This window comes from Mytilus californianus, unplaced genomic scaffold, assembly GCF_021869535.1.
Source record: "Mytilus californianus isolate M0D057914Y unplaced genomic scaffold, xbMytCali1.0.p SCAF_10, whole genome shotgun sequence".
NCBI classification, from domain to species: Eukaryota; Metazoa; Mollusca; class Bivalvia; order Mytilida; family Mytilidae; genus Mytilus; species Mytilus californianus.
The window spans coordinates 14,491,284-14,563,372 of NW_026262582.1; the positions used below are offsets into that span (position 1 = coordinate 14,491,284).

The window sequence follows — 72,089 nt, forward strand, 5'->3', positions numbered from 1 at the left end:
TCTTTTCATTCACAAATATGAGTTTTTTCATGAATAATCTATGCAAATTTGGGCAATTTTGCACGACTTGTACCTTGAAAAATAGCACAGTGACCCTTACTTTTTATTATATTTTTTGTAAAATGCATAGTAAAATCTTCATTTTAGCAAAGTATTAGAAAATTCTATCTAAGGAAAAATATACCGATGATCCACCTTAACGTTCAGAAACCGACCGAACGCTGCTGCGCATTTAAACATCAACTTCAGCAAGGTCTTTACAGAAAGAAGGGAGAAGTCCAGCCTGAATGAATGAATATCTTATTTCTCAAAGTTGCTTTGTAAATTCTTATGATTCACTTTTAAGTTCTGGTTATTTATTTGATTGTTTATATAAATTAATATTTAATATTTATATAAATACATAGCGTTTCATCTCAAAGTATTGAATGCGATACCGAAAAAAACACTGAAATATCTCATGTTGTGAACAAATTTACCGATTAACAGACTCATAACCGTGAACTCAACCCGGAAGAATATAAACAAAACGTAACCTATATTTTCACTTAAGATAAGTCGGCGTTAACTTCATAACTATAAGATATTGGTAAAAAGTTTATCCGTACTATTACATGAAGAAGAAATCAAGATGTTTCAATTTGATTTCATATATTTACTTGGATTTATAATATGTGTTTTTAAAACATTTTCACCGGTAAAAACTTTAGATTGTATCCCTTTACAGTTAAACAGCACAGTAAGTGATTTATTTGTAAACAATTTATTATTTCAAAGTTGTGTATAGCTTCACTACTGATAAACAAATATGATGACTGTGTATGGTTTTCCAAGAAGAAAAATATCAATTTTGTTTGTAAATGACATATCAAAACAGTGCTGGAGTACTTGTATATAGTAAATCAGAGAGTCATAAGTAAGAAAAGGCGACAGAAAATATAAGCTCAGATTGGCCGAATTGATTTAAGTTCATTACAATTTGATTATTCTATTGATCTTAAATTAAGTCACTTGAGAGGAAAAAACATAATGTATGAGGCGATTAATATGAGAAAAAAAATAGTCGTTGTGGGTAAACGTTACTGTGACAGAAACCCGACGATACACACATACACTAATTTCAACAGATTTTACTATTAAACATTTGACCCACATTTTACTCTTAGAATTGTGGTTTTAATCTGAAAAATATTTATCAATCAATCAGCCGAATTTATTTCTCTACCATGAATTCAAAAGTTATTTAAAAGAGAAGCGAAAGATAGCAAAAGAATAGTCAAACTTTTAAAGCAAAAACAAACTGACAATGCCATGGCAAAAAAAAACTGACAATGCCATGGCAAACACAAACTGACAATGCCATGGCAAAAACAAACTGACAATGCCATGCCAAAAACAAACTGACAATGCCATGCCAAAAAACAAAGTGCCAATGCCATGGCAAAAACAAACTGAGAATGCCATGGCAAAAACAAACTGATAATGCCATGGCAAACACAAACTGACAATACCATGGCAAAAACAAACTGACAATGCCATGGCAAAAACAAACTGACAATGCCATGGCAAAAACAAACTGAGAATGCCATGCCAAGAACAAACTGACAATGCCATGGCAAAAACAAACTGAGAATGCCATGGCAAAAGCAAACTGACAATGCCATGGCAAAAACAAACTGAGAATGCCATGGCAAAAACAAACTGAGAATGCCATGGCAAAAACAAACTGACAATGCCATAGCAAAAACAATCGAAAAAAGGCGAAAACACAAACAACAGTACTGGCAAACAAAACAACACGTGATCAACACGAACCAAAAACCGGGGGTGATTTCAGGTGCTACGGAAGGGTTATTTAAGGCGATTGATGTGTAAAATCTTGAATCAGCGTTTTTTCTCGACATAAGCATGATAGGACCTCTTTTTGTGACGACACTGATTGTTTAAATCTAGAGAACCATTAACCCATAGAGAATTAATTTGGGTACCTGTTCAAATTTCAATTATAAATGCGCGTATTTTTGTTTGTCGATTAAATGATTACTAATTCGTTAACCGCATGTTTAAACTTCCTTCATTTTTCACTCCTAAAATCATTGAAACGGAAAAAAAATATATATACATACTTGTATACTGGGAAATCAATATTTAATAAGAATGTATCAAATGTCATCCAAAAATTTCACACAAAAACAATAAGTACTTTATTTGTTCCTTCTACTACGCACGGTATACCTATATATAAAGTATCATATGTTTTGAATCTCATTTTTGGGTGAAAACTATGCGAAAAGCTAATAAGATGATTGAAATCTGCGTTGAACACACCACGTACGTTACTGTGTTGTGTTAATATTGCATGAGGGTGTGGGCGGGGTTTATAGAATAGAGAATAATGGGCAAACAAATATAGAATAGAGAAAAATGGGCAAAAAAAGTAAAGAATAGAGAATAATGGGGTGGTAAAATATAAAGAATGACTGCAAAAATTAAAGAATTGGGTAAACATGTACTGATTACAGAAAAGAACAATGTCCAGGATACAGTTATCAAGTAATTACAGGATAGCCATTATTTTTAAAGATGAAGAATAATGAGCGAAAAAAATTAAAGAATTCAGAAATAATGAACCTCATCCATACCCTCTTGCATTATCCATCTTGTTGTTTCTCTTTGATTACGTTAGACTATAGTAAATTCTTTTCCGAGAAAAGAACTTTTTTTCCGAATAAGACCTCCTTGGTAAGCCATACTAAACAGCAATCTAATTGAAATATAGAACTCGGATTTCGTTATACTACATACGTATATAGTATAACGAAATCCGAGTTATATATTTTAATTAGATTGACTAAACATATTTAACTGAACAAATAATAATTTTTGTAACGGTATATTAATTTAGGATAAAGGAATGAGGAAGTAACCCGGATAATAGACAACGTTACACTGACGATATCAATGTGCACCTTAAATCTTAAGAAATTTCTATCAACTAGATTTTTAAACTTTTGTGAAATTTCTATACAACTTTTATTCAGTGACAAATGTGGAAATTGTTTTTTTCCCAACTGCGTAAAAAAGTTAATAAAAACGGGGCAAATAAATTGAAATAAAATTTGTTTTAATTTATAATTTTTTGTTCGTACGTCATTATGATTCTGAGGAGGCAAACATCAACAGGAAGCGAAACGTTGAACAATTCAACTTTTTAAAGAAAGAAAAATGAAAGTCATCATATCTCAAATTGTATAGTTGTTATCATTTCAGGCTTTTTATAGGATTTTTACACAAACCTATTTAACTATATTTAAAGGTCGAATCGATACACAAAAATTTCTTCAAAATATAACACAGATTTCTATAATACATGTATCGACAAATATTTAAAATTTTTAGTCATTTTTCATGCAAAAAAGATGAAACGTGCAATTTGTTGGGGGGTATGATGTTATATTGGTTCTTACTCCTTTTATTCAAAAATTAGTCTTTGTTTACAGTTGAGAAACTGTGCATCCTTTAGTATTGGTCGTTCTTGGGTTTTTTGAGAGTTTGCTGTTTTCTTTTTTATTTCTTAATTTAAAAAAAAAAGATTTCTTTATTATTACCTTTTTTTTCTTTGCATTACAAAAAAATATAATATTAAAACAATCTACATGTGTTGTGTATTTCTATGACTGAACTTTAATTCACAACTCGGAAAGGAAGATTACTTTACTGTTTGAATTAAGAACGAACATTTGACCACATTGACAATATCAAATTATTTCATTTTCATTACTATTTCAAAGTTGCCTGGAAGTTTTCTTAATTTATGAACCGTTACTAATCGTATAACGCAAAAAATGTGTTCCAAATGCTAAGGGAAAATAATGATAAACGAGCATTATTATATGCATTCCATATATGATAAATCTAACAGTTGATAACATATATTAAACTTTTATACAACCTCTTATCAACTGTATTGAATTGAGTCATTTTTTTAAATGTCATATTGAATATAAATGTAAAGATAAGAAGATGTCATATGATTGTCAATGTGACAACTATAAACCAATATCCACATGACGTATATGTAAGCAACTATAGACTAGCGTACGGCATTTAACAATGAGTAAAACCCAAACCGTATAGTCAACCATAAAAAACACCGGCATGACAAAATGTGAAACAATTCAAACGGGAAAACCAACGTCCTGATTTATGACAAATCAATAAAAGAAAAAAATATGACAGACACCTACCAACGACAACCACTGAATGTCAGGCTCCTGAATTATTTTAAATGCATAATTATCATTTTTACTAAATTATTCCACTGGGAAACACTCCAATAAGTAACTATCAATACTCTTTTATCCGATAACTTTTGATAAGAAAGAAGAGGTGACATGGGGATACTCATTTCCCAAATCCCGCTTTTTTGGTAATTTTTTCCCATTTCCCACTTTTTTACCCCCTATATCCCACATCCCCACTTTATTTACCCCCTATATCACACATCTTCACTATTTTTTACCCTTTACATCCCACATCCCAAAAGCGTGTATCCCCCCCTCAACAAAAGTTGTTCAAATGACACGCCAAACAAAGGCGCATATTTAATGTTTTTATAACTTTTCATTTATCTTTTTTGACCTTCATAAAATCAACGTTGAATTCAGAAATTTAAACATAGTTGAATAATAATTGATAAATCACTTTTAGTTCAAGTTGAAATAAGGGTTAAAGTCATTACAACACAGGAAAAAAACAATAGGAAAAAGAAAAAAAAATCTTGTCGAGTGGTTGTTCTTCCTTGTGAACTGCCCCCTTTTCATCCCCATAGTAGATGGTTATAGCAAAACAATGCAACCTATCATAATTATTCTATTTAACAATTAAAGTTAATGTATTTGTCAAAATCATTCTTCGTTAGAAATGCCTACATGTAGTTGGATATTAATATTTTTTTAAAAGATGAACCTTGCCTTATCTCAATATGTATCTTTTGTGTATGCGTAAAATTCCAATCAACAAAGTCTATTTTAAAACAGCGGAGCAAGATTGCACACAGAGTGTGATTAAATGTAATCAGTGTAATACGTTACAGACTGGAAAAAAAATATGTTTACGAAATAATTATCTTTATAATAAGAGTTACGTTTTCTTTTCCTTTTTTTACTATCTGTGAAGATTTAACTTATTTTAGAGATCAGTGAAGTTGTAAAGGCACCAACCATTCATCTTTTGTGTGTATGGATAAGAGGGACATGAGTTTTGTTTTAGGTTCAAACTTTTTATTAGACTTTAAACAAAAACAAACTATCTTTTTCAATAACACACAGAACAATGTAAGACATGTTTTTAAACTCAATGCTGTAATGGCCTTATTATCAAAGGTAACAACTATTTTAATAACTTCCCTTCTGAAATAAAATTCTTTCAAGAAATTTTGAATCAAACAAATATCTTAATAAAAAGAATCCCCCTTTTCCAAAGACTACACTACCAACAGTATTTGGTTTCTATATGAATTATTTCTAAACCCAACTGAATTCTAAGTATATTAAACCCGGTATCGTATGACTATACTATATGGATCAATTATAGGTAAAAGTTATTTGTTTGCACTGATAAACCCAGTTTTAAATTTCACCATATTAAGATGGGTATTCGGTACAGTACATAGATAACAAAATAAGTATAAATCATAAATCAGATAAGTAGACGATCTTAACTCAAAGTATAAATATTCCGTCTGACTATTAGACCCTTGCCAGGGGATCGACTATTTTGTGGTATGAATAAAAAATAAACCAAACCCAAGACACGAGTAAGGGGTGAAAATTTATATTCCCCTAATCATTGAATATTTATGTAATATTCGTGCTATCGTGAATTATGGACCTTTTAATCAATGAACATCTTTTTCTTTCAATATGAAATATCTAAAATACAGCCAAACAAATTGCACAAGTTTCACATTTTTGTACAAATTGCACAAATTTCACATGTGTAGTCAAACACATTTCCGTTTAATTCCTCAGCATGCAGACAATAAGTGTCGAGTTCTCTATATTCTGATATTGCTGTTTGAAAGAAGTCTTCTTGCGAACTTGAAAAATAAACTTTAAATAGATAATTTCTTGTCCTGTCATTATTAGTTTTCATATCTTTGATAAATGCCTCCAATTTTCTCCTTTTGCTTCGCTTCCTTTTTCAAAAAATTTACAGTAGATTCATTGATTTAAATGAGCAAAATAAATTCATAATTATATATTAAAAAAAGAGGAGAGAGATACCAAGGGGGGCATTCAAAACTCTTAAATCCAAGAGAAATTAAAACTGATTCCTAAAAAAAATGATTTGAGATTTGTATGTTAGAAAAAAAGGATATGGGGTATCCATCCATGACACGAATTCAGTATATGCACAGCAAAAAACACAAAAAGCAAAGGAACAGCGCTTTTATTGCTGTTCTTCATCTCAAAGTCACATGTGTTGTATGTAGAAATCACAAATGAAATGACAAACGCTGAAATCCTACCACTACTTTATATACGCCATGCTCTAAATATAAACGAGTTAAAAAAAAGATATAATTAAGCAATGAAATTAATACTAAAATACATGGTATCGATAATTATAAATGACTTATTAAAAATAAGTAGATAGAAAGTACTGTAAATATTTTGCGTCGATTTATTATTGAGATTAGTGTTAAACAATCATGGACACAAACGCGAGATCAATTATTGCGATTTTAGGAAATGCAGCATACATAATATTATCAAAATTAAAAATGCGAGTTTTTATTTTTGCAAAACCCATTTATACGCAAAAGATTTACGAATTTACAGTTATAAGCTAAATGAACTTTCTTACAAAAATTTCCATGAAACATGTTTTTTTAAATGTCTCAAAAGGAGATGGAAAATGTAAAAAAATAAAAATTTCTAAACAATTTGACACACTCTCAAAAACGACTTTTTTGTAATTATCATTTAGAAAAACGGCTCTACACACACAAGATTAAAAAAACACGCAAAATGGTTCATAGTAGACTAGTGCCATTTAAGACATAATTTAAAAGATGTTAAAATAAGGAAATATAGTATGATTCCCAATGATACAACTATTCGCCAAAGACAAAGGATAGAGGATTAAATAACTAATGGACTAGAGGCTCCCTAGCTTTCGACAAGCTTTATTAAACGAATCGGGTTGTGTTATACCTATATAAGACACCAATACTATTTTAAAGTACGGGCATTCGTATGTTAAATTCAAAACATTATAGAATTGAGAATGGAAATAGGGAATGTTTCAAAGAAACAACAACCCGACCAAAGAGCAGATAACAGCCCAAGGCCACAAATGAACCTTATAAATAAAAGGCAAACTAAAAAGGAAAATTATAATCAAAAACGGTGTATTGCGAAAAGACATCAAATACAAAAATAGACTGTATGCTTAGTTTAATTTTTTCTTATTTCAGACACCCGTTAGTTGTACGGCAACTTTATACAAGGGAGAAAGTAAGCACAATTCTATTATTTTTTTATATATATGTAGGAAGAGTTACATTTTTAATCCGCAAGGGGAATATATTTTACAAGGTTTTATTCCATGATTACAATCATTTTGTTGGTGGATCTTCTAGGGTTAACATTTGATGATACAAGGGCTTTAACAAGAGTAACACGACGGGTGCCATTAGTATGGCAAGAATCGATGACATTTGTTGAAACCCTGATTCCTCAAGGGTAGGGTTCTTGTTTCTGAATCTTTAGTTTATGTATAATATATTTTGAACGCTGTTTGTATGTTCGTCTTAATGTTTCTTTAGATATTAGTGTTGTCTGTGTTTCTTTTGTTTTATCTTGACAGTGGATTTCGTGCTGGGTTCTCTTAAAGGCAAATGCATAGGTTTAGATACATAGCTACGATCCTCTACTATATCATTAATCGAATATTTTCAAGGATTTGTGATTCGTTAAAACTTGATCACATGTTCATTTGTATTTACTCAGTTTGCACGCCAATACTGTTGTGATTAGCTTTTCGTAGGCCAAAAACGGCATATTGCACAGGGCATACATCATGTTACTAAAAATACACTCTAGAAATCCCCAATTTTACATTGTTCATGCAATAGTTCTTGATTAATAATATAACAATTGTAGCCTTTGGTTGAGGTCAATACGATGTTATATCGACCTAGAGAAGCATATCAACATCGGACTTCGTCCTCAGTCAATATGCTTCTCTTAGGTCAATATAGTTTAATATTACATATGGTGTAGCATTCTACTGTTTTCATTGGATATTACGATCACGTTATTCAAAGGTTATTTTACGTATCCGAAGCCTTGTTTCTATTTTTATGTATATTGACGCTATGTTTCTATTTATATGTATATTGACGGTCAATATTATACAGTTATTTAATATGTAACTATGCAATAGATCAAAATATATTTCCCGAGGTATGAAGATCAGCTCATTGTTCTATTGCCCGAAGCCAACGGAAAACATGGCATCATACATTTTATGCAGCTTGGTAGGAGTAGCCAAGCTACGTTTCGCACCTTCTAAAACATTAATTACTAAAGACGAGAATGTATCCACTTTAAAGACTAAAACGCCTGAACAACTGGACTAACAGTATTGCTCGACTGTGTCAAGGCAACTAAATATATAGCAACGTAAAAGGCTTTAGCTGGTAAAATGACACCGTTCAATGTAGCCCAATTTGTCCATCGTAAAAAACTATGATAATATCCTTTTGTTGTAGAAACTGCTCGAGATTCCGAAAGTAATTCTGGAAGTAAATTTACTTTACTAACTAATGAGACAGGTAGATTCTGCAATTCTCCAGCAAATGCCTGCAAAAATATATTTGCAATTGAAAGGAAACATTAATAATGAAAATTATTTAAAATTATAACAATCAGCTAAATACTACGAATCTAATTGTCACTGTAATATTCGCCACTGTCAACACAAAATCACAATACAATATAATCCTTGTAAAACTAACATTCTATATGAAGAGATCAAGAGAGATTTATAATACATGCTCACATCAAAATGATCTAACTGGATGAAAAATCCATCCTTAATGCTAACATGCGAAACGTTAAATCAACATTGCCAAATATGGCCTTCTTACTCTTACCAGCTATATAAGCATTTTTGTAAGTAGGAAGATCTATAAAATTTGTCACCTCAGAAATGAAACCATCACCAAAAGGACAAAGCACTGGCCAATAACTGGCAGAGGGCCAGTAAGGTAAAATTAAAGTACCAACAGCTTTACACTGCCGCATATACATTAATACGCGTGGAATCAAAGAAACAGGTGGAACGAACAACCCGTTGATCCCTCAAAGCATCAACACCTGACGAATTCACATTCCAAAATCTAGAATAAAAACATTCAATTTAAAATTGTCGTCATAGGCAAACAATCAACCTCATGAGGTCCCCAAAGGGTTTCAATTATCTGAAATACAAATTCAGAAATTGCCCAATCATCTGAATCAATAATCCTACTAAGATAATCTCATTCTCAGTACGTGGGATCCAAACCATATCTATATTAACATTGTGTTTAATACATGTGCTAAAAATGTCTAAAGCTAACTTTTGCAGTACTGATTTAGTGCTCCCTTTACTAACAATACTAACAACATTTTGGTTGTCAGTAAACCATTTTACATTCTTGCCGCTTAAAAAGTTTATCAGCGACAAAAATACATTTTTTCACAGCATTTTAACCCGTATTGCTTGCATCACTATATACAATAGTCTGCCAAGACACATCAGTCTTAAAGGGTTTAACATTGGCTTCATGGAAATTAAACCTCCAAAAATTAATTTGATGAATACTGTCTACAGATAAATGTATATAACTGTTCCATGAATGAACACTATTAATGTCAATAGACAAATGTTTTGTCATTAAATATACTATATTGCCTATAACGGGAGACGTAGATATAATCTGTCCTACCAAGGAAGCTACCTTCCTTACTAATACTAATATGTAACAAGCAGTACTGAGACCAAACGGTAATACTAGAAATTTAAAATATTTTTAACACCGTTAAACTCCTATGCAAATCCTAGATATTTAGTGTGAGGCGGGAAAATATCGACATGGTGATATGCAGAATGTACGTCATACTTAAACATATATGAATTGGCATTTATATACTAGTAATGTTTTGCAATACGCATATCTTCAAATTTTACACTCTGCTTCCATAAATGTCTTTTTATTTCTCTCAAATCTAATATTAACCGTTTTTTGTTGGTTGACTGAACAGAAACAGTTAAAGGATTCACAACAAATGGAATATCTAACGTCTCCACAATTAAACCTCTAGCTAATAAATCAGTAATAGCCGATCTTGCAAAATCTGCATTATTCAAAGCTGATAAATTATTAGACAAATAAATTGATATTGGATTTGAATAGAAAGGAAAAATATAACCATTTCTTATAGTATCTATAATAAATTATCTATCCAAAATTGAATGTTTTTGCTAAGTCTACCCTTAACAATACTATTAGATTGACCTATTTCATATTCAAAATAATTATTGGTCAAATTGCAATCAATATGATTATCTACTAAAATGTCTTGTGAAAGTTAAAGATAATTAAAATACTCATCTTTCAAAAATTCACTGCGGCCTGGTTTGGGTGGCTGGTTTACTACTGTTGACATACGGACAGCTGGACCTGTAGTGTGCGTAGGACCCACAAGAGTAGCATTGTCCCCTCTGCATCTTTCCAGCGTTGAAACCTTGCTGAAGGGGAATTCCATTGAACCAAGGTCGCTGAGGCCCACGAAAGGGCTGCGGAACGAAGTTTGGAACCCGTCCTAATAGAGACTGATTTTTAGCCTTAGTTTTGGAACCATTTCCTCTAACCTGCTTAGCCTTCCCTTTTTCTTGCGGACAGCTCTATTGTCAGCTCGGATAATTTTTGCTTCATCCTCAGAATCACTTGCAATAGGATTAGCGTCGTATTGCCTAGCGGTATCCCAACCTCCCTCGGAAGTGTCAGCTATTTTGATGAGTTTGTTACGATGCTTAATTTTATCTACGGTAGATGATAACAAATCTCGTGCGTAATCTACCTTCCCATTGTCTATAGCCCACAAAGTCTGAACAAGATCCTCGAGATTTTCAGTATTAAAGTCAAATTGGATCTTATTACCTTCGTATTTCCATTTATAGGAAGCGTCTGTTTTAAGTTTCTTAACCTGGGATTTCATCAACTGGCTGGCACCCTGCAACTCTTCTCTTAATCCACCAATTTTCTCCGTCACTTTAGCATCAATAATTGCCTCGATATCTTTACTCTGTTGATTTACAGCAGTTAAAGCAGTTCTCAGCGAGATATCTGGTTCACCTTCATAATCCATGACTAAATTCGAATGTACTTAAATCGATAAACACAACTAGAACAATAAACGTGACCGATCGAGAAGACCCTATCGTGCCGAATGATTTAACCGCCAAATCACATAAAACACATAACCTAAAAACGCGACCTATGGGCAGACAATTCAGAAGAAAATAATTTCATTCTAATTCTTAAAATCAACCGATTGAAATTATATGAATACACAGAAAGAACATTAAACGCCATTTTCCTAATACATTATTTACATATGTAATATAAAAATTAAGGACTTTCACTCAGTCAATACGTTATATATGTACCTGTTATATTATATTGACACGCGGACTTCGTCCTCGGTCAATATAATCTGAACAGGTCCATATATAACGTATTGACCTCGTCAAAAGTCCATAATTGATAAATATGAACTGATGTTTGATTGTTGTTCACAATACTGATTAATATGAACTAGTATGTTGTAGTTCACGATAAAGTTTTATATGAACTGTTGTTTTGTTGTTGTTCTCGACCAAAATACCGCAAATGGACAGAACTGGTCCCCGGAGACCCTATATGTTGTTTTTGCAATCTTTCACAGATTGTACGGAAGCTGTGTTGGAATCGAAGTACAACCATTTGTATGGCAAAGATCTCTATCCGGGATGTCCCGATGATCTACAGTTAAAACCCATCATGGAAATTCATCCGGGTTGGCCAGATGCTGGGTATCGTCCAGGATTTGTAGTAACAATAAAACCTCCACGCACAGGTAAATATAACATGTAGTTACAATAAAACCTACACACACTGGTAAATATAACATGTAGTAACAATAAAACTTACACGCACTGGTAAATATAACATGTAGTAACAATTAAACCTCCACGCACTGGTAAATATAACATGTAGTAACAATAAAACCTGCACGTACTGGTAAATATAACATGTACCAACAGTAAAACCTCCACGCACTGGTAAATATAACATGTAGTAACAATAAAACCTCCACGCACTGGTAAATATAACATGTAGTAACAATAAAACCTCAACGCACTGGTAAATATAACATGTAGTAACAGTCAAATCTCCACGCACAGGTAAATATAACATGTAGTTACAATAAAACCTCAACGCACTGGTAAATATAACATGTAGTAACAGTAAAACCTCCACGCACAGGTAAATATAACAGGTAGTTACAATAAAACCTCCACGCACTGGTAAATATAACATGTAGTTACAATAAAACCTCAACGCACTGGTAAATATAACATGTAGTTACAATAAAACCTCGACGCACTGGTAAATATAACATGTAGTAACAATAAAACCTCCACGCACTGGTAAATATAACATGTAGTAACAGTGAAACCTCCACGCACAGGTAAATATAACATGTAGTAACAGTCAAACCTCCACGCACAGGTAAATATAACATGTAGTAACAATAAAACTTACAGGCACTGGTAAATATAACATGTAGTAACAATAAAACCTCCACGCACTGGTAAATATAACATGTAGTAACAGTACAACCTCCACGCACTGGTAAAAATAACATGTAGTTACGATAAAACCTCCACGCACTTGTAAATATAACACGTAGTTACAATAAAACCTCCACGCACTGGTAAATATATCATGTAGTAACAGTAAAAACTCCACGCACAGGTAAATATAACATGTAGTAACAATAAAACTTACACGCACTGGTAAATATAACATGTAGTAACAAAAAAACCTCAACGCACTGAGAGATATAAAATGTAGATACAGTAAAACCTCCACGCAATGGTTAATATAACATGTAGCCACAGTAAAACCCCCACGCACAGGTTAATATAACATGTAGCAATAATAAAACCAGAGTGTGTTATATAAACGTAACAATTTCACTCCCAAAAGATTAATAAAAAACGAACGATTATAAATGTGTTAACTGAACCATTACGTAAACGAACGCAAGTCTGTAAAACAGACTTTTTTCTATTTGTGAGTGAATCGACCAGTTTACACACCAATAAATAAATTCATCATAGATACCCTGGAAAATGCACTATGTAGTTTTTTTTTGTTTCTCGTTTGTTTTAAAATATAATAACTTTGCAAAGACTCAACTACGCACACAAGAATTGGTTTGTACAGCGCAGGATTTGAAATAAAGAAACAAAGCCCTTCAAAGGGAAAGTCCATAAAAGCACTGATAAAATGGTTTAAAAAATATCTATAAAATTTGAGAATGGTCGTCAAAGTAGTGAAAAAAATAACCATATAAAAATGTAAATATCAAGCAACCAATAATATAGGAGAAACAACGAGAAGCCATTACATTCCTTATGATAACAAAAAACCTGTTGTAAGTACGTTTACTTACTATTATTTAACGAGGGTTCAGTGAACGGAAATATGAACCAAAAATTGTTGTTTTATCGAAACTAACACTTCTTACCTTAAATTATTCCACGACTGACGACAGGAAGTCAACACTTTTCACAAGTACATGTATAATGTAATGGTGTTGCACTTAAAAAATTAGATACACATATTGAGAAAATTTCCGAGACAAATTAAGGTTGGAAAGTGGCATGTGTACGAAGTCACGAATTTATACAAATTTGGCAATACTAAATTCAGGAGATCAAGCCAACAAAACAATATTTACTCTGATTGGCTCCATTCTTGAAGAATCACAAATATTAAAGTGTTGTCTTGCTCGGCTCGCCCGTATTTAGCACCATTCATGTATTTTCGAGATTTTCAATATTTTGCATGTATACAGTTTATAAAGTTTTTTTTTTATGAGTATATAAAGTTCAAAGATTTTTACATGATATAAAGTGAAGAATATGTGGTATGATTTCCAATGAGACAATTCTCCACCAGAGACCAAATACCATAGAAACTAACAACTATAGGTCACCATACGGCCTACAACAATGAGCAAAACCCATACCACAAAGCAAGCTATTAAAGGCCCCATTAGTTTGGTTGAAATGTTTTTGTCTTTGTGAATTTGGAGTGTATTATTTACAGTTATTCGCTACTGTTCAAACACCATAAAAATACAAAATATCTACGTAATTTTTCATTGGAATACTTTTCCTGTCTCAATTCTAATGCCATACTTTAATTTTCAAACTGAGTATAATTATTAATTTTATATATACAAAAATCAAACCTTTAAGATGATTGTCAGCAGGTATAGGAACATAATAATAAAAATTCTCTTTTCTGAAATATTAAAGTTTCAAATAATTAATTTTCTCATTTTAAGGGCTTTCATAAAATAAGATCAAATGGTTTTACCTAGTACACAAATATACTTTGAAAATCGAAGATCTGAAAGATTGCATTCACCAGCTAAAAAAAAGGGACAATAACATTATCAGGGTTGGTTTGCATTTATAAACTCGTACTGAACATGTGCAGTATATTTGCCATTGGACGTTTAGCAAACAAATCAGGGTTGCCTTTGGTTTTAATTTATAAACTCGTACTGAACATGCATGAAATATTTGCCATTTGACGTTTAGCAAACAAATCAGGGTTGGTTTTAATGTCTAAACTCGTACTGAACGTGCATGAAATATTTGCCATTGGACGTTTAGCAATCAAATCAGGGTTGTTTTCATTTATTAACTTGTACTGAACGTGCATAAAATATTTGCCATTGGACGTTTAGCAAACAAATCAGGGTTGTTTTTTTCTTTAAATATTTTACTTTTCAATATAAATGAAATGCATGTAAAAGATACTCATTCAAGATACAAGGCTTATAGTTTTGTAAGCTATACGCACTTTTCGTCTACAACAGACTCGTCAGTGAAGCTCGAATCAAACAATTTAGAATGTCAAACAACTGACAAGTTTTAAAGAATAAAACAGATGTATGGTAATACAAATAAGAAGATGTGGTATGAGTGCCAATGAGACAACTCTCCATCCAAGTCACAATGTATAAAAAGTTAACAATTATAGGTCAAAGTACATGTACGGCCTTCAACACGAAGCCTTGTCTCACACCGAACAGCAAGATATAAAGGGCCCCAAATGACTAATGTAAAACAATTCAAACAGGAAAACCAACGGTCTAGTATATATAAAAAACGAGAAACACCTATGAATCACACCAACAAACGACAACTACTGCACAACAGGCTCCTGACTTAGGACAGGTGCATAAAAATGCAGCGGGTTTAAACGTTTTAACAGGCACCAATCATCACCTAACCTGAGACAGTAGTGTAACATTACAACATAAAAAGAAACACTATAAAATATCAATTGAAATGGCTTAATTCGATCAAGTATGATTTGCATGGGAAGTATAAAAACAGCCTTGTGTAGCCGAGGAAATAACTTGTCTTGATCTTTTTAAGGAAGTTCAACTTCCTTATATTTTGTCACACCATTGTAACCACATAATCCTTACCACTAGGGAGAGCATAGAGTGTTTTAAATAATCAAATCATTTCCGAATTTTTGTGGAAGTCAGTTACGTATTACTAGACTAAGATGTTAGACTGTACATAACAATATGTCATATTGTTGTATCCCCCCTCCCTTGAACTATACTTGTCGACAGAGCGGATATTACAATCGGGAAATGATAACTACACTTATGTTTGATTTAAAGAAAATGAAAATTAGGAACAAATATGATATTTACTGAAAAAGACTGACAGGAGATACCCTTTGGGGACAACCTAAAATGATAAGTTGATTCAGAAGAAAATAGCTAGACAGTGCAATGCCCCCCTCCCCACGACATGAAAACAAAGAAACAACAATCTACGAAACACTACACAGAAAACTAAACTGAGCTACGGAAACTCCACAAAAAACCGGAGTAAGCAGATCCTGCTTTACTAGTGTCATCCGTCGTGATCTTTTTGGCAAGTAAAATTTCGATCACAAGTCGTGTTAAGATTCGAAGTCAGAAACTGAGTGATATACTTGTTGTACTTTATATTTTCAGCTGATTTCTTGGTTGTAAAAGGATTTCAGTTGGATTACCAAGATAACACTGGAAGTAAGAGATGCATAGTGTTAGAACTTGTCAACACAACACTTACAGCAATACATAAGAAGGTATCGTAAACGGGAAGCTTAATACCAAACTTTATGATAAAAGAGATGATTTTTCATTTCCTATTGTTAATTATCCATTTTTAGATGGTGACGTTCCCTTGTCACCATCTTATGGTGTTTATATATCTCAACTTGTTCGATTCGCTCGTGTGTGTAACAACGTATTTGATTTTAACGAAAGAAATCTCTCTATTACTGAAAAATTATTACACCAGGGTTTTCGATATCATAAACTAGTCAAAACATTTACTAATTTTATCATCGGTACAAGGACATCATTCGTAAATATAAATCAGCATGCAGACATCTTATACGTTCATGTATTTCACATCCAATCTTTTATCATGGTAATATTCTATACAAAGCACAACAATGTCGTCATTCACTCCAAAAGCTAACCAAATCTTTAAACAGACTTATTCAGAAGGGATATAGCTACGATACTGTTGTCAGGTCATTAAAGATGGCATATTATGGAATTAATATTGATTCACTTATAGGGTCTTTGCATCATTTATTCTAAAACCAGTTGTTGACATGATACGGGTTATGTTCTTCTCATATATGTTATGATGGTATGATACTAAACTCCTAACGGGAGGGATTATGCTTGATTTTCATATGATGAAGACATAATCTTTCAATCAGTTTAATGAGGTCTGGCGCTGGCATGTTAGTAACTGCTAGTAGTCCTTTGTTAATTTATTTATCATTGTCATTTGCTTAGTTTCTTTTATTACCTATTCTGACATCGGACTCGGACTTCTTTTAAACTGAGTTTTACTGTGCGTATTGCTGTGTGTTTGTTTATTCTACATTGGCTAGAGGTAAAGGGGAGGGTTGAGATCTCACAAAACATGTTTAACCCCGCCGCATTTTTGCGCCTGTTCCCAGTTAAGAATCTATGGCCTTTGTTAGTCTTGTATGTTTTTTAATTTAAGTTCATTTATATGTTTTGGAATTTAGTATGACGTCCATTTTCACTGAACTAGTACACATTTTTGTTTAGGGGGCCAGCTGAAGCCCGCCTCCGGGTGCGGGATTTTTTCGCTGTGTTGAAGACCCATTGGTGGCCTTCGGCTGTTTTCTGCTCTTCGGTCGGTTTGTTGTCTCTTTGACACATTCCCCATTTCCATTCTCAATTTTATGTAAATTGTGTAGCAATACGTACAGGCGGAACAACATGTAGTAAACAAATTAGGATTGTTTATTTACTGTAAAATATATAAAAAAAAATCATGTTAAGCAGTAATTTGAATAATGAAATTGAAAACTTGGTACTAGAATATATTTTTGTAAACCCATCTGTCCTTATACAATGAATTGAGGGTGAAAGAAAATTTCCTCATCCCGAACCTATCCCCCCCCCCCCCAAAAAAAATCAAAAAAAGAATCCCAGATAGATTCCATTGGCAATGTAGTCCATTTGATGTCTTTAAGTCTTTCATAAGAAAAATTATGCATTATACAATTCTAATAAAATTTTGTGTGGATAAAAGAATATTAATATAAATAAGAAGATGTGGTATGAGTGCCAATGAGACAACTCTCCATCCAAGTCACAATGTATAAAAAGTAAACAATTATAGGTCAAAGTACGTCCTTCAACACAGAGCCTTGGCTCACAGCGAACAGCAAGCTATAAAGGGCCCCAAAATGACTAGTGTAAAACAATTCAAACAGGAAAACCAAAGGTCTAATCTATATAAAATACGAACAACGAGATACTTTTAGACTTTATTGCAAACTTTTAACAATAAAAGATAAAATCTGGTTTAATTCATCATTTCCGAATTACCTATAGCCTTGTATGAATGGATTACTGACTGTACATCCACAAGGATACCTATCACCTTGTATGAATGGATTACTGACTGTACATCCACAAGGATATCTATCACCTTGTATGAATGGATTACTGACTGTACATCCACAAGGATATCTATCACCTTGTATGAATGGATTACAGACTGTACATCCACAAGGATATCTATCACCTTCCAAGTAGTTATAATCACTACTATTATTTATAGCATAAATTGTATTCATATTTTACATTATATTTGTAAGTTTAAAATTGATTAACAAAAAGATTTTAGCCCCCCTGTAGATAGTTGAAAGAATTTATTTTTGGTTAATCTGCTGTTCATAAAAGCTTTTTTTATGGCATTTTAGTTGAGTAACAGATTTTTTAAAATAAAATTGAGCAAAGTAAAACGTGCACCGTTTGGTTTTTCGTTTTTTTTATTTCCTTCAAATTTCAAATTCTTTATTATCCTTATCGTAGGGCCCTTTTTGGAAATACAAAGTTTGACATGCTCATTCATCCTCTCATACACTACTTTTTTTTAACTCCGCTCAATTTGATTAAGTTACTTATGTACAACAACAACATTGGTGTGGGAGAGAAATCCAGCTTGGTGGATAAAGAGAGATAACTCTATATTTATAATTGACACTTTTACAAAGTAGAGGATAGTTCAGAATTCGGATTTGATGTTTTAGTAAAATCTTGTTTCCTTCGTTGTTCTTTTTTTTATTGCTTTTCTTTTTCACTATGTATTAGATACAGCTATACAATTTTTACCCCAAAGATATGTTTAACGTTTTTGTATAAGAAAGATGAGTTTTATATAAAACTACAGAGAAACAAACTTCCTGCGTTCACACTAAACGTCTGACAAAAAAATGCAACAACAGTGAATGTATGCTTTTTTCAAATTCAGAATGGTTTGAATTTTCAAGTGAAAATATATCCACTGGCACAAAAAAACAGAGAGTACATCTTCACTGCATACAGTCTACCGACACCAAAAAACAAAGAGGAGAAAGAAGTTCAAACCAGATATGGACAAACTAATAAATGGGGTAAGATTTCTCCGTTTTAGGGTGTTTTTTTTTTTTTTTGGAGGGGGGCGGGGGGGGGGGGGGGGGAGACAAGAGACATTTGTAAAGCATTGTCACGTGATATGCTTCATCTATGGGTTCAAACAGAAGAAGCACTGGTTAATGACCTTTCAGGAGCACATGAGTTCATCAGCAAGTTTTTTGGGGCTTCATGTTGCTCAATCTTCATTTGTTTTTTTGTAAATTTGGGGTCTGTTATTTGTCTGTTTGACTGTTTGACTGTTTGTATATTTTTTTTGGCCATGTAGGTGTCTGTATTATTAGTTTGAATGTCAGCTTGGTATCCTATCCCCACTGATTAACATAAAATTTTAAGATTACTAGTATGTCTTAAATCAAAATCACAATAATTGCATTACAATGATATCAATAGCATGGTAAAAGGTATTAGAAAAAAATCCTATCAATGGAACATATTTACTCTGCATCAAACATCCAAATGATACTTTTAACACAATTAGTGCAACTACTTGAATCGATTCCTTTCCGAAACTACCGAGTACACTTCCCTTTTTGTGGGATTCGTTCTTTGGTTAACTTGATAACGTTTTGTGCACTAGTACATTTTTCATTGTCATAGGATTGCTGTCTGATTAACGCGTCTACCTACTTCGCCTATTATTCGTGATATTTGTATTTTCGTCTTTTTTCTTTTTTCTTTTTGACATTGATTGGTGTTGTCTTGTCTTGTTCCTTGACTTATGATATTGGACCCCAACCCTTCGACTCACCGGTCTTGGTATCTTCTTGATTGTTATAAGTTCATCACAGTTGTTGTAAAAGACTGCGGAGTAGGTAATCTACGGTCTTTATCGAACATGAATATCATCACGTGTATAATCGAGGTATCATCACCTTTATAATGGCTGTATCATCATCTTTATAATCGGGGTATCATCAAGTGTTTAATCGGGGTATAATCGCGTGTACAATCGATGTATCATCACGTATGTAATCGATGTATCATCAAGTATGTAATCGATGTATCCTCACGTATATAATCAGTGTATTATCACGTGTTAAATCGGTGTATCATCACGTGTATAATCGGTATTTCATCACGTGTATAATTGGTGTATCGACACGTGTATAATCGAGTTTTCATCTAGTGTATTATCGGCGTATTTTACGTGTATAGTCGGTGTTTCATTACGTTTATAATCGATGTTAGATCACGTGTATAATCGATAAATCATTACTTGAATAATCGGTGTATTATTACATGTGTAAAAGGTGTACCATCACGTGAATAATAGGTTATCATCACGTGTGTAATCGATGTATCTTCACGTGTTAAATCGGTGTATCATCACGTGTATAATTGGTATTTCATCACGTATATAATTGGTGTATCGACACGTGTATAATCGATGTATCATCGCGTGTATTATCGATGTATCATCAAGTATATACTAGGTGTATCATTACGTGTATAATCGATGTATCATTACTTGTATAATCGGTGTATTATTGCGTATGTAATACGCTACCATCACGTGTATAATAGGTGTATCATCACGTGTGAAATCGATTTATCATCACGTGTGTTATTGATGTATCGTCACGTGTATAATCGGTGTATCGTCACGTGTATAATCGAACAGTTGTGCTATTGAATGGATAAACTCTGAATTGTAAAATGTGTCTAAAATTTAGAAAAAAAGTGAAAACGTACTTAGAATAAGTCTTTTTTATTTGCGCTAGGAATGCATTCAACCAAGCTCAAATTTCGACATTCAAATGTATTCTAATTCTAATTCATATTACTTTATTTAATAAGTGTTTCATTTTCATAGAATTGCAGTCATCAGATCAATGGAGAACGACAATTGCCTTCTATGTCAACCCGAAAGACAGGTTTATTGACTTCCGGTTTGTACCAGCTCCAGCAGATTTAAAATTCTACTGGTATAACATAACATTGTCCAGAATTGTATCAAATGAAGGCAACGCTCTAGAGGGCAGACATACAGTATCATCTACGGGGACAAACCTAGTAAGAGTCTTCACAAATTAAATTGATGAATCTATATTTTAAAAACACAAATAAAGAAATATTATGTTAAATCCATGTACGTCAATCAATTAAAAAGAAAGGACGTGCAAATTACCAGAAAAACCTTTTTGTTTTTAACTCTGACGGTAAATTTGTATTATACAATAGCAAAAAAATAAACTCATCATAGAATACAGACTAAGAATATTGCATTTGTTTTTATATATGTTACATGAAATATCTACCATTATGATACTATGATATCCACAACCAAGGGTAACACACCACTTTTGTAACTGGTCTGTACATTTGATTTCAAGTTTTGATTCTTAATTGTTTTTTTTTTTAGTTTTTCGAGTGAGTAATCGGTGTTTAACGCTACTTTCAGTTTTTTTCGAGGATTGCATCATTATTAACAATATATAGACAATACTTTATTATTAAACCTCAGGCACATAGGTGTACAAGAGGACATCATATATACACGTATACACATTTTTATACTCAATACATTTACATTACACATAATAATGCACGCATGCATGGTAAAATACAGCAAAATGTCAATTAACAAGTTACCATGACATTCAACTCAAAAAAGACAAATATTAAACATAAGTATCGTGTAAGTATTTTTAAAAATATTGCTAAGTTTTTGTAAAGTTCTACATGACAAAATGTTAGAAGCTGTTTTAATTTGTACTCCGTTGGATTTGCAGTATAAAATTCTGGTATATATTTATTTCTAAGCAGTTTTATTTCCTGTTTTTGACATTTGAATAGATAATGAAATTCATCTCCTATCCCGTTTCCACAGAGATGACAAATTCGCTCATCTTTTGGTATTCTAGACCATCTTCCCGTTTCTACAGGAAATTTTAAATTTGAGCATCTGAATTTTGCTATATAAATCCTGTCACACAGCTTCAACTTGATTAAATAGGTTTCCAAACGAAATTCCTGTTTGTAATGTGAATAAAAAGCACCTCTTGAAGAGGTATTCATTTGGGAAAACCAATGTTGGATAAATTTGTCATTCAGTTTTTGTGAAATAATGTTCTTTAAACACAGTTTATCCAATGGAAGTTGATTTTGCCAAATAAAACTAATTCCATTTTCGTCAAATATGGATTAAACGTACGTAATCCATTTAAATTTTGTGGGGGTATTGAAAATGTAATTTGAGCATTAATTTAAACATAATGGAAGATAACCGAACAGATGTTCTTGGTTATAAGTGTTGTTCACCTTTGTTTTTTTAACTCCCAAAGATCTATGATATTAAGATTCTAATTCCCAATTAATTATTTTCAGACAGAAATGTCTTTCTATGACATCGATCCTGGTCATTACAGAGTTGGTGTAAGTATCAATTATCAAGTGCAGCATCATGCACTCAAATACATGAGTGTCTGTATGGGGTTTACAATATAGAGAATAACGGCCCAATACTACAGCAAAATAGGCCAAATAAATAGAGAAGAATAGGGCCAGAACATGAAGAAAAGAGAATAATGGGGTGCCTACATATATAGAATAGAGATCAATAGGCAAAAACTGTAAAGAAAAAAGAAAAGAGAAAATTACATAAAAAATGAAAGAATACAGAAAGGAAGGACCCTCAACACTCAGTGTCTGTTGCGAATGAAAAAATTATGAAACGACAACGAAGTATGATTTATTAATTTTGTATGTTAAGGTCAAGGAACAGTAAATGGGCTATGTCACAGATTTGGGTAAAGTATTTTGCATATAACTTTGGCTCGTTGGACTTTGACTGAAAATCAAAAAAATAATGCATTAATCTCTTTTATTTTCTGAATATTACTGATTGAATTCATTCAAAATAGATGAACATTTGTAAAGAAAGCTCATAAAATCGGCGAAAAACGTTCTTAAATTTGTCTTATAATCATCAATCTCAAATTTCAAATGCATAGATTTTTTCTTGAAGACTATATGTTGTTGATACATAAACTTACGTTTGTGATACGAATCTCGGCAGTTAAATTTTAAGTATTTAAAACGCTCGGCTAGCCTCTCGTTTTATATTTGAAAATGTAAATGTCGAGAGTTGAGAAATATTGTATCACACACGATGCATTAGTAGAATCTATATATACATGTGTGTATTCCTATTGAATATTCTTTAATCTAGGTACAACCATTTGACGACAAAGCACGAAGTAATTTTGAGTGTAAATGTAAAAATCTGTTATCTGTCTGTGTGTCCTGTTTGAAAACACTGACACGTGTTATAGAGATCCCAGTGGGTAAGTTGTGAAATTAATAGCACTAAATACATCTGCATAATTAACGTACAACATTAAATTACAACATTACAAAATTTACAATATAATTATATAATTCTTATATGATTTGCATATTAGGGAATACGTTGATATGATTGGTCGAGAAGACTTCCGGTAGTTGTTCTTGACGTTGTTTATTTTTCGATAGACGACGTTGACCGAACTTCTTTTTGTAACCAATGTAATCAAGATAGCGGCGATAATAACACAATCGGGCTCGACGTTTAAAAGAATTATTTTCACTTCGCGTTAATCGTTTTACTAATTGATAAACACAAAACATTCATTTGAATGATAATAAGAGTTTTTGTAGTTTATTTTTTTATCAGATAGCAAATTTCATGGAGTACATATTTTTGCTTTAAACAACAAATATATTCATGCGTCAGGCCAATTCAATGACTCAAATATACAATTTACATGTGATAGAGGTTACGAGTGTGGAAAAATAAATTCCTTATCTCCAATTTTAAAGAATTATAAGGATTAAACGCATTTTTAAAGGAATTTATTGGTGTATAAACTGGACCAAGTCACTCACAAACATGTCATAAAAGTTCTTCGGACTTTCATTTTTTTGTGAGTGAATTGGTCGAGTTTATACACCAATAAATACATTTAAAAAGGCGTTTAATCCTATAATACACTGTAGGAAAAAAAAAACAATTTATGTGTACGAAGTTTAGAAACAGAAAGAAAGTGAGGCTCGTTAACCTTTTCTCCTGTTTCGAAGCGAGTGTCCTTTAATTTTTTTAAAATTCCAAACTGGTTTCTTTGACTTCTATAGGAATCGCCATATACATGGCTCTAACGGAGATCATGATGAGGACCCAAAATTAACAGCAAGTTTAATATTACCGTTCGCTTAACATAGAGGCAGGATAACAGAGAATACAGAGACTTATTTCTATATATATTGGTATGAGTGCCAATGAGACAACTCTCCATCCAAGTCAAAATTTATAAAAGTAAACCATTATAGGTCAAAGTACGGTCTTAAACACGGAGCCGTGGATCACACCGAACAGCTAGCTATAAAGGGCCCCAAAATTACTAGTGTAAAACCATTCAAACGGGAAAACCAACGGTCTAATTAATATAAAAAACGAGAAACGAGAAATACTTATGAACCGCATCAACAAACGACAACTACTGAACATCAAATTCCTGATTTAGGACAGGTGCAAACAAATGCAGCGGGTTTAAACGTTTTAATGGTACCAAACCTTCACCCTTATCTGAAACAATAGTGTAACATCACAACATAGAAAGACACACTATAAAATATCAATTGAAATGGCTTAACTCAATCAAAAGACATATTAACACCAGTGAACATATACTGAACAAATAAATTTAATCTATGATACAATGTAAATACAAAATGAATAAACTAAGGGAAGAATAATTAAAGGAACATGTTATACCGCTGTGAAATGTTAAAGAATATAAGAAAAACAATATGCTAGAACAAAAATATCAGCCATTTGCAATTATTTAAACACAGGTAAATGCAAATAATTTTGTTGTTAGGTATACATGTACAGTTCAAATAGAGAAAGGAAATATGTTTACAAAATAAATAATTTTGATGTTCCAACATTCCAACTGACTCCATTTTCAGAAAACGACATCTGTAACAAACATAAACTTTTAGCTACCGCTTTACAAGCAGAACCAAATACAATGAAAGTCCCAACTATGTATTGGCTTCCGAAGCTACACAAAACACCTTACAAATATAGATTCATTTCGTCTTCAAGCCATTGTTCCACTACTAAATTGTCTATTCTTCTTACCAGTACACTTGGTACAATCAAAAACCTGATAATAAATTGTTCAAATAAGGCCTTCGAAAATAGTGGAATTAATTACTTTTGGAGTGTCAAGAACTCGTTGGAAGTACTTGATAAATTGCATGCATATATTGGTGATTTTGAATCTGTTCAAAGTTTTGATTTTTCTACCCTATATACCACATTGCCTCACATTCTCATTAAGAAAAAATTCACACACCTAATTAAATGGGCATTTAAAAAGTCAGAGTGTGAATATATATGTTCAAACTCTTTTAGGTCATTTTTTAGTAGCAATAAACAAAAAAAACTATGTCAATTGGACATGCTTTGATACTATATATGCCCTTGAATTTTTACTAGATAACATTTTTGTTCGCTTTGGAGATTCCGTATATCGTCAGGTTATCGGAATTCCAATGGGGACTAACTGTGCACCACTTATTGCGGACCTTTTTTTTGTATTGCTATGAGTTACAATTTATGACAAAAATCAGTAAAGACCCATCGAAACAACATCTGATACACAAATTTAATAATACTTTTAGATATTTGGATGATATTTTGGCTCTCAATAATGACGACTTCAGTATGTATACTAAAGAAATTTATCCTGTTGAACTTACTTTAAATAAAGCTAATACTAACAATGACCACTGCCCTTTCCTCGATCTTGATATCTATATCATTAACGGAAAGCTTAATACTAAAATATATGATAAAAGAGATGATTTTTCATTTCCTATCGTTAATTATCCATTTTTAGATGGTGACGTTCCCTTGTCACCATCTTACGGTGTTTATATATCTCAACTTGTACGATTCGCTCGTGTATGTAACAATGTTTTAGATTTTAACGAGAGAAATTTATGTATTACTGAAAAATTATTACACCAGGGTTTTCGATATCACAAACTAGTCAAAACATTTACTAAATTTTATCATCGGTATAAGGACATCATTCGTAAATATAGCTCAACATGCAGACTTCTTATACGTTCAGGTATTTCACATCCAACTTTTTATGGAAATATTCTTTATAAAGCACAAAAATGTCAGTATTCACCTCTGAAACTAGCAAAACCTTTAAATAGACTTATTAAGAAGGGATATAGTTACGATACTGTTGTCAGGTCATTAAAGATTGCATATTTTGGCGTTAATATTGATTCACTTATAGGGTCTTTGCATCGGCACTAAACACATTTATTTAAAAACCAGTTGTTGGCATGACACGGGTTATGTTCTTCTCATATATGTTATGATGGTATGATACTAAACCCCTAACGGGAAGGATTGTGCCTGATATTCATATGATGAAGACATAATCTTTCAATCAGTTTAATTGAAGTCTGGAGCTGGCATGTCAGTTAACTGCTAGTAGTCTGTTGTTATTTATGTATTATTGTCATTTTGTTTATTTTCTTTGGTTACATCTCCTGACATCAGACTCGGACTTCTCTTGAACTGAATTTTAATGTGCGTATTGTTATGCGTTTACTTTTCTACATTGGCTAGAGGTATAGGGGGAGGGTTGAGATCTCATAAACATGTTTAACCCCGCCGCATTTTTGCGCCTGTCCCAAGTCAGGAGCCTCTAGCCTTTGTTAGTCTTGTATTATTTTTAATTTTAGTTTCTTGTGTACAATTTGGAGTTTAGTATGGCGTTCATTATCACTGAACTAGTATATATATTTGTTTAGGGGCCAGCTGAGGGACGCATCCGGGTGCGGGAATTTCTCGCTGCATTGAAGACCTGTTGGTGGCCTTCTGCTGTTGTCTGTTCTGTGGTCGGGTTGTTGTCTCTTTGACACATTCCCCATTTCCATTCTCAATTTTATAGTACGAAAAAGTGAAAATTTATATTAATACCAAACACTTATCAAAGCTGGTATATAGACCAGATATAACCCTGAATAACATTAGAAAACAGAAAAGCATTACAATTAGTATCAACAGGTCAAATAAACAAGAAAGTACGATTTGAGAGTACTCGCAGTTACTTACAGCTAGTTAAAAGCCAAAAACAATTAATAATAAAAAATTATGCATCAGAGACTAAAATCAACTAAAACACATCCCAGGGATTTAGTATTTTAACGTCATGGACAGTCAAAGAAGACATGACTTGTGCAATGCCAAAAATAAATGTATCGACAGGCAGTAGGATAGTTAGAAGTTAACCTCTTTATAGATCAAAATGAACGTGGGTGTGTCTTTATACATCCCGTTTGAAAGAATACAAATTTAGTTATGTTTTAATTTGCTGATGACAAAATCGATATTAGTGCCAATGTATTATGTATAAACTATATTCAAAGATCTAATTACAACATTGGTAGGATAACCTTTACTAATACGTTTGTTTAAAGGTTCGATGAGTTTACACGGATCACATAGTGATTTCTGCGCTTTAAGTACAATATTACCGTAAAATTTAGGATGTAAAATACCGTTTTTAATCAGTTTTCTACAGGTACAGCCAAATTTACTAATCAAATCTTTGTATACCTAATATTTGTACAATAGGTGGCTGATTGCAGGATAAATATTCTAATTTCTTTCGGTTGAAGTAAATTACGCAGCTGAATCAAAAACATGTATTTCTGTAAATCAAAACATGGTTATGATGGCATATATATGAACAAATGATGTATGTGGAATTTGCAATACAATTAATTGTTCGAAATACTATATATTTTCGACCCCATAAATAGATTCCCTTAAGTTAGCTGTATTTAGCAAAACCTTTCAGAATTTCGGGTTGATAATGCTCTACAACTTCGTACTTTATTTTGTCGTTACTTTTTTTGTAATCGAGCGCTACTGATGAGTCTTTTGTAGACGAAACGAGCGTCTGTCGTACAAAATCATATGCCTGGTATTTTTAATTAGTTTTTTTACGAACCTTTTTAATATTTTGTATTCTTATAAACAAAAGGAATACTTAGTCTATTAACTTCTAATAATCATTTGTTTTTAATATATTGTTGTTTGAAGGATTATAATTGTATCAATAATAATATTTTCTTTTTTGTTACATGTAGATAACACCCCAAGTGCTCCGATTCCGACGCCACTGTCACTGACTGCAAAACTCAAAACTTCAGTCATTACTACAGAGTTGTTTAAAGGAGAGCACACCGTTTCTGACAAGGATGGGATGGCGGAATCAGTTGCCGTGACCTCACAAGAAGATAACCAGCCTAATTATATTGCATTGATAATTAGTATAGTCGGAATTGTAGTCCTTGTTGTAGCAACAGGAATTTGTTATACAATTTATGGACGGCGTAAGTTAAATAACACAATAGATAGATATAAGAAGATGTGGTATGAGTGCCAATGAGACAACTCTCCATCCAAGTCACAATTTGTAAAAGTAAACCATTATAGGTCAAAGTACGGCATTTAACACGGAGCCTTGGGCACAGATCTTTCATCTTTTGTGGGGCATAGTTAAAAAACAATAATTGTTTGATTTTAATTTTTTTGCAAAACCAAATTGATTTAAAAGAAAAGTAAAAACAAAAGTTTGCTTCTATTGAAAATTATAAAGCATATATATTTAAAAAAAAATTGTGCATGTATTTTGTTGATTTTTTTTTAATCAAAGTTGAAAAAGTTACTTGTTCCGAGAAAAAAAAACCCTACCAACACCTCCTTTTTTTTTTTTCAAAAGATGAGTGGCTGGTGCATATCTTACCTTATCCCACCCAATATTGACGATTTAATACCCGTAACTCTTTATTTTCCAATACAGTTGTTGTAATTGCCGATATTTTGTAAGCAACTTACCAAGTTGGCTGAGTACTGAGTCTTGTCAGATTCGTCTAGATTCTGTCAGGTTAGTGTAGATAGATGACTGTCGTCGTCTAATGGCTAACCGGAAAGAGAGAGAGTGTATCCTGGGATTGCTGATTTCCGGTTGGGGTCTGGCTTAAAACCAACAACCAATACCTCACAGTTTTCTCTTTTGATTTTTGTGATCGAAAAGGATTTTACGACTTGAGAACATCTGTAAATTACATGTACTGTCGACAGTCTGTCGTCTGCTATCTTCATATCTACGGTACAATCATCAATGTCGATCCAGTTTAGGGCCAAAAAAGAAATCTCATATTTCTTATGAACTATGATATTTTGGCATAAAATCGCCAAAATATTTTCGCCTCGATCCGCTCGACAGTATCTATTACGTTTTGTGGATATACACACGCTTTCAAAAATCCTGAATCTGCCCCTGAGTTCTTCGATCAATATATATTCGATGTATATTAATAAATGACATATACAAATTATACTCATAAATTCACTCTGACATTACTCAGTTCTGCGTTGCTTTATTTAAGAAACTAAGGTTTCTGCTCCCTCAGGTAATGTTGACCTTTGGTGATTTTGGCGATTCATTTTAAGCCCATGTTGATCATAATGCTCCTCGCGTCTTCAAATTGTTAGGTTTGAGCGTTCCTGATGAAGGTAAATCCAGAAATGCTACTAACGTAACACTTATATAGTGATATTTACTCATGTAGGAGTTTTTAATTTTCCAGGACTGAAGGAAAATAAACTGATGGATGTGTGCAGAAATTTTTATAAACGCCCTCCTCCCCATGACGGAAACAGATATGAGTATCCGACAGTTGCTGAAAAAGTACCTTACACATCAGTAAAACAAAAGGGTAGGTAATAAATATACTGAAGCGACCGAAACATTCGAAACACTCCCATGAATAGAATATCCAAAGCGTACAACAGATAAAAATAAATATAGTCACAATAACAAAGGGTAAAGGCATTTTATAAAATCAGGAGCTAAAAAATCTTGTATAGTGGTCAAAAGAATGGACAAAGGCAGAGTAAGCAATGGATTAAAAGATTCTGTATTATTTATTTACGAAATGATGGTGAGGTTATGCAACATTAGTTATTATTGAATTTATGAATTTGATTTAGTCCATTAAAAGTGGAAAATAAAGGTCAAGTACTGAAACAGTACTCCGAAGACAACATATATAAAAACCTATGAATGATCTAGCATGATTTTGAAGGAGTGCATGTTTTCTGATCGTCGCATGTATGTGGTACTATACACCATGATGTATGTGTCAAGATCCTGTCATTTTTTAAACACATAGCGTCAACATGTAAAAACTTCAGCTTAACTCTATTTCAATTTTTTTACTGAATAGTTTCGTCAAGTTTTAGAAAATTAACACATCAGATTTTAGAATATGAACATTGACTCATGATAACAGATAACTAGAAACAACAAGTGGTATATAGTGTTACTAGTATTAGTTTTACTTCTCAAATATCTTGAAATATTTGCAACTGGACGTTAAGCAACCAACAATCAATCAATCAATCAATCAAATATCTTGTAATACAATTCAAGCATGATGGATTTTCACCTCAAATAACTATGCGTCTGCCTGTAGTAAATATGACGTTTTCACATCTAACTATAACTTTAAGTATGGTAATAAGCTCATTATATTTGGACAATATTTGCATAATGTCATCACTGTTTACAACATCTTTTTAATTATATTACTTTAAAGGTGAAGGTTTGAACAATGAAAGATTGATTAGTAGGAAAAAAGTCGCAGTCATTGCAGCAGATGATAACGAATTCCACACGAAGGTTGTGCAATCTCTTGCAACATATTTACAGAATCAAGGCCAATGCCACGTCAATTATTTCCCATGGAATCAGACGGACGACCAATTCCAGTGGATTACTAGAACAGCAGACGATGTTGATTTTCACGTGCTAGTCTTATCTGCGTCTGCCTGTAGTCAATATGACGCTTTCACATCTAACAGACCAATAGATGCTACAGATATTTTTATACCATATTTATCAAAAATTCTCAATCAGGTTCAAAGTCATCAAAAAATCTTATTTGTAAGTTTCGATTACTTATCTGATGTAAGTATGCCAAACGGACTTGGTAGTTCGTATCAGTTATTGGATAATTTTACAGGCTTCCTGTCCCACATACATAAACCTAACCCAAACGACGGTCACATGGAAACACGAACTTTTAGTAAACACCTATCAGAAACAAGAGAGGGTCGCGATCTAATGAATGCAGTTGATAATGTTATCAAAATAAGCAGGTTTAAACAATCTAAGATGTATGGGTCAAGGATGGATTCTGGATATAAAAGTCATTGTGGAATGAATTCTGTGGATGAAAAAGAATGGAGAGATTTTACACAGAAAAATGTCATCAACGCGATAGTACAAGAACAGACGTATGGGGACAGATATGGTCAATTCGTCATTGATCCTGATATATGTAGTTTCAAACCTGTAGACGATGACGACGGGCTTTCAATATTCACTACTATTACTATAGCCGAGGGTGAAGCAGGAGATCGGATAGAAACATCTGAGGAGGCAGAAATGCACTTTAACCGCGATCGTTCATTCATGCATGCTGCTGATGATTTGCAACGGCGGAAAGCTGCGTTAGGGAATATCTCTAAACAACCGAGACAAAACATATATGCTACTGACAAGAATGGAAAACAGATTAAACCAAATTTAAATCCAGCAAGCCAAGAAAATGACCTGTGTCGAAAACAAAGCGCATCTATAAACGGAAGTAAAGCTATAGAAAATGAAGCAGGTGCGTTCATTATATCGGGAGACAACTCAGTATATCCTGGTACCGATTTCTTTCTACCTCCAGATCCAAGCGTACTCAGCGAAGATATTACAACAGAGTACCAGTTTAAGATGATGGATGATATAAATCGAGGACAATTTAACCCAGATTTAGACAATATTAGTGGGAAAAGTGTCTAGAAATCAAAATACTTCAACTGTATATACTAAAATAAACTGATTTCTACTCGTGCTAGCAAATGCTGTCTCATTCAAAAAGTATTAATGTGTACATATATAGATTCTTGTTTCACGGCCACACTTTTGAATTTGACTTACTGCAAGTTTCAAAGACTTGTTATTCCAAAAAAACGAAGGACGTAATTTTATATTTTTTTCCGTTGTTTATTTATTAACCAGTTTTTATATTAATGTATTTACATGACAATGTCTCAAATTTGAGTCGATTTCGACTGGTATTTCTTTGATACAAAGTATATTTGTAGTATTGTAATTTGCTTTAAACTGTGTTTTATTTAATATGGCTGCAATACAGATTGTAGTAGATTGTCTATTTATAATTTAGAATGTCCTATTTTGTGGACTATTGTCTTTTTTTGTTTGTTGCTAAAATTTTGTCTGTCAGTCTATTATTAAATTAAAAATTCATTATTTTTATTAGCCTATTAATATCTTTTTTCTTATTTATTGTATATATTTATGTTCTTTTACGCAACAATCTGTCGTAGTAAAATAACTATCATTTCTTGGAGAAGAATATGCTTACTTTTCCATGACATCTGTTTACACTTCCGGTCATAATGGGAGCACATTAGGAGTGCACATGTCTTATTGTGGTTGTATGTTGTTCATATATGTGTTAATTGTGTGCTAGGCTATCCTTTGTTCATAGAACTTAGAATCTTTCTTTTACATGTTTTCACAATTTTTCAACCTCTTGGGTTTATTCCTAGGCGGTGCATTAATTCAATTTTATCCAGCACACACTATATTTAACAACAAAAACGTTTCCAGATGCAATACACTTCTACTTGAATATTTTGAAATTGTTGTTATTATGAATACATTTTTTATACAGTATAAAATTCGTTTTGTCTATAAATTTTATATGATAAGTCATGAGACTTAGTTGTTTTAAGAATAGTTTAGTTTTAGATTTAATAACAAAAATAACCAAAGCATTAACTGCCAGGATATATAGAATCCAATGTATATATATTTTATTTTTAAAGCATTGTTTACCAGAGTTCTTTGTAGTGCTTACGGCAGAGAAAATCTTGAACACATCAAACTAGGGATACTTATCCACCGTTCGTTTAAATACAAAGCCTTACACTTTCAATTTGTGTATTAGAAATGTTGCTTGAGTGTACGCGTATGTGTTACATTATGCCGGGGCCTTGGCAAGATGTTAACCCCCTAGTTTATTCGGCCTAAAGATTGGCTACACCAATTAAGGTCTTAACAATCCGGCATTTAACCTTCCATAAGGGGCTTTATCAATTTCTAAATATCAATTATTTGACGTCCCCTAGAATGGGCCCGACCAACCTGTAAAAACCCCTAGTCTTGTATGTCAATGAGAAAACTCAGCAAACTCTAAATAACTCCTAGTCAAATTCACTCGGGAGGGCCAAAGTATGTTTCTAATTACCCTAAATCTTGTGAAAGGACTCATTAGCTTTTTAAGCCTGTTCTTAAACCGTCATTACATTGTAGCATTGCGAAAAATGGGTCAATATCGGTCAAAATTTATTTATTTGATATTTACTTTTTTGTATGCTTGTTGTGTCATGACTAGTCTTAGTTGTACACATTCATGATTTTATTTGCCTTGACCAATATGAATGTAATTGCATTAAAAATAAATAAAATATATATTTGATCTTTTATCTTTTGGCTTTATAGGTATTAAGGTGGTACCTAACACTACAGGGAGATAACTCTGTAAAAATCAGCTAAACGTTTTGATTACGTTGTATTGTTAAGGAAATATTAAGCTTCTCAATGATCAAAATTAGTGTTTGTCAAACTGCTATATAACCAATGAAATTTTTCTGATAAAGTGGTTGGTTCAAATTTTTTGAAATTTTTATATTTTTGTCAAAGGGTCAGAGTAAACATTTTGTCAAAATTTTATGAAAATTAAACGAGCCAAATTAATATTAGTCAAGGTGTTGGGTACCACCTTAAGTTACCGGTGCGACAAAGAATGGAACCCGACTATAGGCATTAAATACATGTTGAAACCAGACTGAGTGACAATAGTTGTATTTATGAAAAAAGGTATACTTGGTAGAGCGTCAATGAGGCATCAACCCAACAACGCAAAAAGATTCCAATTGATTGACTGATATATACTTTTTATCTGGTCATTTATCAAGGAGTCTTCATCGGGTCATTTACCACGGAGACTTCATCAGGCCATTTATTAAGGAGACCTTATCGGGTCATTTACCAAGGAGACTTCATCAGGCCATTTATTAAGGAGTCCTCATCGGGTCATTTACCACGGAGACTTCATCAGGCCATTTATTAAGGAGTCCTCATCGGGTATTTTACCAAGGAGACTTCATCAGGCCATTTATTAAGGAGTCCTCATCGGGTCATTTACCAAGGAGACTTCATCAGGCCATTTATTAAGGAGTCCTCATCGGGTCATTTACCACGGAGACTTCATCAGGCCATTTATTAAGGAGTCCTCATCGGGTCATTTACCAAGGAGACTTCATCAGGCCATTTATTAAGGCGTCCTCATTCGCGGGTCATTTACCACGGAGACTTCATCAGGCCATTTATTAAGGAGTCCTCATCGGGTCATTTACCACGGAGACTTCATCAGTCCATTTATTAAGGAGTCCTCATCGGGTCATTTACCACGGAGACTTCATCAGTCCATTTATTAAGGAGTCCTCATCGGGTCATTTACCACGGAGACTTCATCAGGCCATTTATTAAGGAGTCCTCATCGGGTCATTTACCACGGAGACTTCATCAGGCCATTTATTAAGGAGTCCTCATCGGGTCATTTACCACGGAGACTTCATCAGGCCATTTATTAAGGCGTCCTCATTCGCGGGTCATTTACCACGGAGACTTCATCAGGCCATTTATTAAGGAGTCCTCATCGGGTCATTTACCACGGAGACTTCATCAGTCCATTTATTAAGGAGTCCTCATCGGGTCATTTACCACGGAGACTTCATCAGGCCATTTATTAAGGAGTCCTCATCGGGTCATTTACCACGGAGACTTCATCGGGTCATTTACCACGGAGACTTCATCAGGCCATTTATTAAGGAGTCCTCATCGGGTCATTTACCACAGAGACTTCATCGGGTCATTTACCACGGAGACTTCATCAGGCCATTTATTAAGGAGTCCTCATCGGGTCATTTACCACGGAGACTTCATCAGGCCATTTATTAAGGCGTCCTCATTCGCGGGTCATTTACCACGGAGACTTCATCAGGCCATTTATTAAGGAGTCCTCATCGGGTCATTTACCACGGAGACTTCATCAGTCCATTTATTAAGGAGTCCTCATCGGGTCATTTACCACGGAGACTTCATCAGGCCATTTATTAAGGAGTCCTCATCGGGTCATTTACCACGGAGACTTCATCGGGTCATTTACCACGGAGACTTCATCAGGCCATTTATTAAGGAGTCCTCATCGGGTCATTTACCACAGAGACTTCATCGGGTCATTTACCACGGAGACTTCATCAGGCCATTTATTAAGGAGTCCTCATCGGGTCATTTACCACGGAGACTTCATCAGGCCATTTATTAAGGAGTCCTCATCCGCGGGTCATTTACCAAGTTATCTTCTTCGGATCATTAATAAAGGAGTCTTCAGCTGGTTATTTATCGAAGTCTTCATCGGGTCATTTATCAAAAAGTCTTCATCGCGTCAAGTTCTTTTTTCGTCTTCTTATTTTATGTTACTGATTTAGTGTGCACGATTCATGTGTCTGAATTAAGTTTTAGACCAAATACTGCGAAATTAACCAAATAATGGGAAAGCAGAAACACAGAACATTCAATTTGGGAGCAGCAAAGGACCAAAAAGTAACCTTTACCAGATTAGTTTGCAACCAAAATGTTAACTTAATTACTAGTATCTAGTTTATTAATTGAGGTTGTATGACCGAAGTGTTTCATCAATACAGAGTTTGCAACTTGATGTATTGTGCCAATGGGGACGTAATATCCGCCAGCAACGGTACCGACCCACCTTCTTCATGACTTATAATAAAAGGTACATGGCTTAAGTAGTAACGAAAACTACGTTTACATTGTATATAAAATGTAGTGTATTATAAACATATTTTACACGTATATATACATATATGTGTGTGAACCAAGTTATTTTTCAAACATCCGGTAAAAAATTGTCGGCACTAGTATGTATCTTTAAATTTTATCTTCACTGACACACACGACGGAAGATTTGAACATGTACAGTTATCCTGTGTTTATGACACATATAAAATAAACAAGGCTCCTTTGGAAGAAAAATATTGGTTCGTACTACGGTGTGGTCCACATGGCTAGGAACCGCAAAACATATTTATAACTTTGTTTTAAGACTATTCCCTCGCCATACTTAACAGTCGATCTCCTCTAACTTCTATAGCCTCTTGAACGAGTGCACAGAATGGACAAAACAAGACGGTTAAAAAGTCCCCACACGTGCCTCCCACAATGCCTTTCTCTTGTCGTACCCGACCTCGTATTGAAACAGCAGCCACCAAGTGTACGATAGGAAACATGTAAGTCAATCCTGAAAAGAAACAAAATATGAATAAATACAATATATATTTGGTGAAAAATGTGGGTAAAAAACTAATATAAACAAAAAATATCAAACAAAAACTAACAAAATTTAGGGTTTGTTGCTCGTGCTGTGATGATGCTGTAGAATGTGACCCCGTTCCTGTAGTGTATGCCCTTATATTTTACAGTTATGGGTTTTTTGCCTCTGAGAGCTCTGAGAGAGCTGTCTACTTATATATATACATATAGTTTTTATTATTACATTTTTCTATTTCTTTAAATTTAAATTTATAGTACATCAACTTCATTTGAACTTTGGTGGATAGTTGTCTTTTTGGCAATCATACCACTTCTCCTTATCTTTATTTTAAAAAGATAATCAAAAAGAAAACGAAAGACAAAACAAATAAAAAAATAGTTATACGATATTGCAAATATAAAGCGAAGTAAGGTTTTTTTTGTCAAAAAATGTGACGGTTTTGTAAATAACGTAAAGAAGTATAAAGGAATTACATGAGCACATGCGAAACACAACAACACTTTTAAAAGAGAGACAGTATTAAACCTGAATATACATTAAATTTTGCACTTAATATGAAGCTGTTTAAGTGCTAATACATATGTGTAAGTATATTGATGACAAACAGGAAAAAATGGTGAAAGTTTAAATGTGGAATTTTCACCACTCCTTGTTGTCATTGTTCCGCTCAAGAAATGTGGAATTTTCTCAATTTCCTGAATACCACTTAACGTAATATTGTCTTAAGCAGGTCTGTGATCTTGTACGTTGATTTCTATATTTGAATGATATATTGGGTGCTAATGTACCTACTCCGGCTTTCCTGCTCCTTATACACACGAAAAAATAAACAGAAATGTTGAATATCATTCATCTCTTTTTTATTTGCATAAAATTCACCGCGACATTTGTAATTGATCTTCATTTTGGTCAATTTGTATGTTGATATACCGACCAGCCATCTTTTGTGTGCCTGGGACAAATTATTTGTTTTCAAAAAAATCTAAATCAAACAATTTATTTAGAAATAAACAAAACCACACCACAAAAGATTAATGGTCGGTGCCTTAGAAGTATGCAGTGCCCTTTATATGTGAAAATGCATTTGTTTACCAACAAACTATTAAATCTGAGATTGCTTTAAGTAAGTTCGAGTTAAGAGACGATATTACAGCTGTGTATGTGTATTCTGCTATTATAATATTAATATTGAACAACAGGAATTTCTCGTTTTCAAATTGACTTTCGGTGTGCTTTCTCTCAATTATCGGCATTATTGCCGGAATATATCTACTTATAAATTTTGATTACAGAAAGATATGCTGCTATATATCATATTTAATTTTTGTTTATTGTTTTATACATAAATCAGGCCGTTAGTTTACTTAGGTTATGTTAAGTTGTTTTACATTTGTCATTTCGGGGCCTCTTATAGCTTTCTATGCGGTACGGGTTTTGCTCATTGTTAAAGGCCGTACGGTGATCTATAGTTGTTAACTTCTGCGTCATTTGGTCTCTGGTGGATAGTTTCCTAATCGGCAATATCACACATCTTCTAATTTTTATATTTGACATGTATGAGATATACGTCAACAGAGAGTTGCCATCAACACCAAACTCTCCATATGATAAATAATGTTGAGATATGACGAAAGACAATAACTAAGTAGTTTAATCTTGGCATATGTTTATGTGATCTCGTTTTTAGAATTCGCGGTCTTTGGTGAACTTTGTAAAGATATTTCTCAACTTGTCAAGATTTCTAGCTTGTAATATGTCGTGATGGGAATTTGGGAATAGTGTTATATATTATCGTCAGATGTATTTTCGTACTTCGTTACTGCATGCATTTGACAACAGTTTCGGATTTCCATAACAAAGTTAAACCAGACTCAAGCTAGCAGCCACTCGCTAGCAGCCACTATGCTAGCAGCCAGTATTTGGATATGTCTATGAACCCAAAAGTTGCATGAGATTCAAACGTACTCAAAATGTTTTTTTGATATACAACCACTATAGTATCAGTTTTTAATATCTAATTAAGCAGTCGAATACACATTAATAACTATAAAAATTTTAAAATGCTGTCAACATTGCTTCATGGAATTAAATTTGACATCAGAAATTATTTTGTGATATTGTGTCAAACTGCTTTCCATATTCTCGGCATCCTGTCAAATAGTTCCCGAAAAATAAAAATTGTTCTGCATTACAAAAATAGACAGTTGCACTCGTGCTGTAATATCTTTTTAAATCAAACAAAGCTATTTAACGAAACATTCTATTTCTAACCGAATGGATTTCGCTTACTTTTGATTAGACGAAAGGTTTATTTTTTGTGCACAAGTTATGGTGGGCAAGGAAATTGTTTTTACCTATTTAAAAAAAATCCGTATTGTTCTCCGATTTGGAATTTTGGTCAAGCAGTCCGTAGATCACAAGCTTTCGTTTCAACCATAGTTTCGAAAAAAGTATTGCCGTATGGAATTTTTTATTAACTGATCCGTATGGGTGGGGTAGGGTGTCCGACCCCAACTTTGGACCTGATTTAAAAAAAAAGTAAGCCTAACCACACCCTGGATTTTTTCTCAAGTAAACCCCAGCTACGTAGCTTCACTTTGCACCTAGTGGCGAAAAAAGTATTGCCGTATGGAATTTTTTATTAACTGATCCGTATGGATGGGGTAGGGTGTCCGACCCCAACTTTGGACCTGATTTAAAAAAAAAAGTAAGCCTAACCACACCCTGGATTTTTTCTCAAGTAAACCCCAGCTACTTAGCTTCACTTTGCACCTAGTGGCGAAAAAAGTATTGCCGTATGGAATTTTTTATTAACTGATCCGTATGGGTGGGGTAGGGTGTCCGACCCCAACTTTGGACCTGATTTAAGAAAAAAGTAAGCCTAACCACACTCAAAGTTTGGGTCGGACACCCTACCCCACCCATACGGATCAGTTAATTAAAAATTCCATACGGCAATACTTTTTTCGCCACTAGGTGCAAAGTGAAGCTAAGTAGCTGGGGTTTACTTGAGAAAAAATCCAGGGTGTGGTTTGGCTTACTTTTTGTTAAAATCAGGTCCAAAGTTGGGGGCGGACACCCTACCCCACCCATACGGATCAGTTAATTAAAAATTCCATACGGCAATACTTTTTTCGCCACTAGGTGCAAAGTGAAGCTAAGTAGCTGGGGTTTACTTGAGAAAAAATCCAGGGTGTGGTTAGGATTACTTTTTTTTTAAATCAGGTCCAAAGTTGGGGTCGGACACCCTACCCCACCCATACGGATCAGTTAATAAAAAATTCCATACGGCAATACTTTTTTCGCCACTAGGTGCAAAGTGAAGCTAAGTAGCTGGGGTTTACGTGAGAAAAAATCCAGGGTTTGGTTAGGCTTACTTTTGTTTTAAATCAGGTCCAAAGTTGGGGTCGAACACCCTACCCCACCCATACGGAAAAGTTTATAAAAGCTTCCCTACGGCAATACATTTTTCGGCACTGTGTGAACGGACGCTTGAGACTTAGGGTAAAGCATGGATTCATTTGTAAAATTGATAATCAATAAATTCCTTCCTCACCATACTTTTGTACAAAAAATAAAACTTTCGTGTATTCAAAAGTAAGCGAAAATCAATGGTTTAGAAATAGAATGTTTCGTTAAAACAGATTTGTCGGATTAAAAAAAAAAGAGCACGAGTTCGACTTTCTATTCTTGTAATGCAAAACAATTGTTACTTTTCAGGAACTATTTGACAGGATGCCGAGAATATGGAAAGCTATTTGTCACAATATCACAAAAATAGTTTATGATGTAAAAGTCGATTACAAGTGACAAGCACTTTTCCAGCATTTCAATAACTCTATAGACTTAATGCACTCATAACTGTTGACTATTAAAATTTAAAGAGTGCAGTACGCTGTTTGATATATTTAAAACGATTAATATTATCTTCAAGTTAATGAAAAGGAAACGATTTTTTAATTTCATTGAATAGTGTCTTCGACTGCTTGATTATATATTAAAAACTGATACTATAGTGGTTATATATTAATTAAAACATTTTAGTACGTTTTAATCTCATGCAACTTTTGGGTTCATAGACGTATCCGAAAACTGGCTGCTACCGTAGTGGCTGCTAGCGAGTGGCTGCTAGCTTGAGCTTGGTCAAAGTTAACCGTAGTTGGCTATAACTAGTTGGTTGATGATAACTGTACTCCGCATCAGTGCTAAAAGGCTATATCGCGGCGAAGGTTGGCTATAAAGTCGTGTATGTTGTATAAACATTTGAAACATGGAACATGTTTACATGGCTGTCAAAAGTCAGAAACTTTCCCAGTGATCGTCGTTTGTTGTACATGTATCTTAATGTATTGTATCTTTAGATAATTTAGCATTGAAGACAGTTTATTTATTGTTTGTTTGTTGGGTTGCTTTCTAATTGACGTATTATACATCTATCTTTTTATTTGCAAATATTATATATAAATAAAAAAAAAAAAAAAAAAAAAAATAACCCAATACAAAACAATTCATGGTCGATATAAAAGATTATGACAATTGAGTGATTTAAATAACACACTTTTATTTCATCTAAGGTATGTAACTCAAACGTTTGAATAAAAAACAACAAAAAGAGGTGATGCATTCGCCGTTTTCGTTTTACTGATACACTATTGTTTGCATATGCATCTCTAACATTACGTTAAAATAATGTTATAAATTGTACACAAGGTCTTACTTGTAAGGCTCGACACACAATACTGTCATCTTTATAAAACTGTCATATCACAAAGAATAGTAAAACGACTCTTAAAATATTAAGAAAATTTAACGACACATAAAAATCGAGTTCATAGAACAGTAATCCACTGAGCAAACCGGAATCAAGCGGATAATACAGTAATGGAATACAGCAAACAATGAAGCTATACAAGAATCAAGTGGACAATACGAGAATCTAGCAGACACAATATGAATCGGTGTAGATACATGTGATACGGGAATCCATTAGAAACATGTAATACGGAAATCCCTTGGGAGATATGGGAATCCAGTATATAATACAGAAATCCCGTAATAAATACTGGAATTCATTCGACAATATGAATCAGGTGTACAATACTGGAATCCAATGGACAACATGAATCAGATGTACAATACTGGAATCCAATGAACAATATGAATCAGATGTACAATACGGAAAAACAATGGACAATATGAATCAGGTGTACAATATGGAAATCCAATGTACAATATGAATCAGGTGTACAATACTGGAAGTCCAATGGACAATATGAATCAGGTGTACAATACTTGAATCTAAAGGACAATATGAATCAGGTGTACAATACGGAAAATCAATGGACAATATGAGTCAGGTATATGTATACAATGCGGAAATACAATGGATAATATGGGGTGTACAATACAGAAATCCAATGGACATTTTGAATCAAGTGTACAATACTGGAATCTAATGGACAATATGAGTCAGGTATATGTATACAATGCGGAAATACAATGGCTAATATTTATTAGGTGTACAATACAGAAATCCAATGGAGATTTTGAATCAAGTGTACAATACTGGAATCTAATGGACAATATGAATCAGGTGTACAATACTGGAATCTAATGGACAATATGAATCAGGTGTACAATACGGAAAAACAATGGACAATATGAATCAGGTGTACAATACTGGAAATCCAATGGCCAATATGAATCAGGTGTACAATACTGGAATCTAATGGACAATATGAATCAGGTGTACAATACGGAAATACAATGGACAATATGAATCAGGTGTACAATACTGGAAATCCAATGGACAATATGAGTCAGGTGTACAATACTGGAATCCAATGGACGACAATATGATTCAGGAGTACAATACGGAAATACAATGGATAATATGAATCAGGTGTACAATACGGCAATCTAATGGACAATATGAATCGGGAGAACAATACAGAAATACAATGGACAATATGAATCAGGTGTACAATACGGAAATACAAAGGACAATATGAATCAGGTGTACAATACTGGAAATCCAATGGACAATATGAATCAGGTGTAAAATACGGAAGTACAATGGACACTATGAATTCATAGAACACATTGGAATCCAGTAAACAATGCATGAAAACAGTGGACAATGCATTAGAACAGTGGACAAGTGGACAATACAGTACGAACGTGGATATTACATGAATCAAGCTGATAATACACGAATACAGTTGACAATACGGATTCCAATGGACAATATGAATACTGTGGACAATGCATAAATATAGCGGATAATGAAGTTCATTCTTGGACAGTAAATGAACTAAGCTGACAATACGCCAGTGACGAATCAAGTGTACAATACGGATATCCAATCAACAATACGGTGACAGTGGACAAAACGGATATCCAGTGGATAATATATCCTATATCTCTTTGAATATTGAATATGAAAATAATACTATTTGACTTACCACAACATAAACAACTGTCTCCCATCGCCTCGGCATTTTTTCCGAATGTGTAACATGGCACAAAATATGTTATGATACATAATCCAAAATCGTCGAAACAACCAAATAAACTGCTCTGCCAGTCAGACATCTTACTTCAAATTAAAGTAAAATCTATCAAATAATCCAAATCCTGAAAACTAAATCTTCTGATCAAGACTTTAACCTTCTTTTTAAATTTAAATAAAATATGAAGGGTGATATTTTGTGAATGAACACTAAATTTACTTCCTTATACCGGGAACTTAGTCACATGATGTACGATAGATCACATGAATATTAGATAACAATAGTGTAGGGTCAACATGTTACAATCTGAAAAAGATAAATCGAAGAATTTTATTGAATTTGGTATAGCTTATTAGCAGATTAATTGTTATTCAATTTAATTTAAAGTTAGTATGTAAATATGTTTAGTACACAGGTGTATTGCGGCCCGTTTTGATTTTGATTTATGTTTATATTTAACTTATATCCGATCTCTGTTCAGATGTATAGGGGTATTGGAGGGGTTTACATTACAGAGAATAATCGACACAAACAAGAAAAGATAATAATGAGGTGCTTGAATAAAAGAAGAATAGAGAATTATGGAGGGAAAAATAGAGACAAATTACATAAACAATTAAACAGCGCATAAATGAACACCCACAAAATCTAGTTCCTCATGCATTGAAAATAGAAGAAATATTGTCAGTATGAATTCTAAAAATTTAAAGGACGGTAATTATAATAAATATCAAAATATTTGATTGATAGATTGAAAAGATTTTTAAATACTAAGTTATAATCAAGCATAAAAATACACTCAACAAGCAACTTTATATTTTGTGTGGGTGTATTTTCTATATATTTACCGTCGTTCATCCATTACTTTCTTTTTATTTTATTTTTTAAATACATGTAATAGAAAATGCTTTTTGGTTAGGCAAATCAGCACCAACAACAACGAAACATCACCAAAATATACACACACAAAAAAAAAAACAAAGGAAAAAAGAAAACTTGAAATCCATATGTGTTTTTCCCGTTAACTACTTGGTGATCCTTTTTTTACGTTTTTTTCTTATTTTCTATATTTTATTTGACAAACAAAACGTGTAAATCTGAATTCAAGTCAAAATTGAAGCTTGGTATACTTTGCAGTTTGTCTTTCGGAAAATATTCCTAGTATTGATTACTGTTTTGGTTCTGCTATCCTTCTGTAAATCTGCCCACTGTTCTTATTATACACCAACTGAAAGTTGTCATTGAATATTTGATAATAAAACAGACAAAATGGATCCAGATTTTGGAGTTATCAAAATGGACCGTAAAGATTAGTATGTTGGGATCATAAAAAAAGGGTCGGCCGGATAATTGCAAACATTATATTTTTTTTTAATATACAAGTGTGGACACAGATCAGTGTGGATAGTATGATTGGATGTTTGACAGTGTTTTATATGACAAAAGGAGTTCTATGTTTTATGTTTTCTATGTATTAACTGTGTTGCACAATGACAACTAACATGAGCATTAGGGGTGTTGTTTATGTAATATTTAGTTTTTTATGTTCAACACGGGCATGGAAGAGATACTAATTGCATTAATTACCAAATGATTATGATAGAATATATATGTTCCACATCTTTGATTTTGGATTCATTTTGTAGCTAGGAGAGGAACACATAATAGGTTCATTTTTTTCTTAATGTGATTTTTTTATATGGGAGATGGTATCTGAGAACATGTATTTGCTTACTATTTGTATGGTTCTATTTATATTACTTTGTGAGGGATTGTCAGTATCATAAGTAAAAGATTTCAGTTAAATGTGGAAATTATTTCTTAGTTTAGAAGACATTTAATGTTTATTTGTAATGACAATGCCTGACATGATGATTGGGGCTAGATGAGCTAGAAAGTGAATATCTGTGTTATTTTTTATTAATTCTTTGAAAATATCTCCTCCAAAGCTGGTCAAAGCAAAAAAAAGTTTTGAAAAGTATGAAATGATAGCAACAAATGAACCTTTGTGAGCATGCTTCAACGACTCATAACTAACTACAGAAGTCATATGATAAAATGTCAAGTGGATATTATGAACATCTACTTAATATGTCTAAATATCTAAAAAGTTTTAGTATTCAATATGAAAAAGCTATTGCAAAAGTATTCTCTTTTCAGTTTTTTTTTGTTATATGGATACAAATATAAGTGATACCAATACAGTAAGGCAGTTTTGTTATGGTATGAAAGTGTAGTAATTAGCATTTACTGTTAATTCACACAAATTAAGAAATAAACAAATGAATGATAAATGTTGAACATGTACAATGAAATATATTTTAGAAATCAATTAGGCCAGATAGGCCTTATAAATTTTGATCTTTTTCTTAACATACTGAATGACCATTTACACTCAGGACTGAGTCACCAGTAGGCAGTACAGACGTAAACAAATGTGGATAGTGTCCACATGTGGACACAGATGATGCCCCCGCTTGCATATCATATAGTTATACAGGGACATAACTGAAGAACGGTAAAAGTGACGCTACCCAAATTTGAACTTGATCTGAGTTTTGTGGTAATAAGCATTGTGTGTAAGTCTCATAACATTTGGTTGAGGCTAACTTAAGTAGAGAACAGAAACTCAAAATTCAGCAATTTTTCTATTTGTAAACATGCATAACTCTAGAACGGTTGTTTATAATTTTTCCATTTGTAAAGGGGCATAACTCTAGAACGGTAAAAGTGACGCTACCAAAATTCAAACTAGATCTGTGTTTTGTGGTAATAAGCATTGTGTATAAGTTTCATAACATTTGGTTGAGGCAAAATAAAGTTAGAGAACGGAAACCAATATTGGGACGTATGTACGTAATGCCCCCTCCGCTACGGCGGGGGCATAAAAATAAAGTGTAACAAAATAACCTAGCATCATATTGCTAGTAGCGCCAGTAGCATTGTTTGGTGAATTTGTGCTTTTGTTTTTTAGTTTGGCTAATGGACAAAAAATGTTTGGTTCAAATCTAAATAAAATGCTTTTATCTCCCTATTACTTACATTGTACATAGAATTGCATAACAATGAACTGAGCTCAAAGCAAAGCACTTTAATAATACACTTAGACAATGAGCTCAATCCAGTGATATACTTTGTACTACAGGTCCTTCATGAACATCCTACTGGTCAAAACCATATCCCACAAACATGCCATACTACATGGTTGGATCCGAAGTCCTGAAAAAGACATGAACTTTATTGACATATTTTAAGTATATACACTGGTTAAAACTTTCACAAATTTGTGGTAAAATTATTCAGTATCTAGCAACTATCAATCGCTTCATGCACAAATTGATATAGGTTGAGTACCCCTGTGTCAGAAATAAGAACATACCTCCACCTAATTTTAGTCAGAAACGTAAAATCTAAAATTTATAAAAAACGAAAGGGAGCTCATGTCAATAGATATAAACAATTCACCAAAGTTTTATGCAAATTAGTTAAAGCGGTTTTGAGTTAATGTCCGACAAGTTGACGACGGACAGACAGACGGACAACGGTATACCATAGTACGTCCTGCAAACGGGCGTATAAAAAGGACAGGGTGTCATACCACACCAAAACCTTCTGAAGGAAACACTAAGTTGGGAAACAAATTTTTTTTTTTTCATTGACAACCCTGTATAACCTTGCAGCAGTATCGAGTCTACATGCATTACCTTGTATATTTCATGTACATTGAACTTAAAAATATGTGGTCATTGTCAAAGTTAGTTATGTCAGTTATAATTTACACATTTACTGAAACATGCCAGAGAAGTGCAAGTACAAACTTTTGAATTTGATCTGCAAACTGGGAAAGCCATCCTTTTATATGAATAAAATTTAACAATTTATTAAATTGAAAGGGAGCTTGCATCAATAGATATATATAAACAGTTAACCAAAGTTTCATGACAAATGACAACTGCTTAAAGCATTTTTGAGTTATGTCCGAAAACATGGAAATCCCCCTTTTTGAATGAATAAAACCCCTTACATTGTAACTGGATAATGTAAATTCTAAAATTCCAAAACAATCTAAAGGGAGCTCACATTAATACATGTCAGAATATAATCCCATATAACTCTGAAACGGGAAACCTAAAATTTATAAAATAATCAATTCACAACAGTTTCATGCAAATTGGTGAAAGCGTTGAAGAGTTAGTGAACAAAGCATTTTTAGAGTTAATGGGCGTTAACATGAAAATCCCCCTTTTTTAATGAATAAAACCTCACATTTTGAAAATGTATATTATAAAATTCTTAAAATCTAAAAGGGAGCTCACGTCAGTAGATATAATCAATTCACCAGAGTTTCATGCAAATTGGTAAAAAATATTACTGAGTTAGTGAACAACATGCTAGAAACTTATATAACATTTGAGCGCAAGAAAATCTCTATGTGAATCGGCTGAATCCCGGGGTCGAAGTTCAACATATCAACGGAAATTTTTGCGTGTGCTTGCGTTGCTTTAGATCAAGGCCACAGCTTTTCAACCAATCGGGGAATGTTTACTTGGGGCATACATCTATTTTTACTGCAGGTTTCGACATGTTTAAATCGGGATTATAGAAAAATGGAATGTTGTTGGTAGATACAAAACAGAAAATAATGAACACTTTTAGCAAAAGATAAATTGGATCGGGGGTCTGTGAATTCACATTATTTGTACAACTCTCCTTACTCTTGGGAAGCGTGTGCTTTACATCGAGGCTTGCGTTGCTTTACATTGACGCCATAGTAGATCAACCAATCGGGGAATGTTTATTTGGGGCATACTTCTATTTTTACTGCAGGTTTTGGCATATTTTAATCGAAATTAGAGAAAAATGGAATGATGTTAGGAGATATAAAACAGAAAATGATAAATATTTTTAGCAAAAGATGAATTGGATCGGGGTTCTGTGTATTCACATTATTTGTACAACTCTCCTTACTGATGGCAAAAAATGGAATTTCCGTGACCTAAATGGTTCGCGAAAATTAATATTTATATATATATATATAGTAAATTTGTACAACTCTCCTTACTGATGGCAAAAAATGGAATTTCCGTGACCTAAATGGTTCGCGAAAATTAATATTTTTATATATATATAGTAATAAAACAATTGAACTTTAGAACTTTATTTGAAAACTCTAATACATTACATACGTGTAACAGGAGGACAGGGAATGATATATAAGTAGACAAAATCTATATTGGTAATTAAATCGTACGACACCTGGTATTTATCTGTAACAGTTACATGGAACATCTATTTATTAACAATGACCTTTAACATTGTTGAAGATACATTCATTAATAATATGTTATTTGCAAGAACGTGAAAATAATATCGAATATGTTTTATATTATTTAAGGTGTTCATTGGGCCGGGTGAATTCATATCTCTCGTATATTATATACAGATCAATACATGACCTTTTCCATATAATCCCGAGACGGGAGTCGAGTGCTGATATGGGTCGAGGGATGATACCCGTGCAGATATGGTAAAGGGCATGCATTAATCTTTTTATCGTTTTATCGTTCGTTACACATATGCAAAAACTATCATATTAATGCTAAGTATATAATTATCCGTTATAATTTGTACATATCTACATATGCCATTATGATAAATAATTTACTTACTCACTTTACTCAGTACTTTATTTTTATGTTAAAGCAGGGAACAATCGACCTACAAAACTTAAAGGTGTATTCCTAAAAATTAATGTCAATATGAATTGTTATTAACTCTTTTGACTAACGATCCCAACTAGACTGATTAACTGTGAGTTTGTAAATTTAAACATGCTGCACAGTCATTGGTAGTTCGAATGTTGCTGCACACATCAAAGCAGAAACCATTAACAAAGAATTGTTGAATTTACTTTTGTGACTTCTAAGTGATAACTTGCCGTACAATTGTGTCTATAGTCAGGCAGGTCACCAAAACTAAGTTCTTGGCACGATTTGTTACAATTATCCTTTTATGTGAAGAGATCTTGATATATATACATGTACTCCCAACATGCAAACTCATTGGTATTGGCTTTTGGCCTCCTTGATCAGATTGTGACTGTGTATTTATACATCCAACACAACCAAACACCCCTCCGTGTTATCGTTGAAAGGGAAATTTTCAATACATATACAAACATATATGTTAAATTTGCAGATTTAGTGATTTTGTAAAATCACTAGCTGTTTAAATGATTTTGCAAAATCACTGAAATTTTATAAATTCGATGGAATTTCTTTTGTTTTTTTTTAAATGACTAATGTAATATTTAGACAATATACTAGTAATATACATATATCAGAAAGTGTCTTTTATATAATAAAACACATGATAAGGAGTTATTACTCTTGACAAACAGTCCTCGTACTAACTATTGTACATTATGAATAAAAGCAAGTGTACAGATTCAAGAATAACAAAATACGCCTATACATTTTCTTTGTATTTGTCTCCTTGACCATTTTCATCTACTCCATGGTCATTTGTATATTTTTTGTACTATTCTGTAGATGGCTATACAAAAGATCTGATATTATTTTTATGATTTATTTCACGCTCATATTGCAAAACATATACCCACATTAAACAAAATTTACTTTTTAATTTATAGATTGATTTTGATCCAAGGAGGATAAAATATAAAAAAAAATAATATTATATTTGAAATATTGACTGTTTCTTTTATTATATGTGCTTCCACAACTACAGGTCATCGCAGGGCCACCAACAATAAGGAAATGTGGTATGATTGCCAATGAGACAACTATCAACCAGAGACCAAACGGCTAGGATTCAAACAACTACAGGTCATCGTGTGGTCGCCAACAATAAGCAAAGTACATGTCATACACAGCTACATGTGTATGAGGGTCTGGGTAGGGTGTACAGAATAGAGAATGATGGGCCAATGCTACAGAAAATGGACAAAAAATAGAGAATGGTGGGCCAATGCTACAGAAAATGGACAAAAAGTAGAGAAACACACAACAAAAAACTAAAGAATAGAGAAAAATAAGATGCTAAAATATAAAGAATAGAGAATAATAGGGAAATATACAAAGAATATAAAAAAATGACATAAAAATATAAGAAATACAGAAATGAAGGAATATCCAGACCCATTTTAGTAATATAACTTTGAAGTACTTCAAGTTTTAAGTAACAGTGTTATTCTTTCAATGTGTGGTACACTTGAGCAAAACAACTGTTTTGTACCAGTCAGGTACTTTTGAATTATTACAACTTGCAGTAAAATTTCATATCTAATTATGATGAAAAAAAGTACTATATACTTATTGTACCTTCTTAGTATCACACTATATTAGTAAAAAAAATGGTACTTACAATTTGATGTACAAATTCTAGCTCTGTAAAATTATGGTGCTAAATAGTACAGTATAAAATTGAGAATGGAAATGGGGAATGTGTCAAAGAGACAACAACCCGACCATAGAGCAGACAACAGCCGAAGGCCACCAATGGGTCTTCAATGCAGCGAGAAACTCCCGCACCCGGAGGCGTCTTTCAGCTGGCCCCTAAACAAATATGTATACTAGTTCAGTGATAATGGACGTCATACTAAACTCCAAATTATACACAAGAAACTAAAATTAAAAATGATACAAGACTAACAAAGGCCAGAGGCTCCTGACTTGGGACAGGCGCAAAAATGCGGCGGGGTTAAACATGTTTTTTGAGATCTCAACCCTCCCCCTATACCTCTAGCTAATGTAGAAAAAACAAACGTACAACAGTACGCACAGTAAAACTCAGTTTAAGAGAAGTCCGAGTCCGATGTCAGAATAGGAAACAAAAGAAAATAAACAAAATGACAATAATACATAAATAACAACAGACTACTAGCAGTTACTGACATGCCAGCTCCAGACCTCAATTAAACTGATTGAAATATTATGTCTTCATCATATGAATATCAGGCACAATCCCTCCTGTTAGGGGTTTAGTATTATACCGTCATAAAATATATGAGAAGAACATAACCCGTGTCATGCAAACAACTGGTTTTAGAATAAATATGTTTAATTCCGATGCAAAGACCCTATAAGTGAATCAATATTAAAGCCGAAGTAGTTTGGAAATACTCTAATGTCAGTGCTATATCATTTATTTCGGAATGTTGGGTATACGCAATGCTCTTCCACTTCAAACTTTATTTGGCCTTTATAACTTTTTCGATTAAAGCGTCACTTTGATATTAGTAGTGAACATTGATACCATCACAAAATTATATAATTGACAATGCTGATTAACACGGATCTACCATGACACGTGCACTACTTTGATATTAGTAGTGAACATTGATACAATCACAAATAAATTGATTTATATAATTGACAATGCTGATTAACGTCCAGTGGCAAATATTTCATGTATCCTCGAAACGATAATACACAGAACAATATACTAAGTCCTGCAAATTAATGTAATTAACACTTTATACATATGGTGCGCCTGAAACGTTTTACTGGATTTACCTTCATTACAGAATTCGAATCAAAGTAATGCCGAATCATGCACAGCAGGATATGCTTATTTTGTGTGCGCACTCGATTGCACATACATTGCAAATGTTTTCACTCCACTTTTAATACCTCTATCGTATCGTATCTATACAATTGTGATTTAACTGCTGAATTTTCCAGGTTATGGAAGGGCATGTGCAGTATAAAAAAAACCTGGGACTGGAATTAAGATCGCCGTCAGTCTAAATTTCCCAAATGTTACCATGTGTCAACCATCGAAAACCACTGAATAAAAGGCTCTTGATTTTGGATAGGCACATAAAAAATGTGACGGGATTAAGAATATTTTGTAGAAGCTCAACCTTCTCTCTAACTGGGACAGTGTTGTTACAGCACAACATAAGAACAAACTTTATACAATATGGATTCAAAATTAAATTGGTGGAACTATATCGTAAATAATGATACATCTACAAAATGAACACACTCACAGCATGGAAACTTTTGTCTGGATCATAAATAAAAGTAGGTGAAAAAACTGTCAAAATAGGTGCAATTTGGGTACCCTCATGTTATACAGTTGTTTTATGATCCAAATAAACTTACTATGATACCAATGTGGATCCATAGAGTACTAGGGTATAATAATAAAGATATACTGTTACACACTTACATTTTGATAACACTTTTGTGCAACTCGAGAACCGAGATGATGTTTTGAAAGCTATTTGGAGTTCCAAATTTTAATGGCATGTCGACTTCTTCATAATCGTCAGCTTCATTTATGGTTCTCTTATGATATATTGGCATTTGTATAGAAGTACTGAGCTCATACAAGAAGTGAAATGAAGACAAAAAAATGTATCAATATTTTATCTCGCCAATTATTTTCGTTTGTCAATATACTTTCACGCAAAACCGTTCAGAACAATTTATATGAAGTTGATCAAGAGTCGAGTCCAAATGGTATCCATTGTGTGTCGAAATTGCCCACGTGTGTATAAAACGATATTAAATGAAGTTCTCAAACCAATGAGACAATTGTTATAATTGTACAATTGATTGTTGTTTGTCTTATAAACGTTCAGTGGCAAATATTTCGCACATAAACATATCTTTAAATCTAATAGGCTCTGTAAAGTAGGCTAAGTCGGGATGAGGATCGGAAACTTTGACAAATCAGGGAATGGTGAATAGGGCAGTAATTAGGCTATGCAACAGGCAACCTACAGTCCCCCGAAAAAGTTGTTTCTAGAGTTCTAGCATTCAGAGAGCTTGGAAAGTTCCTAACTCGTGGCATATTCATACATGTACATCATACAGTCAAGTGGACTCCATTTACAGAGAAATTTATACACTCCAGAAGGAGAAAATAAGACCAATTGCTATACCTAGGGAGATATAACACTACTATGTCCAAGGGCTGTTTGAATTAGGGCTAATCTATATTCTTAACACGCCATCATTCTTCTGATTTTGTTGTTGTATTGGGAATTATCTCCACACCCCAACGTCTCTATCTTCATGTTGCTTTGTCGTTCACCTTTATTATCATGTAATATATGGCTTGACAGTCAGTAATCCATCAATCGACAATCCCTCCCCCCTCCCCCCACCGGTTTGAAGACCAACAATTAAATTCATTTTTCTGTCTTCTATCTTTTCTCTGCTTATTAATTATCCATATATCTGTTATATTTACTAATAATTCTGTCTTAGTTCAAATTACCCCCATCAGAAGGTCAGAGACTGTTATTATACATTTCAATGTATACAATAAAAGGGAACCGCATCATCAACATAGGATAAACTGATGGACATTGACAAGCAACCATGCATGGTCAATAACACATTCAATTTCCATATAGAGTACTGGTATTAGATATGACATACATACTTTAAGTATAGTAGAGCTATTGATTTATTCATACGACTTTTGTATACAGTATTTTATAGGTCGATTTTCTTTCTCTGAAATGTAAATAGGTTGTATACGTTATTCTTCTATTTGTAGATATGATTATGAAACTTTAATGCCTCCAAGCAAACAATTTAACCACCGTGATGACCTGGTCATTGGGTAATTTATTTAGATATATGAGCATTCATGTGTTATAGTATTAGCGATGATAAACGATCTCAAGGTTTAATAATTATTGTTAATTGTTATATTTTGATTCACCTGTAAAACCGGTTAAATTTAGAAAAAAATGTCTCAATAGACATTCGGTTTCTATTTGGTCAAAGAACTGTTCAACAAATGTCATCAGACTGGAAGTACAGTTATATTGAGTGCTTTGGGAATATTGGGCTTAGTATCCGGACCTATCTAGTACCATGTTACACGTTTGGGAAGAACGCACAGCTGATGGATAAAAGTTGTTTACTATATGGTAAGGATCAATTAATTCCTTATTATTTTACTTCCTCTTAATGCATATGTACATAGTTTAAATCAGGGCGTTAGTTGGTTTTCCTGATATTAATTGTTTATTTTTTTGTCATGCCGATATAAAAAAGAAGATGTGGTATGATTGCAAATGAGACAACTCTCCACAAGAGACCAAATGACACAGAAATTAACAACTATAGGTCACTGTATGGTCTTCAACAATGAGCAAAGCCCATACCGCACAGTCAGCTATAAAAGGCCCCGAAATGACAATGTAGAACAATTCAAACGAGAAAACTAACGGCCTAATTTATGTACAAAAATGAACAAAAAACAAATATGTAACACATAAACAAACGACAACCACTGAATTACAGGCTCCTGACTTGGGACAGGCACATACATACAGAATGTGGCGGGGTTAAACATGTTAGCGGGATCCGTTTATATTTACAATGTAGCTAGAGAATTTTTGATATATGATCGTTACCTATGCATAAATAGTCTAATTTACGACTGCTTCACCAGACTTCCTTACATGTATATATACAACCAGGATTGTTATGTAGAATGTCTGTTTTCTCTCCTATACGTTGTGGGTTTTGCTCATTGTTGAAGGCCGTACGATGAACTATAGTAGTTTATGTCCTGGTAGTGGCTCTAGGGGATAGTTACCTCATTGGAAGAATGTTATTCTAAAGTATATTGATTGGCTCATTCGTCACAACTCGGCCGATTCTGTACCTCATCTAAGGATAGAAGAAGAGTAGCGGAGTCACCCGAGGATTGCCGATTGTTGATTGGCTAGCATCTGATGGGTCTATAAATGTAGTTGATTGTCTCGTTTCCGAATTCCTATGATTCTTTGCATTTGTGTACTTTTGAAAAAAACAAATTGTTTAAACTAAATGTAATTCTTGATTCATTGGTCAAATGTTTTAACCTACATGTAATTATTGATTCATTGGCCAAATGTTTTAAACTACATGCAATTATTGATTCATTGGCTAAATATTTGAACCTATTAAATTTCAGCCCTTTAGTTTAAACATTATTTTATTTTTCAAAAGTGCGCAAATTCCAATTATACAAGAAATACAAGGATTTGGAAACAATAAGAGCTCATATAAATCAGTCTCCCTTTATCCTTGTCCACCGACATTTCAAACTCTTTTTAAATAGTTACAACGATGTTTTACTCTTGTCCTTAAGAAACATGGAATATGTGCCGCTGGACGATTATCAAACAACAAGTTAACTTTAATATATCATATATCCTTCTTATGTATAACAGTTATACGCAGAGATGGTTTTCGTGATTTCTCCGAAAACTATTCAATTACCATCACAAATTGACAAATCTACGATATGAATTAATCGGTGCATGACTCCACCTATCGTGTTGGCTTGTGTTGGCTGGTACCTTGCAGGTATGCTAGTGGAATACGCATGAGGGTCTGCATTGGGGTCCCTCAATGCTGTATTCTTTCTTTTTTCAAGCTATTAATACTTCTCTATTCTTTATATTTAAAAACCCCATTATTAAACCCCATAATTCCCTTTTCTTTATTTTTTGGCATATTTTTCTCTATTCTTTATTTTGTTACCCATTGTTCTCTTTTCTGTAAAGCCCATCCAGACCCTCACGCATGTCACCATGGACCTACCTAATAAAGGAATACGTTCAAAACTTATGTGAAAACAAAACAATGTTATTCAAAAATTGAGGAAGATATTAAAAGCAATTTAAATGTTTGAATGAATATCCGCACGTGATGACCCCATCGTTTTGATCTTAAATGCAATTTTAAAATAATATTATACCGGAAATTAACAATCATAATATGCAGCATTTAGAAGGCTATTTAAAAACCCATTAATATGTCCTCCCAACTTTCGCATGCTTGTGTTTCCGGGACACGCCAATAGATACTATTCAAAACACTTAACACGGTTGGTAAATTTTACAGAAATTTCTTAAGGAAGTTTTTTAAAATTTTTATTTTAAATAAGATCACTTTATCATACAGTTACATGTATAAAGCCACAGTTAACTTTCTCTTTGTTGCACAAAACCGGAAGTCAGAAAAACAATCGATGTAGTATGGAGATATAAACAAAAAAATAATAGAATTTTTCAATACTTTTTAAAAATGTATTTGATATGGTGCTATTTTCAAAAATTAAATAAAAGGTACAGTTCAGACTTTGTTCAGGTTGTTTTCGGTCTACATGTGAAAAATTGATACAATTTGTAAGGATTTATCTGAATCCACTGTTACACAAATATGATAGTAATCTCATGGAGTATGCAGGGAAAAGCTTTGTGTGAAAGGAAAGATTTTTTTTGTTATAAGATAATAGCTCTCACAAAATATTTTCATATATATATTGATATGTACATTGTCGGAAAATATCAAATCTATTTGCACAAGCTTTAGAAACAGGTCGAAAAGCGAGGCTCGCCGAGCTTCTCTCTTGTTTCGTAGTGAGTACAAATAATTTGTTTATTTCCGACAATTTACATGCATTGTTTTCATCCTGCAATTTACACCCGTCACTGGTTTAGTTTTTTAAATCCAAATAGATATCTCTGATTTTTCAAAGAAATTGACATAGTTTAAACAGTTAAACGCCGACTGCGAGGAGGATCTCAAAATGATGTCACACAAAAAGAAATCTTCTCATTACTATTTACTCAATATGGAAGCGGAGTAGTACAAATAAAGCAAACATTTGTGTGTGTACCTGTTATTTGTACAATAATTGGCTGATAACAGAACAAAATAAAAAAAAAGGGATCAGTTTACTTTATTTCTCCTAGGTAACATAAAAGATAAATTTATCTTTTGTAAAATAAAACTATCTGCGTTATCTCCCTTTATAGAGCAAAATTTAAAAAAAAAAAAAAAAAAAAAAAACAATAAAACATACATGTATTTTATATTTGTATAATCCATTAGATAATTAACAGTCAAATAATTTTCCATATTTAGATAAAAAGTTTCACAAATGAATTACATTCCTGCATCGAAAATTGCTTTTTTTCTTATTAAAAATCTAAACTGATCATTTGCTGTGTATTGCGATTCAACCTAGGCTGTAGATACCAAACGGAGAAACAACACTCATGAGTCGAAGATTGACTAATCATTTGCTGTGTATTGTGATCCAAACTAGGCTGAAGATACCAAACGAAGAAACAACACTCATGAGTCGAAGATTGACTGATCATTTGCTGTGTATTGCGATCCAAGCTAGGCTGTAGATACCAAACGGAGAAACAACACTCATGAGTCGAAGAGTGACTGATTATTTGCTGTGTATTGCGATTCAAGCTAGACTAAAACCGTTGTTTAGATACAAAACGGAGAAACAACACTCATGAGTCGAAGAGTGACTGATCATTTGCTGTGTATTGTGATCCAAACTAGGCTGAAGATACCAAACGAAGAAACAACACTCATGAGTCGAAGATTGACTGATCATTTGCTGTGTATTGTGATCCAAACTAGGCTGAAGATACCAAACGGAGAAACAACACTCATGAGTCGAAGATTGACTGATCATTTGCTGTGTATTGCGATTCAAGCTAGGCTGTATATACCAAACGGAGAAACAACACTCATGAGTCGAAGAGTGACATGATCATACCAAAAATCAAAAATACAATAAAAGTATAAAACACTACATTAAACTAATGCTTGAGAAACACGAACTTCATAAAAAAGGGTAAGCAGATCCTGCTCCACATGTGGCACCCGTTGTGTTACTCATGGTTATTCCAATAGAAAATTGTCCTCAACTTTTTTTACATTTGCGCGTGATTGGTTTAAATTTTTGAAGTTTTCCTATGCTGCAAAGAGAAGCATCCTTCTGGAGAAATATTGTAACATTTTCTAACATTCATCTTAGTTTTGTCAAGATATTTTGAGGCGGCGAAAATAAAAAAAAATTGTGTGATTTTCTAAAGTGATATGCGTCGGGCAAAGCGGCATAACTCAGATCTATAATGGTAGGCTATGTATGTGTTTTACTATCTCTTTGATACATATACCCTGTTGACAAAATGAAACAAAAATGAAAAATTGGAAGGCTATATGATATTCAAAACCTGTATAAAGGAACAGATTGATAACGTTTGAATAGTCTTTATGTATTATGATGCAAAATGCTTTTTATTGACACCATCTTGCTTTTCCTTCTTGAACCTTCGAACACTTACTTTGAATGCATACAACTTTGCATGGATTGTGCAATTATTCTTCATTCTTCGGTCCTTTCATCTCAGTGTTTTCAAACACAGAAATAAATACATATAAACATCAAGCACAACATCAGATATATATTTATATTCTACTGGAGGGAAATATCTGGGTTAATAATACAATTTGATTGGTTGCCTTGCCAGGGGATATTCCCTGTGAACAAAACAAAGATCAGAATGGTATATAATGTTGAAATCAGGACACTCCAGTATAATATAATTGTTATTCTGGATTCACAGGGGATATGGGCTCATATTCCCTGTCAATGCCCTATATCCCCTTCGCCTGGCGACTCAGGGATATAAAACACTGAGAGGGAATATGAGCCTATATTCCCTGTGAAGATCCCGAAAAACATATATTAAACATATCAGGGCTAACCATTCATATTTCAATTAGGTTTCCTTAGATTTTTATCTAACTATGACTTATGTGTAAAACAAATACAAGGGGAAAGAGTTGAGATCTAAAAACAAAACTAATTTAACCATGCCACATTTAACGACGTCCGTCGTAAACTCTGTCGGTACTTAAGGTCTAGTAAAGTTCTTTTAGTACTTATTATTTAAAGTCGAACACTGAAGGTTTATAGTACCCAGGTTCAGTAAATTTCTATTTCGTTATTTAATGTTCAAAGCTATATCATTGAGGTTCATAGCTCTGTCAATACTTAAGGTTCAATGCTCTGTCAGTACTTGAGGTCTAAAGCTCTTCAGTATTATGCTTCAAATGTCTATCAAGATTTAAGGTTTAAAGTTTTTACAGATCTTAAGGTAAACAAGCTTTGTCTTAAAGTACTTTAAGTTCAACGCTCTGTCAGTACGTTAGATCCAATTATCTCATAATTTAAGATCTTAAGCTCTGTCAGTACTTAAGGTTCAAACTTGACAGTACTTTAGTTCCAACGCTTTGTTATTATTTGAGGTCGAAAGATGTCCGTTATTCAGACTTAACACTACAAAAGTCTAAAAGTCTGAAAAGACCAGTTTTTGTCTTAATTTGCATGAACTTTTACTCGACATTCTCCAAAAGTATGACTTGTGTCTTAATTTTTCTTGACAAATTCTCATTTATATTAAATTTGTATGAAATTTACTCGACATATTCTCGACATTCTGAATATGGTCTTAAAATTTCTTGACAAATTCTTGACATTTGAACACTCATCTGTCTTGAAATTTCTCGACATATTCTCGACATTCTTATTTTTTCTCAGTATGGCTTGACATATTCTGAACATTTTGAATCGTGTCTTAAATTTACTTGACAGTTCTGAGTTTTACAAGTCATGACCAATATTCATGATATAACTGTAATCTTTATTTCTCTTTATATGATATACTGTTGTTTCAAGTTACACTTCTTTACAACAAAAATAAAAGTTGGGCATGTAAAATAATTGAAAATTTGGGTATATAAATATTTTTACAAATGCAAATATTGCTATGAAATCTAAAGTATAAAATAATTCAAATGTGGGTGTGTTGATATAAAACAATTTCAATGTGGGTTTTTAAATAATTACAAATTTTGATTCCTAAATCTTATAAATTAAATGATTCAAACCAATCATACTGTAGACATATTTCATTCTACATTCATAATATTCAATGTTGATATGGTAAATAATTATTATACCAAAATGTGGTTTATATAAATAGCAAATTATGATGATATACAAATCATTCATTTAACAGAAGAAAAATTTGTGTAATGTCATCTGTTGGAATATATGAAGTATTACACATGGACAGGATGTTCCCCCATAAAATTAAGGTATTCCACACCCAAGAGTACACGCAACTGTCAAATAGAAGTTATTGCTTTACCTGTAATCAGCCATACAACTTATCAGTTGACCGACCATGCCACTACAATTTAAAAAGTTTGTTGATAGATGAAAATGAAAATCATCATTTTGATGAAAAAAAATTGAATTGAAATGGATTCTCTTCATCAAAATTATGAAGTTAATTATTTTAACATAAAAACAAATTGAATAATTCCCAAAGATTAAAAGAAAATTATTATCTACTCCAGGAATAATAAAAAAAATGTATTTATAATGGGTCCCATCAATGATTTCTATAGAAATCATCGGTCTTATGAAATGGTTCTCAAACAGACATGCATAATATAGATCTAAACATTTTTTTCTTTTCAGGAAGGAGTTATCACAAATATTTATTTTTGATAAAAAATTGTAAAATTCAACACTCAAATTTGAAAAAAAAATTTTTTGGGTTGTTCTAAAAAATGAATAAGGTTTTTGAATCAAGATGGGAACAAATTCTTTGACCTAAACGAAAGCCTCCCCCCCTCTTTTTTTAGCCACACAAACCTAAAAAATGAATTGTGGGGTCCAAAAGAGACACAAGACACCTATTTTAGTAAAGCAAATTTGACTGGCAGTTTTGCGAACGGCAAAAATCTAAATGCTGTTTGTCAATACCTTCGACTTATATTCCAAGTGAAAACAATTACTTAAAAGTTTAATAAAAATAAATCAAAATTAAACTACATGGGGGATTATTCAGGGTATTTTAACTTAGTTGCACCAAAAGGGTATCTTACTATACCAAATTAATTCTTGATTCTTCAAAGTTTAGTTTAGGCATAATAAAAAGGAGTATATAACATCAATAGAATGTCATAAACAGTGCAGAATAAGTCTGTTCGCATTTCAGGCAAAATTTATACTGTTGAGATAGTGTCAAGACATATTTAAGACTGTCAAGAATGTGTCGAGACATATTCAGACATTATTTAGAATGTCAAGAATATGTCGAGACATATTCAGACATTATTAAGAATGTCAAGAATATGTCAAGACAGATCGAGACAAATTTAAGACAGTCAATAATTGGTCGAGACTAATCCAGACTCTTATCAGATGATACAGGAAGTGTCGAGAAATTTTAAGACAATGTTCATACTGTCAAGACACTTGTCAAGAAAAATCAAGAACCTTATTAGACAAATTCATACTATGTCAAGAATTTTTAAAAATTATTCAGGCAAATTAAGAATGTCGAGTAAAAATTCATGCAAATTCAGACAAAAACTGGTCTTTTCAGACTTTTTGACTTTTGTAGTGTAAGCTCTCAGTGTTTAAGGTCAAATGCTGTCAGTATTTAAGGTCCACAGCTCTATCAGTACTTAACATCCAAAGCTCTGTCAGTACATAAGATTCAAAGCTATTTCAGTTCTTATGGTCCAAAGCTCTCCGTAATTAAGGCCGAAAGCTCTGTCAGTACCTAGGTTTCAAAACTGTCAGTACTTAAGTTTCAAAGCTCTGTCAGTTCTTTAGGTCAACAGTTCTGTCATTATTTAAGGTTTAAAGCTGTCAGTATTAAAAGTCCAAAGCACTATCAATACTCAAGGTTTAAAGATCTAGCGATACCTAATATTCCAAGCTGTGTCCGATCAGTATTTAAGGTTCAAAGCTGTCAGTACTTTAGGTCCAAACATCTGTCAGTACTTAATGTTTAAAGCTGTTAGCTTAAGATCCAAAGCTCTGTAATACTTTAGCTTTAAAGCTGTCAGTCGTTAAGGGCATAAAGTACAAAGCTCTGTAAATAACCATAATCAATTTTAGAGTGATGAAACAATATAATAAACATGTTCATGAAAATTGTATAGTTAAACTTTAAAATAGAGGCTGTACATGTATCACTGGTATATTTTTATAAATTTGATAAAAGGCAAAAAAAATATTTGCGTTGTTTGGGTCAAAATCTTGTCCTGCTGGACCAGGAGCCTGTTTATCTCTTGTCCTGCTGGACCCGGGGCCTGTTTATCTCTTGTCCTGCTGGACCCGGGGACTGTTTATCTCTTGTCCTGCTGGACCCGGGGCCTGTTTATCTCTTGTCCTGCTGGACCAGGGGCCTGTTTATCTCTTGTCCTGCTGGACCCGGGGCCTGTTTATCTCTTGTCCTGCTGGACCAGGGGCCTGTTTATCTCTTGTCCTGCTGGACCAGGGGCCTGTTTATCGAAGCGCTCTTAGGACTAGGACAGGTCCTAAGATCATCTCAGGAAGTATCTTTTTCCTAGGTGAGTTTATCAAATATGTCGTAACGTAGGAAAAGTCATAGGAATCGTCCTAACTTTAGGACACCTATTTAGGAGTCTTAAGATGGTCTTTGGATGGTCCTATCTTAAGGATATATTCTATGATGGTTAATTTGTAAACAAATACGACCTCCACCTATAGATGTTTATTTAAGAAGCAGTATAAATAATTTTTTTTAGCAAAAGACCACTTATGGACCATTTGGGAGACATTGATATTATACGCATGCAAGTATAGATTATCACGTCCGTAAGACAGGCGCTTAGAGAATGACCCCCTTTTTCTAAATATTTTATTTTGTGTATTTTGATTTTTACTAAGTAAATATTCTTTAATATTTTTACATATTTTCACTTATTCAATGTTTTCTTGCTCTTAATATCCAAAAGATATTACGATAACAGTAGTATGTCAATGATGTCGCTCTATTTTTATTTTCCACGTGGGAAATAAGAGTAGAGTGGCATCATATATAAATAAATCACATTAAATAAATGAACATAGGTTAACATAAAAATGATTATTAACTTTGAAAAAAAGTTAAAACATAAAAAAAAAATTCAGAAAAAGGGGGTGCATTCCCAAAGCGCCTGTGATCCGTAAAGAAATATTTTATGTACTCCATATATATATGAAAGATGCACGAGTTTTTCCTTTGAACTCTGTCAATTATAAAACCGTGACACTTCGAATTAAACTCACTCAAAAATATATAATGAGTGTTACCGATTATATTTTGTTAAGTGTCACCAGAGACATATAATGTATTATATGTCTCTGGTGTCACTATCTACAAATAATTTGTTCAATTATTATATAAAACGTTGTTACATTTTTATTGTGTTTTTGCTTTTGTTTCATTAAGTTTGAATGTACATAATAGAAATATCATTTATTATCTATATTTTAATAATAGTAATAATATTTCTAATTTTCAATCTTATAATTATTACTACTGGTGAAATTCGATGCATTTTTTATTGTTAATATCCTATTTTCCTTTACGCTAACACTTAGGACAGAAGTTAGGACATCCTAGCTAAGATAGTCCTGAGATAGCTTCGATGTGCATGCTGAGACATGTCGTAAGTCGGTCCTAAAATTATTCAAACTTTTTTCTTAAGATAGGTCTTAGGACAGATCCTAGGACAGCTTCGATAAACAGGCCCAAGGTTTCTGTATATCCATTATAGTTTTAAAAATATTAAGCAAAAATGAAAAATAGGGGTTCGAATTGTGATTTAGGGGCAAGCAACAACCCCTGTGAGGAGTCAATTAACACTTTCATTTGTGTATTGCAGATCATTTTTGCTATTCAATGTTTCAGTTTATTTATTATAGCTTTTTAGGAAATTATGTAAAATTAGTCAAAATAATTATTCATACTTCCTATGTCGAGTTAACTGACAATTTGATTACTTTTAGAGTAAGTGCATACAGAGTCTGTGTCACTCATTTGCATCTATGTGCATCTTCAACAAAGGACATTATCCAATATTTTAGACTAGAATGTAATTCCTGATTAAATTATCTTTCTTTTTTTTTGGTCTTGTTTTGTTGATCATTTTTGCTGTTCTCAGTTTTTACTTTATCTTCCATAGTTTTTGTCAAAAATGCAAAAAAATGGGCAAAATTCGGCATTAAAGGACAATAACTCCTCTAAAGAGTCGACTGACAATTTTAGGCATTTAGACCTATTTGTGAATATCGTCTTGCTGATCATTTTAGCTGAATATAGTTTCTTTCTATCTACAATATCTTATAAAAAAAATGCCAAAAATTGGTAAAAATCGTCATTTAAGGGCAATTATTTTTTCCTAACAATGTCGTTAACTTGTTTTTCTGAAAATGTTTGCTAATTACAGGTAAAAAACTTTCTTTATGTACGTAACTTTTCGTCAAAAAAGCAAACAAGAAGCACACCTGTGTCTATATCGCTCACTTTAGAACTTTTATTTACAAATATATTTTCTATTATAGTAACTTTTTGTGTTGCTGATCATATTTGCAATTTACATGTTTATGGCTAGCTAATATTAATTTTAGATAACAGCCAAAACTTAAAAACAATAAATTCAATACATTTCAGGGTCAATAACTTAGCGGGTTAACAAATTTTCAGGGTAGATAGATCTTGTCATGCTTCGAAAAAGTGAAAAAAATGTATATTTCAGGGGGCAATAACTCAAAAATAGGTTTACAGAATTTTCATTGTTAATTGATCTTGTAGTGTTTATAATTTTTGAAATTTACACATTTCACTTGGCTCCTTTTTTATAAAATAACAGTCAAACAACTGATATTTCAAAAACAATAACTCCACAACAGATTTTCCCCCAATTTTCGGGGAAGATACATCCTGTCATTTTTGAAATTTTAAAATTTTGAAAAAGGAGTCGACTGCTTATTTCAGCCATGTTGGCTTATTTGTAGATTTTGATTATCCTATATGCTATTTACAGTTACCTTCTATCAACTATAGCTGCTGCAAAATTGCAAATAAGGGATAAAAATAGTAATTCAAGGGCAATAACTCCTATAAATGTTGTTATCTGCGAAGTTTTTGGAATAAATGGTTAGTAAGTGTTAGCAACATCTCCTCATGTAAATGGTTTTAAGCGGAGAAACTTTGTAGGTATCAGACCTTCTATGGGATACTGTCAAATTGTTTCAAACTAATTCTGTTCAATTAAACTTAAATAATTGTTCAACTTAACATCCTGATTTTTAGTGTGTGCGTGTTTATCATAGGAGCTAAGCGATTGGAAAATCCTGCTTTACTGTAAATATATTTCATAGAGATAAGAAGATGTGGTACAATGTATGAGTGCCAATAAGACAACTCTCCATCCAAGTCACAATGTGTAAAAAGTAAACAATTATAGGTCAAAGTACGGCCTTCAAAACGGAGTCTTGGCTCACGCCGAACAGCAAGCTATAAAGGGCCCTAAAATGACTAGTGTAAAACAATTCAAACAGGAAAACAAAACCAACGGCACAATCTATATAAAAAACGAGAAACGAGATACTCTTAAGAACCACATCAACAAACGACAACCACTGAAACAGGTTCCTGACTTAGGACAGGTGCAAACAAATTCAGCGTGTTAAAACGTTTTAACAGACGCCAACCTCCACCCTTACCTGAAATAGTAGTGTAACATTACAACATAGAAAGACACACTATAAAATATCATGTTCCCCAATATTAAATGTTCTCTGTAGTGTTTTGTGGACTGGTGCTTAGTTATCTTTTTTTTTCTTCTTTTTGCCATGGTGTTATCTGTCTTTCTTCAACTAATTTTGAATGTTCAATTGGTATGTTTTATGTTTGTTTTTCATATTTAAAAAGTATTTTGCTATATTTGTTTTAGGTTTGTTGTGTGCTATACCACCAATGAATGTAGTGTTAGCTGTTAATCTACGGAGACAAATTCGAATTAAATATAACATTTCTGGATCTATTCCAAAGGATATCCTTGCTGTAATTCTGTGTCCATTCTGTACTTTGATACAAGAATCACAACAATTAACAGACCACCAAATTGAAACAAAAATTCCATCTGATATGGTGATAGACAGAGACGATGTGGAAACCCAAATCACTAAGGAAACTCCCTCCTGACAGACAATGAAAAAAAATATTCAGCTCAACTAGAGAACTAAAAAAGGCTGTAATTTGCGAATGATCATGACACACCCACAAAATAACAAAAAAAATCTGGCTGTGATTTGTGAATGATCATGACACACCAACAAAAAGACAAAAAAAGCTGACACGACAACTGATGAATGAAAATGTCTTTTTACGGGAAACATTATTCAACTTCATTTTTGCACAGTGTATAAAAGTATTGTTACACAATTAACCTGTATATAAAGGACAATTAACCTGTATGTGAAGGACAATTAACCTGTATATAAAGGACAAATATGGAATCAAAACAAAAACATGTCCTTCTTAGGACGCTATCCATTATACAGAGGTTTAAATAACAAGCTTTTTTTTCTGTTTTATCCTTGAAAGGCGTCTATGAGTGTAGATAGATAATAAATTTAAAGACAGAACTAGTCCGGTCTAAAGCTCTTCAGTACCTTGGGTGAGCTAACACTATGGATTCAAAATTAAATTGGTGGAACTATATAGTAAATAAGGATACGTATACAAAATAATCACAGCATGGAAACTTTTGTCTGGATCATAAATAAAAGTAGGTGAAAAAACTGTCAAAATAGGTGCAATTTGGGTACCCGCACTTTATACAGTTGTTTCATGAATCCAAATAAACTTACTATATAATATTATTGTGATACCAATGTGGATCTATTTCAAGAGAGGAGCGAACGATACCGAAGGCACATTCAAGCTCATAAGTTGAAAATAAACTGACAACGCCATGGCTAAAAAATAAAAAAAGACAAATAGACAAACAATAGTACACAAAACACAACATAGAAAACTAAAGACTGAGCAACACGAACCCAACCAAAAACTGGGGGTGATCTCAGGTGCTCCGGAAGGGTAGGCATATCTTTCTCCACATGTGGCACCCGTCGTAATCAAAGGACTATTCAAGGCTACAAAGAGAATTAATAACACATCCTTATTAATCAAAGTTACACGACGGGAGCCACAAATGCAGCAGGAACTGTTTTCCCCTCCGGACCACCTGGTTTTATATGGTTGGATTATTGCTGGCAATATTTAGTTTTCTGTGTTGTGGTTTGTGAACTGGTGTTTGCATTTTGATTTTCTCTCTTTTTTATTTGAGTTATTTTGTTTTCTTTCTTTCGTCACTACAACTACAACTTGTAGAGCCGGATTCATTAAATGGCAAGTCATACCGACGTCGAGTGAAATATGATCTATAACCGAATCTAATATGCAAATTTTAGAACACATGGAAAGGTATAGTTTTTTTATTGTTAAATAGAATATTGAAAATGGATGGAAACTTCAAATCGTCTGCGGCTTTAGGGTAGAGTACTAGGGTATAATAATAACGATATACTAATAAAAAATTACATTTTGATAACATTTTTGTGCAACTCGAGAACCGAGATGATTTTTTGAAAGCTATATTTGGAGTTTCAAATTTTAATGGCATGTCGACTCCTTCATAATCGCCAGTTTAATTTATGGCTCCTTTATGATATATTGGCATTTGTACAGAAGTACTGAGCTCATACAAGAAGTGAAATGAAGACAAAATTATCTCGCCAATTCTCTTCGTTTGTCAATATACTTTCACGCCAAACCGTTCAAAACAATTCATCTGAGGGTGATCTAGAGTAAAGTCCAAATGGTATCCATAGCGTGTCGAAATATTTTGCGCACGTGTGTATAAAACGATATTCCATGAAGTACTCAAACCAATGAGACAATTGTAATAATTGTACAATTGATTGTTGTTTGTCTAATAAACGTTCAGTGGAAAATATTTCGCATATGAAAATATCATTAAATCTAAAAGGTTCTGTAAAGTAGACTTAAGTCGGGATAAGGATCAAAAACTTTGACTGCCACTGGACAAATAAGAGTATGGCGAATAGGGCAGTAAATAGGCTATGCAGCAGTCAATCTACAGTCCCCCGAAAAAGTTGTTTCTAGAGTTCTAAAGTTCAGAGAGCTTGGAAAGTTCCCCACTCGAGGCATATTCATACATGTACATCATACAGTCAAGTGGACTCCATTTACAGAGAATTTATACACTCTAGAAGGAGAAAATAAAACCAATTGTTATACCCAGGGAGAGAGAACACTACTATGTCCAAGAGCTGTTTAAAATAGGGCTAATCTATATCTTAACACTATAAAAATAAGGAGATGTGGTATGATTGCCAATGAGACAACTATTCACCAAAGTTCAAATTAAGTGGATGTAAGTAATTATAGGCAACCATATGCATACGGCCTTCAACAATGAGAAAAACCCATACCGTATAGTCGGCTATAAAAGGAACCCGACATGAAAAATATGAAACAATTCAATTAAAAAAACTAACGGCCTAATTTATAACAAACAATTTACGAAAAACAAATATGACAGACATGAACCAACGACAACCACTGAACTACAGGCTTCTGACTTGGGACAGGCACATAAAGAATGTGGCGGGGTTAAACATGTTTGTGAGCGCTCAATCCTCCCCCTAACCTGGGAAACGCCTTCATTCTTCTGATTTTGTTGTAGTATTCAAAATTATCTACACACTTCAATGCCTCTATTTTCATGCAAAATGTTTCTTCGAGAGCTAGAACGATGAAAAATCTGCCTCAGCGTGCATGTCTAGAATGTTCATCTCATGAACGGGTTATCGTCTTTAATAATCATGACCCAAGAGTGACTGAGGAATAGTAATATAGTCACCATTGGTCTTCCTCCGACCGGCAGTACAAATTGAATCCTCGCCAAAGTGGGGCGTCCGTTTGGCTGTGCGAGATATACAAGTTCGCAGTCACGTCCGGTCAGAATGGGGACGTTAAATACGATGCCTTTGCCACGCTCTTTGCATGTTAAGAACCCTTGCAACAACTCTTTGAGGGGCCGTAGGTGTCCTGTTGCAAGGCTAAATTTTTTTCCCTATCCAAGATACCCTCATTTTCCAGTGGCAGTTCAAATTTCCCCGACTTTCATCCTGGACGGCCTCTATTACAGGACCTACCTATTGTATTTATTGTTAATTTGTTCTCGTCATGAACATGCATGAAATATTTGCCACTGGACGTTAAGCAACCAACAATCAATCAATCAATTATCATGTAATACAATGTATATGCAGCTTGACAGCCATTAATCCATAAATCGACCAACAAATAAATTCATTTTTCTGTCATCTATCTTTTCTCTGCTTATTAAATATCCAAATATCTGTTATATTTACTAATAATACTTCCTTAGCGAAAATTATCCATGGGTCCCACTAGGCCAGAGGTTGAAATAATATATGACAATAAAGTCAAATTAAGAGAACCACATCAGTAACATAAAAAAAACTGATGGACACTGACAAGCAACCATGCATGGTCAATAACACATTCAATTTCCATATAAAGTACTGGTATTAGATATGACATACATACTTTAAGTATAGTAGAGCTATGAATATTTATTGTTCAGGAAATAAATTGACTTTTGTGTACAGTATTATATAGGTCGATTTTCTTTCTCTCAAATGTAAACAAATTGTATACGGTATTCTTCTGAAAATACGTTGAGTTTTCAGTTATTTGCAGACATGTTTATGAAACTTTTAATGCCTGAAAGCAAGCAATTTAACCACCATGATGATCTGGTCATTGGGTAATTGATTTAGATAATTGAGCATTCAAGTGTTAGTATAAGCGATGATAAAAGAGCTCAAAGTGTAATTGATAATTGTTATATTTAAGTTCACCTGTAAAACCGGTCAAATTTAGAAAAAAATGTCTCAATAGACATTTGGTTTCTATTTGGTCAAAGATCTGTAACAGTTCAACATAATGTCATCAGACTGGAAGTACAGTTATATTGAGTGCTTTGGAAACATCGGGCTTAGTATCCGGACCTATATAGTACCATGTTACACGTTCGGGAAGAACGCACAGCTGATGGACAAAAGTTGTTTACTATATGGTAAGAATCAATTAATTCACTTGTATTTTACTTCCTTTTCTACTTTAACCATTAAAGTGACCACCTTCAACAAATTGAAGATTATATCACAGATGGATAACTTACAACAAGACATAGATTAATGTTATACAAATTAAATATAGAGGAAAAATGAATATTACAAATGTACATGTACAAAAAGTTTGATATGAATAGCTACATTTAATATTAGGGTCTGTATGGGGTTCACAGAATAGAGAATAATGACTTTATTAGTACAAAGTTCAAAGTTCTTTATTTCAAATCAAGGGCCCCTGACGGGACATAATGACAATAATACACAATACATTCTCATTCATAACACATAAACATATAAATGGAGATAAGATTAAAATTCACTTAAAGTGGATGAGAGTACAATACAAATATAGCAATAAATTATGTGTGTACCTTTTATTTGTACAGTAGTTGACTGATTGCAGGATAAGTAGATTAATGTCATTTTACCTTTTTTGTTTTGCCGTTTACCAAGGAATTGTATATTTAAATATACAATTCCTTGCTTTTACACACCGCCTATACCGATCCAAAATCCGCGAAGGGATCCGAATTCCGAGGAGCAATACCACTTTGTTTAGTGCAATTCGTAAGTAAAATCTGGATCCGATTCCCACAGAGGGGTATGCTCCATGGGAATCGGATCCAGATTTTACTTAACAATTCAAAATTTATTTACCGAGTTCTTGCCATGCCTTAAAACTTTTCCAGGTGATTTTTGTGGTGATAGCACGGTCATATTTTTAATCGCTTCTGATTAACCTTAAGGGCATTAGATACAGTTTCACGTTATATTGTCATTTTTATATTTTTGAAATATGTTGTAGGCCTGGGCGAGTTGTATAAGAAATCACATGAATAAGTATGAAATATGTGCCGCTGGTTGTTAATCAAACAACAATTAAACTTTTAATATATCTTACATCTTGTTGATGCATCATCACAGTTATACGCAGAGATGGTTTTCATGATTTCTCCGAACAATATTTAATTGCTGTAACAGTCCAGTTACAGTTATACGATGTTGTAAAATGTCAATATGCATGACTCGACCTATCGTGCGAAAAATGTGTTGGTTGGTATCTTGTAAGTAGGGTATTCGAACGCGCATTTCACCATGTACCTAGGGCTTCGGTGGCCGACTGGTCTAAGTAGTCCAACTACTGTATCACCAGCCTGTCAACACTTAGGTTGTGAGTTCGAATCCCGCATATGGCAGGTGCAAAAGTACTGAAAGTGGCGTTAAACACAACGAAATAAGTTCAAACTTGTATGAAAACAAAACAATGTGATTTAAAAATTACGGACGATGTTAAAAACAATTTAAATGTTTTAATGAATATTTGCACATGATACCCCCTCGGATAGATCTTGAATATAATCTTTAAATAATATTATTTCGGAAATTGACCATCGTTATGCAGCATCTAGCAGTATATCTTAAACCCCCTTTAATGTGTACACCCAACTTTCCCGTTAATTTGTTTCCGGGACACTCAAAAGTATACTCTTCAAAACACTTAATACAACTGGTAAAATGTTACAAAAATATGCCTATGGACAGGATCGAAGTTATTTTAAAGTTAGTACAATGTGTGTGCAGACCTAGTCATTCTGTCAACATCAGTTTATAAGTTTTAAGTCAGATCGTTGATTAGGAGTAAGGGGGTAGAGAAGTGGGAGTACGGGGAGGGAAT

The 72,089-nt window shown here is 33.2% G+C and overlaps 2 protein-coding genes and 1 long non-coding RNA gene across 3 annotated transcripts; 2 read left to right on the forward strand and 1 right to left on the reverse strand.

Annotated features, from left to right (window-relative positions):
• The first annotated feature begins 558 nt into the window (after positions 1–558).
• Positions 559–34,034, forward strand: LOC127717655 (uncharacterized). Its single transcript, XM_052223395.1, has 11 exons — positions 559–739; positions 7,484–7,523; positions 12,006–12,176; positions 16,386–16,498; positions 19,225–19,366; positions 21,202–21,401; positions 22,716–22,763; positions 23,560–23,674; positions 28,557–28,802; positions 30,063–30,191; positions 31,074–34,034. Exons 1-11 carry the CDS (start codon positions 632–634, stop codon positions 32,327–32,329), a joined length of 2,568 nt encoding a protein of 855 aa, XP_052079355.1. The 5' UTR covers positions 559–631; the 3' UTR covers positions 32,330–34,034.
• Positions 34,035–36,444: 2,410 nt separating this feature from the next.
• Positions 36,445–43,741, reverse strand: LOC127717665 (uncharacterized). Its single transcript, XM_052223410.1, has 2 exons — positions 43,436–43,741; positions 36,445–36,938 (listed from the first exon to the last, which is right to left on the reverse strand). The coding sequence occupies exons 1-2, from the start codon at positions 43,563–43,565 to the stop codon at positions 36,745–36,747; spliced, it is 324 nt and encodes a 107-aa protein (XP_052079370.1). The 5' UTR covers positions 43,566–43,741; the 3' UTR covers positions 36,445–36,744.
• Positions 43,742–54,273: 10,532 nt separating this feature from the next.
• Positions 54,274–66,811, forward strand: LOC127717668 (uncharacterized). The gene is made up of 2 exons (XR_007989289.1): positions 54,274–54,401; positions 66,115–66,811. It is a non-coding gene; the product is annotated as an uncharacterized LOC127717668 (long non-coding RNA).
• Positions 66,812–72,089: the final 5,278 nt, after the last annotated feature.

Excerpts from the sequence above, each read along its gene's own strand:
- LOC127717655 (XM_052223395.1), top strand. The coding sequence starts at position 632 with ATGTTTCAATTTGATTTCATATATTTACTTGGATTTATAATATGTGTT. Across the intron at positions 16,499-19,224 it reads TTACAGCAATACATAAGAAG|AATGGTTTGAATTTTCAAGT; the intron begins GTATCGTAAACG and ends TTTCAAATTCAG. Across the intron at positions 23,675-28,556 it reads TGTTATAGAGATCCCAGTGG|ATAACACCCCAAGTGCTCCG; the intron begins GTAAGTTGTGAA and ends TGTTACATGTAG.
- LOC127717665 (XM_052223410.1), bottom strand. The coding sequence starts at position 43,565 with ATGTCTGACTGGCAGAGCAGTTTATTTGGTTGTTTCGACGATTTTGGA. Across the intron at positions 36,939-43,435 it reads AGACAGTTGTTTATGTTGTG|GATTGACTTACATGTTTCCT; the intron begins GTAAGTCAAATA and ends GTTTCTTTTCAG.